The sequence below is a fragment of the Pinus tabuliformis genome, chromosome 2_1, assembly GCF_031772625.1.
Source record: "Pinus tabuliformis cultivar Carrire ecotype Pingquan chromosome 2_1, CPIR1, whole genome shotgun sequence".
Classification (NCBI taxonomy): domain Eukaryota; kingdom Viridiplantae; phylum Streptophyta; class Pinopsida; order Pinales; family Pinaceae; genus Pinus; species Pinus tabuliformis.
In genome coordinates, this window is record NC_142299.1 from 77,227,256 (window position 1) to 77,299,344 (window position 72,089).

The following is a 72,089-nucleotide window of genomic DNA, read 5'->3' on the forward strand; positions in this document are numbered from 1 at the left end:
CCTGAATAACCTCTTTACAGCACTATAAATAAAGACATTGAGCCAGAGGGAGAGGAGGCTGGAGCTATACATTTTCTTTGGGTAAATGCTGCAGGATTTAGGTCTTCCATTAGAACCTTTGTGAGGAGAGATTGTCTTCACTTGATTCTACTTGGGAGAGGGTGAGCTTTGTCAAAGTAGAGGAAAACCCTTGATGGACCCTGGGAGGAACTTGCACAACACCAAGGCCAGGTTGTAAGAGTTTCTTTGTTTCGTTATTAATACAAACTGGTTTATTTTTCTCAATAGCTTGTGTTAATGAGTTATTTCATGTGTTCCTTGGTCTGCATGTTGAATATATGTTTTATTATATGAAATGCAAGTGCTTGGTAATTGTTTGATTGTTTGTGGTTGCAGGAATTGACTTGAAGGAGGAGCTCATCCGGATCGTCAAGAACGGACTTCAACAACAGCGTTTTGGAATAAGGTAAGCCTAAACACTTGTAGTTTTCATGTTGTAAAAGGTGTATTTAGAGAAAGATCACTCCATTTTGTCTTGTTTGTCATTAGAATGTCTTAGACTTCTAGGAAGGTCAGTCGTGTCCGCACCCTTGACAGATTCCGTGTGACAAGGAGGAGGTGTACATTGAGCAGCCCGAAGGCTTTGAGGTCTTCAGCAGCGAGTCGCATGTGTGCAGGCTCAAGAGAGTGATGTATGGGTTGAAGCAAGCACCACGTGCTTGGTACACACGGATAGACAACTATTTCACAGGACTTGGATTCTCCAAGAGCGAGGCAGATCCTAACCTATACCAGATTGTGGTGGAGGGTAAGTTGCTTATCATTGTACTGTATGTTGATGATTTGATTCTAACAGGTGATGAGCTGTTGATACTGTCATGCAAGAAGGATCTTGCTGCAGAGTTTAAGATGAAGGACTTGGGCCTCCTTCACTATTTCCTAGGATTGGAAATATGGCAGCGCAGTGGTGGACTGTTTGTTTCTCAGGGCAAGTATGCTCGGGAGATACTGGAGAAGTTCAACATGCATGGCTGCAAGCTTGTTGATACTCCTCTTCCTGGAGGTTGGAGGAAGGAGGATGCCACTTCGGGAGAAGAAGTGGATGCCACTATTTATCGATAGTTGGTGGGGTCGCTGATGTATTTGGTCAATACACAACCTGATATATGCTATGCAGTTAACCAGCTTTCACAAGCTATGGTTAAGCCTACCAAGCTCTTCTGGAAGGCGGGAAATCATGTATTGCGCTACTTGAGAGGCACATCGGGATATGGTTTGTGGTACAGACAGGAGGATGAGGTGAAGCTATGTGGCTTCACGGATGCAGATTGGGCAGGGAACCCAATGGACAAAAAGAGCACATCAGGAGGGGTCTTCAGTATTGGATCGACAGTAGTTTCTTGGTACAGCAGGAAGCAGAGATCCATGGCACTCAGTTCAGCGGAGGCCGAGTATATGGCAACAAGTTTGGCTGCATGCGAGGCTATATGGATGAGGAAGATCCTGGTTGGTTTTTTCGATTCTCATTTGGATCCTACTGTGATTTACTGTGATAACTAGAGTTGCATTAAACTCTCGGCTAATCCTGTATTTCATGATAGATCTAAACATATTGACATCAGGTACCATCATATCAAAGATTGTGTGCAGTGGAGGATCATGTTGCTTTCATACATTCCAATGGAGGATCGGGATGCTGATATTCTGATGAAGGGTCTCACCAGGAGCAAATTCGAGTACCACCGAGGCAGGATAGGGGTTGCTGATAATCCATATCTTGTTGAGAGGGAGTGTTGAGATTGCAACAAGATGGAGCTTAGTGAAAAGAGTCGCCTTCACTAAGTGGGCCCGCAGGCAAATTATGGCGCAAGTTCTATTTTTGATCACAGTGTGAGTGATCATAGTGTGAGTGATCAAAATGTGGGTGACCAAAATGTGGGTGACCAAAGTGTGGGTGGCCACAGTGTGGGTGATCAAAGTCTATTTTTAGACTGGCTGTCAAAAATAGAAAATTATAATATTTGGACTATAAACTTGATCTTATTCTCTTGGAGCACTTTAGTTTGAGCTATAGATGTGGCCCATGCAGCTGTCAGAAGGAAGTACGCTTTTATTATGAGTCAGTTGAGTTGTTTCATGCATGACTTCAGTTAAAACTCAATCAGTTGAGTTTGGTGGAGTTGATTGTGGAGTTGATGGAGTTGTGTTCAGTTTGACTTGGTTAAACTAGTTGTAGTTAGTCTAACTGCAGATAGACTAATGATGAGTTGTTAAAATAATTATTAGCTCATAATACAACTATAGAATAAATCAATTAACTCAGTTTCATGTCAGTGCATGTTCAGTTCAGCAGGGACAGGTGTTAGAGAATCAGATTGCTATCAGTTGTGACTATAGTTGTGCATCAGATCTTGCACAATCAAGGGATTGAGTATGCCAATGAGTTTGCTCATGTATTTTCCCAGTTTGTATCTTATGCTCACGTCTTACACATTGTGAGTGATTCTTTGGAGGTGAAATACGAGTTTGGTAGACCATTCTCATTCATTCTTGAGCAGGTATTGAGCAGTGGAGGCAGGCAAGTAGTGGAATAGATTTGGAGATCAGATCTTAGCTGTATTGTGTGTAATAGGTGGAGCTGGTACTAGATTGCTTGTGATAAGCATTGTACTTTGTAATGTTGCATGGTCTCAATCATTAATATACAGATAGTCTGGGGTTTTTAGCGAGATGCTTTCCCCGGGTTACATACTGTGTTAATGTGTGAATGCTCTTGATGTTTTATTGTTATTGATGCTGCTATAGTGATGATCAACGTAGAGGAGCTTATGTATTGTGTATGTATTCTGCAATAGTACATGATCAGGATAATATCTGTTGAATATGTGTTAAATTATTCAAAATTTCTACATGGTATCAGAGCGAGCTAGATAATTGTAGAAAAAGTTTCTACATGGTATCGGAGCTGTTGATCATCAGATCTACTATTCAGGAAGTGTTTACATTCTATTTCTTCAGGCAGAGTCTGTAATCAGGCCAGGTAGCCTCAGGATTCATCCTTCCTTTGGAAGGTGATATATCCGGTGAATGCCCATACAGTCAATCTCTGTACGAGAAATATTGTGTTCTCACGAATTTTAGATCGGAAGCGGTTGAGTTTGGAGCTGGTGGAAAATCGAATTTGCAGCAGTGTTGTTGAAATGTCTTTCAACGGATTGCAAATGTTATTCCAAAGCAAGAGCGACCTGGCGCTCAAGGATAAACTCAGTAACAATAAGCATGAGAATGGATCTTCATCAAAGGTATTTGATGAAGAGAATTGTGCTTTGGCTGCCAAAGCAAAGAAAGGGAAGAGCAAGAAAGCTTCTCAGTCTGGTGCGAAAGGCAAGAAGCAGGATATGTCCAAGGTGAAGTGTTTTCACTGTCACCAGCACGGACACTATGCCACTAATTGTCCGCAGAAGAAGAAGAACAAGTAGGGTGCTGGATCTTCAGCAGGAGAGGCTCTAGCCTCACAGTTTGAGCTTGATTTTTCATTGATCGCATGCTTGATTTCAAGTGTGATGGGATCAATGTGGTTCTTGGACAGTGGTGCATCTTTTCACATGACGGGAGATAGAGACTTGTTCTCTGATTTGGAGGACAAAGATCTTGGAGTGCACATCGAGATGGGCGATGATGGTAGATACAGTGCGACCAGTATCGATACCATTTCCTTTGAGAGGGAGTCTGGTAAACCCTTCGTATTGAAGGAAGTCATGCATGTTCCAGGATTGACGAAGAATCTCATCTTAGTGGCGATGTTAGAAGACAAGGGGTATGATGTTGTTTTCAGCGAGGGAAAGGCTTTCCTGCGCAGCAAGACAACTGGTGAGACCCGGAAGATAGGGGTTTGAGTGAGGAACCTTTATCAGTTGCATGTAGATGGATGCGCAACAATGGCGGGCAAGGCAGAAGGATTGGTGAGCTGGGATGATGGAGAGTTGTGGCACAGGAGATTGGGTCACCTTCACCATGGAGCCTTGAAGATACTGCAGCAGATCACTACTGGACTTCCTAAAGGCACACTTGCATAGTCAGATCAATGCAAGGGGTGTAATTTGGGGAAGTTTGTGAAAGCCACCTTTCACGAGAAGGATAGTCGCACCACGACGATCCTTGAGAGAATTCACATAGACGTGTGTGGACCTTTCTCAGTTGCTTCGACAGCAAAACATAGGTATTATGTGATTTTTGTTGATGATTTCTCTCGTAAGTGTTGGATCTCCTTCATGCAGAAGAAGAACGAGACATATTCAAAGTTCTGTGAATTCAAAGCATTGGTCGAGAAGGAGTCGGGAAGAAGGTGAAGGCTCTTAGGAGCGATAATGGTGGTGAATACATCTCGGATGAGTTCAAGGATTTCTGCAAGGCAGAAGGGATTCGTAGAGAGCTCATAGCTCCCCATAACCCACAGCAGAACGGGGTAGCTGAGCAGAAGAACAGAATGATTGTGGGTGCTGCACAGGCAATGTTGCATGATCAGGGCCTACCACTTCACTTGTGGGCGGAAGCATGCAATACAACAGTTTATGTGCAGAACCGTTGTCCTCATAGGATACTTGGCATGAGTACACCTGAGGAGACTTATTCTGGTAAGAAGCCTGATCTTTCTCATTTGAGGATTTTTGGTGCTAACGTTTACATGCACGTGACGAAGGATGCCAGGAAGAAGTTGGAGCCGACCGCAAAGGTTGGGATATTTGTGGGGTACACTGATACTCCCCACAACTATCGTGTGTATTTGCCAGATAGTGGTAAAACTGTTGTGCGGCAGGATATAAAATTTCAGGAGGAGAAAGCCATGAAGTGTTCGCTTGAGAGGGAACTACACTTGCATGCAGAGGAGGAGCTATTAGTTCCTAAGGATGAGCTTTAGGACGTAGATCAGCCACAGGACAAGGTTCATGGAGTGGAAGAGACCACTCATGCAGTGCCAACCATCAGAGGGAGAAAGCGCTTGACAGAAGCTGAGCGACTGGCTCAAGATGCAGAGAAAGTTGTAGGACCACCTACAACCCAACGTAGGCAGATACAGTCACCTGATCGGTACACTGGATACATGGCTCTGATGAGCAAGTGTGTTGTGACTGAGCCATCCTCTTTCGAGGAAGCTGTGGAGGATCTCGCATGGGTAGACGCCATGGTGGAAGAGTATGATTCTATTGTCAGAAACAGTGCATGGGAGATTGTTCCTAGACCGGAAGGGAAATCAGTGGTGGCTTCGAGATGGATCTACAAGGTCAAGCAGACAACTGACGGGAGTGTGGAGAAGTACAAGGAAAGATTTGTTGCCCGAGGCTTTTCACAGATAGAGGGGATCGATTATGAGGAGACCTTTGCACCTGTCGCAAGGTATTCTTCCATACAGATGATTCTTGCTCTCTTAGCGCAGATGGGATGGCACATTCATCAGATGGATGTGAAGAATGCGTTCCTCAATGGAGTCATTGAGGAGGAGTTGTACATTGAGCAGCCCGAAGGATTTGAGGTCTTCGGCAGCGAGTCGCATGTGTGGAGGCTCAAGAGAGCACTGTATGGGTTGAATCAAGCACCACGTGCTTGGTACACATGGATAGACAACTATTTCACAGGACTTGGATTCTCCAAGAGCGAGGTGGATCCTAACCTATACCAGATTGTGGTGGAGGGTAAGTTGCTTATCATTGTACTGTATGTTGATGATTTGATTCTAATGAGTGATGAGCTGTTGATACTGTCATGCAAGAAGGATCTTGCTACAGAGTTTGAGATGAAGGACTTGGGCCTCCTTCACTATTTCCTAGATTGGAAATATGGCAGCGCAGTGGTGGATTGTTTGTTTCTCAGGGCAAGTATGCTCGGGAGATACTGGAGAAGTTCAACATGCATGGATGCAAGCCTGTTGATACTCCTCTTCCTGGAGGTTGGAGGAAGGAGGATGCCACTTCGGGAGAAGAAGTGGATGCCACTGTTTATCGATAGTTGGTGGGGTCGCTGATGTATTTGGTCAATACACGACCTGATATATGCTATGCAGTTAACCAGCTTTCACAAGCTATGGTTAAGCCTACCAAGCTCTTCTGGAAGGCGGGAAAGCATGTATTGCGCTACTTGAGAGGCACATCGGGATATGGTTTGTTGTACAGACAGGAGGATGAGGTGAAGCTATGTGGCTTCACGGATGCAGATTGGGCAGGGAACCCAACGGACAGAAAGAGCACATCAGGAGGGGTCTTCGGTATTGGATCGACAATAGTTTCTTGGTACAGCAGGAAGCAGAGATCCGTGGCACTCAGTTCAGCGGAGGCCGAGTATATGGCAGCAAGTTTGGCTGCATGCGAGGCTATATGGATGAGGAAGATCCTGGTTGGTTTGTTCGGTTCTCATTTGGATCCTACTGTGATTTACTGTGATAACTAGAGTTGCATTAAACTCTCAGCTAATCCTATATTTCATGATAGATCTAAGCATATTGACATCAGGTACCATCATATCAGAGATTGTGTGTAGTGGAGGATCATGTTGCTTTCATACATTCCAACGGAGGATTAGGATGCTGATATTCTGACGAAGGCTCTCACCAGGATAAAATTCGAGTACCATCGAGGTAAGATAGGGGTTGTTGATAATCCATATCTTGTTGAGAGGGAGTGTTGAGATTGCAACAAGATGATGGAGCTTAGTGAAAAGAGTCGCCTTCACTAAGTGGGCCCGCAGGCAAATTATGGCGCAAGTTCTATTTTTGATCACAGTGTGAGTGATCACAGTGTGAGTGATCACAATGTGGGTGACCACAATGTGGGTGACCAAAGTGTGGGTGACCACAGTGTGGGTGATCAAAGTCTATTTTTAGACTGGCTGTCAAAAATAAAAAAGTCAAATATTATTGTCTCATAATAATATTTGGACTATAAACTTGATCTTATTCTCTTGGAGCACTTCAGTTTGAGCTACAGATGTGGCCCATGCAGCTGTTAGAAGGAAGTACGCTTTTCTTATGAGTCAGTTGAGTTGTTGCATGCATGACTTCAGTTAGAACTCAATCAGTTGAGTTTGGTGGAGTTGATTGTGGAGTTGATGGAGTTGTGTTCAGTTTGACTTAGTTAAACTAGTTGTAGTTAGTCTAACTGCAGATAGACTAATGATGAGTTGTTAAACTAATTATTAACTCATAATACAACTATAGAATACATCATTTAACTCAGTTGCATGTCAGTGCATGTTCAGTTCAGCAGGGACAGGTGTTAGAGAATCAAATTGCTATCAGTTGTGACTATAGTTGTGCATCAGATCTTGCACAATCAAGGGATTGAGTATGCCAATGAGTTTTCTCATGTATTTGCCCAGTTTGTAGCTTCTTCTCACATCTTACACATTCTGAGTGATTCTTTGGAGGTGAAATATGATTTTGGTAGACCATTCTCATTCATTCTTGAGCAGGTATTGAGCAGTGGAGGCAGGCATGCAGTGGAATAGATTTGGAGATCAGATCTTAGCTATATTGTGTGTAACAGGTGGAGCTGGTACTGGATTGCTTGTGATAAGCATTGTACTTTGCAATGTTACATGGTCTCAATCATTAATATACAGATAGTGTGGGGTTTTTAGCGAGATGCTTTCCCCGGGTTACATATTGTGTTAATGTGTGAATGCTCTTGATGTTTTATTGTTATTGATGCTGCTATATTGATGATCAATGTAGAGGAGCTTATGTATTGTGTATGTATTCCGCAATAGTACATGATCAGGATAATATCTGTTGAATATGTGTTAAATTATTAAAAATTTCTACAAACCTAGAAGTTGGGGGATCATCAAAACGCACTGCAAGCAAGAACAAGGAAAAGAGAAAACATAAATGGAAAGAGAGGAAGACAAATGTTGTACAAAAGACCAAGCCTTCATGCACTCACTGCAAGAAGGATGGGCATGATGATGAATATTGTTGGATTCTACATCTGGAGCTGAGGCCCAAGAAGTACGATGGAAAAAAGAAGAAGATTGCTGCAACTATTCAGAAAGATTTGGCGTCAGACTCAGGGGATGAGACAACGATCATAGCCATAGGTATAAAAGGTAAAAATTCTGAAGCATCTAATAGTAATTCTACACAATCTACCGATATTGAAGAAAATGAGAGGAAAAGGTATGAGCTTTTTCATATTAGAGTTATTTAAAAACATCAAAAGATTGATACTTTGTTTGATAGTGGCTCACAAGTAAATTTAATTTCTAAAGCAATTGTAAAGAAGTTGGGATTATTGACCACACCTCACAAGAAGCCATATCCATTAGGTTGGTTATGTGATAAAGCAAAGCTACAAGTGAGTAGACAATGTAAACTTAGTTTTTCTTTCAGGTCAGCATTTGTAGATGAGGTTGAGCTAGATATTGTTCCCTTAGATATATGTGGAATTGTTTTAGGAAGTCCTTACTTGTATGATAGAAAAACTATTTTCTATAGAGCTGAAAACAAGTATCAACTTGTTAAAGATGGAATTGAATATATTGTAAGAGCTCATAAACTCAAGAATAATTATGCTCTCATAAACTAAGAGCAGATGAAAAGAATTGTAAATTCATGCAAACAATTTTTACTGATGGTTGTAAAGGAAAAGAAACCTGATAAAACCAATGTATTTGAGGGCTGTAATTCTAAACAACAAGCTGATTTAGAAAAAGTTGTTTCAAAATATGATATACTATTTCAAGAACCTAAAGGTCTGCTGATCCAGGTGGATGTTGGTGGCCACCCACCTATCCCATTTGGACCCCCACAATTGTCTCTTTCAGTTTTTCAGGTCCTGAACTTCTGGAGTCGTTTTGAGGTCATAAACGACGTTTTTTGGGAATTCTGGGAGCAACATGGGCCCATGGACTGATTTTTCTCTTCCCAAAGTTGTAGCGCTTGGATAGATCTTTCTAACGAGCTATTGTACGCGTCAACGGAGATCGTATGCCAAAGTTACGACCCCAGGAAGTTGATGTACCAACTTACCCAAAACGGGGCCCACAATTTGGCGTTTCATCTTCTAGGGTTAGGTTTTGGGATGTGAAGGGTTTTCCATTGTTTCTCAACAATAAATAGGCCTTTGAGCCTCATTGTAACACAGTTCAGAGGCATGTAGCTGCCACAACTCTTCTAAGAGATAAGCTACCATCGCCCTAGCTGGTTTATTTCCATTTCTGTTTGTAAGAATATTTCAGTATTTTATAGTAATGAAATGAAGTATTATTTCCGCTGCATCTCTGCATTTATGGTTATCTCATCTCTGTATTTATGGTTATCTCTGTAATTTGTTGCATTCCTGTTTAAATCCGGATCAGTGGTATTAGAGCGGTCTACTTTTTTTCTCTGTTTTTCTTTGCATGTCCCCAACAAGGTTGGGATATAAGGAGTTAGGGCTTGAACTGGTCGAACCTTTGCAAGACCAACCTCGCAAATCCCGACGGCCTCCCATGGCGGATGAAAAGAAAGATGAGGGGGTATGAGATCCTACCAAAATCTTGCTCGAAGAAGACCTCGAGCGGCAAAGGAACACGATGATGGATAACTTTGGCAGATCCTTCAGTGGCTACCTAGAGGCGATGCATCAACTTCCAACAGCTACTCTGGAAATGCCACACCATTTAAGGTACAAGTTAATTTTAAAATCCCCATCTTCAAGGGTCAAATAGATGCAGATGCCATAGATAAATGGTTAAATCTGCTAGATGGGTATTTTTCTGTTCATGAATTTTCGAGTTGGGAAAAGATTGTTTTCGCTCTTCTCAAAGAGGTCCCCCACGTCAAGGACTGGTGGGAAACCTACTGCGAGCAGAAGAATGAAAGTACGGGCTCACTATTTTCAGCCCCACCCACTTGGGATTCATTCCGAGATGTCGTCAAGGAGCAATACTACCCTGTCAAAAGCTATGAGGATAAATACATCAAATGGACCACACTGCGACAGGGAAGGGACCAAGATGTGCCAGAGATCACAAACATTTTTCATACCCTTCGCACACAGTTGGGTATCAAGGACTCTGAGCTGCATTTGGTACTCAAATACCGTGGTTGCCTACATAGATACATCCAAGAAGAGATGGAGTTCCTGAACATCTCCTCGCTCGGCACGACGTACCGATACGCTATCAAAATTGAGCAAAAGTTCAAACAGAAGAAGCAAGACTTTGGCTCTGAAAATCTGAAGACTAAAGGACAAAGCCAAGGCAGGGTGACCCAAGACAACCCGTCGAAGCTGCAAGAAAGGAACAACACCACGAATTCAAAGAAGGACATAGGCAAGTGGTGTGACTTCCATAAGAGTCCCACTCATAACACAAGTGAGTGTTGGACCAAGCAGTCGCTAGTGGCCAAGTTGAAGGCTTCAGAATCAGCTGCATGTTCTGACCCTGAGTCAGAACCCAACAAGGGGAATGGCAAAGGGAAGCAAATCATTGATGCGGAGCCCAGCGTCACTGTTGTCACTGCCAAGATCCAGAAGAATGAGCTTGAAGACCCAGAGGAGGGGGAGCGTCTTTTCCACTCAAAGATGTGGGTGAAGGGTTCGCCGCTACAATTCATTGTCAACAGTGACAGCCAAAAGAACCTTATTTCAGCAGAGGTCATGAAGCAGTTGGGCCTGCCAACTACACCACACCCACACTCGTACAGTATCGGGTGGCTTCATGAAGGATGAGATCTCAAAGTTCGCCAGCATTGCCACCTTCCCTACAGCATCAAGCCCTTCACATACAATGTATTGTGTGATGTTACACCTCTGGATGTTTGTGATGTATTATTAGGCCAGCCATACTTGTGGAGGTGACATGCTGTGTATGAGTCAAGGCCTCATGCTGTTATTATTTCTTTGGGTAATTCATTATACAGGATACCAGAGGTAGCCCCACCTACTGCCACCTATTTGATCACTTCTAAGAAAGACAACAAGCTCATCTCACAGACTAGGAAATTTATTTTCTATCTGGTTTGCTCCCAAAGTAAGGGGAATATCGTTGCTACATCCATGACCCCTGCGAAGGGTTCCTCCATGCAGCAGCAACAACAAAGGGATACGGTCATGAAAAAACACAGGAACAACTTCTCCTCATGTTATAGACATTTTTGGGCACTACAACCCCAAGCATGAAATGTCCATAAACCAAGGGCTCCTAAGTCCCTAAAAGTGTTATTCTAACCCCTAAAGGAACAAGGTCAACTGATTACAACTTCTCCCAGAAGTTCTCCCTGAAAAACTGCTCAGAACTGGTCAAAATTGGATCATTTCACTTGCTCCATGGCCAGGGTGTGATGCATTGCACCTTGTACACATGGGAAGTGCATTGCATTTCAAAATCCCTTCTATGGGGTGCGATGGACGGGAAAAGACAAGTGGCGGAGACAGTTTGCGAGGTGGATGATCATGGAATCTTCCAGAAACTTCTCCTGGGACACTTGCCTCTCAGAATCACCCAAGGATGAGTAAGAGATCAATAAGATCTCCAAGTGACATCAAGAACTATCAGAGAGAAGACACTAATCAAAAACCCAGAGCTGACTCACACCTCTGCAAATATCTATATATAGATCTATCATCCCAGAGATCCAGAGGAGATAGGCTGGAATTTTGCATATTGTAAGGAATTGCTGTTGGTTTCTTGAGACAAACATCAGATTGTTGGGTGATCTAAGCTTTGTTTGAGGTGAAGAGGGGCTTCTTTGCTGGGAGGTTGATGCTGGGTCAGAACAAATGGTTGTAACTCCTCTTGGCTCTTTCTTGTTTTATCAATAAAAGCTATTCAAGTTTTCCTCCATGCTCGTGTCATTGATTCTTGCTACATTTGTATGGTCAATTTACATCTGATCCTAGATTGTTTATGATTATAGATCCATGTCTTTGTATAGTGCTATGCTTCTGTGATCTTACAGGTACTTTGTAAAGCTGGGCGTGCAAGGGAGTAGGTAGCTGAAGACTATCAAAGAAGAGAGGAATCAAATCAGGAGATTAGCGCAAGACAGAGGTTGGTATTTCTGTTCCTCTCTATCTATAATTCATAAAGGAAAAACGAAAGTAGATTTTCTCTGTTTGTTTCTAAGGCAACTGTCACACCTTAGTGGGATAGAGCAGTTCTATATAGACACTTTTCCCTGTAACAAAATGGCGACTCCGCTGGGGAGATAATTAGTTTGTTTGTTTATCGTTCTTTGTTGCCTATTTCATAAACTTACAGGTAGAATTCGAATTGCATTTGCCATAGCAAATGCAAAGTAGATAATTGCTACTTCAATCCATCTACTTGATCTGTTTATGATTTAAACAACTGATTCACAAACTATCTGATTTCCCTTGTGATAGCTCTTAGATCCGCCTTAGATCTACCCCTAATTGTTGCATTACTGATTGATTTTTTCTCGGCCAAAACCCAAGAACTGAACTGCAAACTCTGACCCGGAACCCAAACAGAGTCTTGTTTTTGGCCCAGCACAGGTATTGTTCAGAGAATCTGAACTTCAGCGCACTTCCCGAGTGGACAAGCTGCGTTGCATTTCAAATTCTCTGTGTTACAGGTGCGCTGATCAGACTAGGATCTGTGCAGTTTTGGTTTCTGTGATTCATTCTTTCCAGTTCTTTTCCTGAATTTTGCTGCCTCTGATCAGTATATGTCTGTTTGAAACCCCTTTTCCTTGCTGTTATTCCACCTCCTTTGTACAAAAGAACTGTAAATGTTTTTTTGTGTTTGTTGAGTCATTTTCAGTTCTCCTTTGCAAAAGTAGCATAATGGTACTGTCGTCCTTTGATTTGAAACTGTCACAAGTGTCGATTTCAATCGTAGGAAAGAGTTTGATTGCTGTTGATGGTCGATTATCCTGTTACTATTTCTTTAGGTTTGAATTTGTAATTTTCTAGTGTCAAGAACAAGTATTCATTTCAAAATAGTAAGGTGTTGTGATCGTCTCCATTTTTGATTTCGAAAAGAAACTTGTTGATATTTGTCTCTTGAAAAGAAATTCAGATTTGTGCATCAACTTTCCTTTTAGCATTCATATACTAAGAAAGTCGAAAAAAAATACATGCATGTGCATTTGCATATAGAAAGTCTAATTGGCTTGATTTAGGAAAGTGCATTTAGAGTGTGCTCTTTGCTCTTTGTGAAAAGATTCTGTCTTTCTTTTCCTTAGTAGCTAGGATTTTCATTGCATAAAGAAGATAAAAAGTTTATTTATCATCTTAGATTGCATTTTAGGAATTACATCTACATATCGCGGTGAACCTGAAAGGAAAACTTCATAAACAAGATCAACTTAAAATAAATTCAATGAATCTAACAACGCTTTGGAACTTAACGCACAACATTTAGAAGTCTAGGCTAGATACGTATTCCGGCGTCGTAAAGCCTGGTAACTGTTGTTCTCACTGATGGTTGGGTGATTCCTCCACTTTGAGACGATAAGTGCCAGTACGGACTTGTGCTCCTACGTACCGTCGAGTATATTTTGGGAGACCCCAATAGGCTTAATCCTTTATCCATAGGAAGCCGTGTCTGTCGCTCTATCGATCGCAATGCACTGAACACAGCATTCGGGAAGCTTGACTGCCGTACCGTAAAAAGTATTCTGCAGTTTTGCGATTGGTTTGGTAATCCCTCTACCTAGATTTCCAGAGTAGTCCCTTTCGTTCCTTTTCAGACTCCTTAACAGAAAAGGTCCATCTGAGCACTTGTCACTTCAGGCTCATTAAAAATCGAAGGCGACTAGAGTCAACCTTTGTTTTTTCTCGACTCTTAAAAATTGAAAAAACAAGTTGTGTCAAAGCGTCTAAAATTCATTTAATTCGGAAACATACTTCCCCTTTACTTTTAGTTGATCGAGTAATCCACAATCGTGGAAGAAATTCAATTGAAACCCCGTCATTCGCGGAGGCTTACGAGTCAGCCGTCTTTGTCTCTGGAATCGAAACTAGTACGGACAAAGCGAACTTGTTTAACCGGTTCCAAATCTCCTGTTAAAGTTAGAACAAGTGTTCCAACAACATCAGAGACTCCGGTCACTCCAAACATTTCTGGAATCCCTGCCTCTACAGAAGAAGTTCAGCAGCCACAGAAGGACAGTGATACTGATCCTATTATGAGAGTAAACACTTGTGTTACCGAACCAGTTCCATTTACAACCGGTTCGGAGAGTCTTTCTCTTCAAACATCTGTCGCTGCCGATTCCATACCTTCTTCGGCACCAGAAATATTCTACGGACCTGACGGTCTTCCCCTTCCACCTGGTCTGATTGCCATAGAAGAGATTATGGAAGATCCTCCAATGAGTACTCCATCGTAATTTGGAGTCGGGATCACTCTATATCATTCTTCATCAGAAGTTAGTCTACCGCCAGCGGAAGCTCCTGTAGAATCGCTAGGTAATCTTTTGGATAGACTACAAATGTCTGAACAACTGTCACATCTAGGACTGTGTCATCTGACACAGTGACGACAGAACTCCCTGCTATCACTCCAACAATGTTCGCCGGTATACCATCTGTCCCAACTAGCTCTAGACCGCTAGAAGGAACCCACTCAGGGGCCATTTCGACAGTATGGTCTGTTCCTGTTTGTTCATCCGGAATAACATCTGGAAACTCTTATGTTGAGTCTCAACAAATTGATCCATTTGGAGGTCAATTTGGGCAGTCCGGCCCCCAAGGGCAAACCATTCCCTTGAGTTCTAGATTACCACCGTATGGGGGGCAGTATACCCTTTCATTATCCCCTCCGGGGGGATATCCATACGGGAGTTCACAACAACATTCAGGTTATACTGGAATTACCTCAAGCGGTTGGGTACCAATACTACCTCAACAACCAAGAGTTGTATATTCGATGCAACAATGCTTACCTATGTCAAATATACCAACTACGCTAGCTATTGTGACGGTGTCGCAAGTTCAAGCGCTGCCTGTTGTATGCCAACCTCAGGTTACTCAGGTTGTAATGCAACAGCCCCTTGACCCTGCGACTCAACCACAATCGCCGACTGGTGGAATGACACAGGTTGAGATGGGTACAATTACCCCTCATCTTGGTCAAACTGTTAGTATCGGGCAACAACACATGGCTTCACAACCATGGCTAGTACAATACCAACAACCGCAATTCCAACAAGTATACCAGGGTTATGAGCAACAAATCTTTTGCAAATAGTGGACAACCGTATATTCAAAATGGTCAAAATCAACCATTTTACAATGGTCATGCCCACCAACCTTACCAAAGTTACCAGCATCAAATGCATTATGCCGGTATGCAAAGACCAGCTGCTCAGGCAATCCCATCTTATCCTAGGTATGCTTCACCTAACCTGAATCAGAAGTTACCCTTCGTGGAAACTTTAGAGTTACCTGATTTAAATCGGTTAACAAACGATCCAATCGCTTACGCCCCTTGGTGGCCAGCGATTCCGCATAAACTTCCATCAAATATTCCTAAATTTAATGGAAATCCGGGTGAAGATCCATCGAATCATGTGATGACCTTTCATCTATGGTGTTCATCAAACACCCTAAACGATGATTCGATTAGGCTTTTCCTTTTTCAAAGGACGTTAACTGGTCCAGCAGCAAAATGGTATATCGAGTTACCCAGAGCTTCGTTTGACAACTTCAGTACCCTAGCCACAACCTTTTTAACCCATTTTCAGTTACCGATAAGGTACGAAACGGGAACAGAACTTCTTACCAATTTCAAAAAAACAACGGCCACTCACATATCTGATCATATACATGAGTGGCAACGTCGTCGTAGAATGGTAAAAACGTATGTTCCTGATCAACTTTTAGCTGAATGGTTTATTAAGTCTTTGTTACCTTCCATCACGGAAGATGTGGCAAAGGGGGGAGTCGTAACAGAAGAGCAAGTTATCGCTCGTGCGCAATATTTGGACTTGATTTACACTCAGTCCGGCACGCTCTACGATAAAATACCTGACGCCCCTAGACCGGAATTCTCAATTCCTCTTCCTCCTAAATCAAACAATGACTCTCATGCCGGCGATGGCGTGATTGGTACAACAGACACGAAATCGACAAAGGCTACATCCAAAAAGGTCTGTAAGATTTCTAGTCAAAATGCAAATGAGGAACTTCTTGCCTCGGAAGTAAATGCCGTGTCGACCGACAAGGGAAAACAACTGAAGCAACCAGGGGGCAAGAAGAAAAAGAAAGGGAGAAGAAAGAAGCAGGATGAGTCATCTCCTGAAAAACCTTCTGCAAACCCTTCTAGGCAAAGGAAGCCCCCTACGGGGTGTCATATATGTGATGAGGATCATTGGACGAGAGATTGTCCACATAAAGCTGAAGTTAAGAAACTCTTTAAGAGTTCAAAAACCTCAGCAGTATTGACTGATCCGTTTCCAAACCCGGGAACCAAAATGGTTGCTAATCAAAATGCTTCCCGATCCCAAGTGCTTATGTTGTCTATCTCAAAGCAGCAAAATGATGCTTTGACAAGGAATATAGATTACGGGAATCCACAGCTGTCGAATAACAAGGCTAATGAACAACCTAGTAGTTTGACAAAAACTTTGACCGAAGTTGTGCCACCCATCATTCCTGAACTGATGATAAATTCGCCAAAGGGAGTAGTACACAAATCAACATTTAATCCTCGTGCAAAAGTAGCACAAAATTATAATATAGTAAAGGACCTGGCCCAATCGCCGTCCGCTATGTCGACACTTGAGGTACCACAAAATTGCCCCTCCCAAAAGCAAGCTTTATTATCAGCAATAGGTGGGATTGACCCAATGGATTCCAATCTTGTGGCCTTTGATCACAAAGGATATGAACCTCAATTACCAGCTCAACTAGCTTTCCTTATTCAAGTGAAAGCCCTCAACAAAACTGTTCATCGAACAATTATTGATGAGGGGGCATCTACATGTATTATGTCGATGAGTTGCTTGAAAAATTTAGGCTCACCACCCTTGTCGAAATCATCAACAATGTTAAAATCATTTAATGGACAATCATACACTCCATACGAGATTTTAAGTAACTTGCAAGTTGAACTGGGGGGCAAAACAATAGAAATTGATGTTGAAGTAATCGATGGAAACCTCGATTACAACATCCTACTGGGAAGGCCCTGGATATGTGCCATGGCCGCAGTTGTGTTGACCTACTTCAGGAAGATTGCATTTCCCTTTCAAGGAGGAATTACAATCGTCAACCAACAAACATTTCTCCCCACCAGTTCACAAGTCACAGGAAGCATTCCAATGATCCATGGAAGCAATCATTCGCTTCAAAATATCGGAGTAGGTCTCCTAAAAGACCCTGCCTTAATGGGTACTTTTGCCCTACCGCCTCCAAGTAATCTGGCGGAAGTGGCCACAGTGGAAACCTACAATATGAAATCTTCTATATCTAATGGATTCGGAAGATTCCTGAACATTTTGTCAACATGGATCATCGCCCTAATAGAAATATTGTAGCAATCAATTTTCTTGGCCTACGGGGCAAACCCGAATCAACGCTCATCAAGCGTTTGGATAGATAGGTCTAAGGAATATGGCACCACTTCAGATCCTTGGTCGCATGTACATTCTACAGACGAAGGAATCATTCAATCAATGATGATAGGAGAGGCACCATGGGACGATTACCACCATCGCTCCCATCTTCCAGATTACCACGAAGATTATTGCAACAATCTTAATCATCCATCAGTCTTTGATTTTCTATCAAATACTGTAAATACGGTGGATTTCGAGGATGGTTCTTATCTCGTGTCGACCTCGTTAAAAAATGAAAGGAGTCATGAGGATAGTTCTTTTACTGTGTCAACCTCATTAAAAAATGAAACAAATCCCCTTTCCAAATCTCAAAGGTAAACCTTCATTCCAACCACCGAGTTGAATGCAATGAAGCTTGGGGGGTATGCACCTCGATTTGCGTTATCATGCTGGGGGCATGCAAACTTAGCATGGGCAGTGTTACTGCAGGGTTCAAGCTCGTTAAAAAATAAACTTGCATCGAGAAGTTTTAGCGCATAGTTCAAGCTCGTTAAAAAATAAACATAAGCCATGAGCAAATGTTTCCCCCCAGTGTTTAAGCTCAATATAAAAAAAAATGAACCGATTTCCCGGTAAATAACCATCATGAATGTAGTATTTCAGCCTTTAAAAGCCTTGGTCGTGTTTGAACCGTCACCTCCACTTTTGCATTGGCCGATCATTCACCTCCATTTGATTGTTTACCCATTTTGAGGAACAGCTACGAAGAGTGATCTCACTAGCCATCCTTGTAACACTGCCGTGATTGGAAAATTCCAAACCTTACCTGGAATCAGTTGCTACCCATTTTATCACTTATTCCTCAAAAGACGAGTCTCCTTTAAGATCTTTTCAACTGACTCATAAAATATGAAAAGATTGTTGAGCCATTGGCCTCTCCAGCTCGTTAAAGGGACCGGAAGTGCTATCCCTCCTCTAAATTTTAATCTTTTTGGACCTGAGGGATTATTACACAAAAAGATCGAGCGCTTGTTTTGTTCGGCTCGTTAAAACTATTGAAAATTCATCCCTTCTGTATTGTTTTATACTTTTTTGGACTTAAGGGATTAGATGACGAAAAAGGAATTTTGGAGTTTCCTTTACGTTCCTTTTCAGACTCTCTAAAATTGAAAAGGACCGAGTTATCTTTGTCATTAAACTCGTTAAAATTTTAATAGCGACAAACTTGAACGAGTTTCACTATCGCTAGGCTCGTTAAAACATAGCGATGGGTTTGCCCGAAGGGCAAATTATAGAAAAAGCATATGTTATCCTCCTCAAGCTTGATAAAAATAAAGAGGTACTGGTCAGCAATGACTGGGGAAAAATTGGGAAGAAAACTTGAAGAAACTTTGTTGGTAGCAAGTCGCTCTTGAGCATGATACTTTCACTCCGCATCCAAGTCGGGTTGGGTTGTTTCATTCATCGGTCACATCACCATGGTCCCATCATACCATCCACATTTGGGGTTAATGCTACCAATCCATCACTTTAGTGTCGCCGATATGTTCAAGAGAAGTCATTCAGAGAATTCACCTGTGTCTCACCCACTACAATACATTTATACTCCATTCTTTCATGACCGCCACCTTGAACCTTATATCACCAGATCGTTTTCACCTCCATTAAAATCATTTGCTTTGTTCCGTGTCGTTGATGTGGGATTCATTAAGGCCCTCCTGTGACGGATCGCTTCTTGTCGACATCAGCTCATTATCCAAGAAGTCAATCTAGGAACACCCCATTTAGTACTGTGAAGCTTGCATGCCTCAATGGCAAGTTTCTCACTTCCGGTGACAGGTTTACATCAATGGCCTTCGACCGAAAGATTTTGCGTGGTGTTCGACGCCAAGTCCTTTATTCACACCACGTGAATTGTACTACAATACCTTGAGGGTCATTATCATTATCGGTGATTCCTCTCGCGCCTGTTAACAACTTACATCATTGGCTGGTAATCAGGCGATGTCTTTCCATGTTCGACTCCAGAACATCCTTCACATGGATCAACTTGTACTTTGAGTGAAGATTGAACGAGATTGAAGACCCCGGATCTAGTTTCATCCATCCGGGCTGCGATATATATTCAGGGAAATAAAGAAATCAAATGTACATCATTGCTGTACAGACAATCATCCAATCAAAGGGATGATGGCTCTACCAGAATCATCAGTCTACACTCAGACGATTGTCAGTCCTATGTACATGAAAATGAATTTATAATGCTGAGCATGGGAATGCCTGCCTCAGCTAGATCATGAAAATGTTATGAAGATAATGTATTGTATTGTATCTTATTACAGGTCTCCTCCCAGCTTGAAAGAACTTCGGATCCTCATAATAAAGCATTTCACCCGACATCAAAAGATTAACGACCTCATGCTTTAGGGGGCAACTGTTATAGACATTTTTGGGCACTACAACCCCAAGCATGAAATGTCCATAAACCAAGGGCTCCTAAGTCCCTAAAAGTGTTGTTCTAACCCCTAAAGGAACAAGGTCAACTGATTACAGCTTATCCCAGAAGTTCTCCCTGAAAAACTGCTCAAAACTGGTCAAAACTGGATCATTTCACTTGCTCCATTGCCAGGGTGCGATGCATTGCACCTTGTACACATGGGAAGTGCGTTGAATTTCAAAAATCCCTTCTATGGGGTGTGATGGATGGGAAAAGACAAGTGGCGGAGACAGTTTGCGAGGTGGATGATCATGGAATCTTCCAGAAACTTCTCCTGGGACACTTGCCTCTCAGAATCGCCCAAGGATGAGTAATAGATCAATGAGATCTCCAAGTGGCATCAAGAACTATCAGAGAGAAGACACTAATCAAAAACCCAGAGCTAACTCACACCTCTGCAAATATCTATATATAGATCTCTCATCCCAGAGATCTAGAGGAGAGAGGCTGGAATTTTGCATATTGTAAGGAATTGCTGTTGGTTTCTTGAGACAAACATCAGATTGTTGGGTGATCTAAGCTTGGTTTGAGGTGAAGAGGGGCTTCTTTGCTGGGAGGTTGATGCTGGGTCAGAACAACTAGTTGTAACTCCTCTTGGCTCTTTCTTGTTTTATCAATAAAAGCTATTCAAGTTTTCCTCCATGCTCTTGTGTCATTGATTCTTGCTACATTTGTATGGTCAATTTACATCTGATCCTAGATTGTTTATGATTATAGATCCATGTATTTGTATAGTGCTATGCTTCTGTGATCTTACAGGTACTTTGTAAAGCTGGGCGTGCAAGGGAGCAGGTAGCTGAAGACTATCAAAGAAGAGAGGAATCAAATCAGGAGATTAGCGCAAGACAGAGGTTGGTATTTCTGTTCCTCTCTATCTATAATTCATAAAGGAAAAACGAAAGTAGCTTTTCTCTGTTTGTTTCTAAGGCAGCTGTCACACCTTAGTGGGATAGAGCAGTTCTATCCCTCTAGAGAAAACTCTGAATCACAAGAAATTGGGCAAGACAGAAACAACTCTCAAGACAAGCATGGAGAAAGCCCTGCCCAACAACAAAAAAGTGCACTCGACAACCCCTCAAGTGTCAACAGTTATGAGGATTCGAATATCGTGCAAAATAAATCTTCATTTAACAACAAAGCAGATCTCCTAGACCAAACCTCTTCTCCGACTATCTTCAAAAGGACGAACACAATTGATCGCGAAGCTAAGACACCGTTGTCTCAAGAACCAGAAGAGATGAAGGAGATGCAAGATAAAGGAAGTTGGAAGACCGCAGAGAAAAAAAAGAGAGCTACAACACCAATCTCGCCAAGAAAGACGAGGAGCCAGAGAATTAAAAATTAAAAATATTATAGGTCCGATAGACAAATTTGGTCTCAGTGGACGGTAACCACTATCATCATCATCATATAGACACTTTTCCCTGTAACACCTCACCCACATGGGTACCACACAAGCTTCAGGTGGGCAACAAAGTCTGGTTACGTCGACAGAAAGAACGCCTTACCAGAACCCATCAGAAGCTCAAACCACTCCGACATGGTCCTTACAACATTACCAAGGCTATGAGAAACAATTATTTGGAGCACAACATTCCTCCATTCCTTCGCTTGCACCGAGTGTTCAATGTGGACCATCGTCGACCATGCTTCCCACCATTACTGGAAACATCCGAGATTGTAGAACAACGCACCAGGGACCAAGTTCAACAGATGGAGGAACTCAACGCAATGGGGACCATTGCTTCCTAGGGGGGGGGAAGATCCAGGTGGATGTTGATGGCCACCCACCTATCCCATTTGGACCCCCACAATTTTCTCTTTCAGTTTTTTAGTTTCCTATATTGTAGCACAGTTTGCTATTTTTTGCAGTTTTTCGGGTCCTGAACTTCCGAAGCCGTTTTGAGGCCCTAAACGACATTTTTTGGGAATTCTGTGAGAAACATGGGTCCATGGAATGTTTCTCTTCCCAAAGTTGTACTACTCGGACAGATCTTTCTAACGAGCTATTGTACACGTCAAACAGAGATTGTATCCCAAAGTTACGACCCCGGGAAGTTGATGTACCAACTTACCCAAAACGGGGCCCACAATTTGGTGTTTCATCTTCTAGGGTTAGGTTTTGGGATGTGAAGGGTTTTCCATTATTTCTCAGCAATAAATAGGCCTTCGAGCCTCATTGTAACATAGTTCAGAGGCATGTAGCTGCCACATCACTTCTCAGAGATAAGCTACCATCGCCCTAGCTGGTTTATTTCCATTTCTGTTTGTAAGCATATTTCAGTATTTTACAGTAATGAAATGAAGTATTATTTCCGCTGCATCTCTGCATTTATGGTTATCTCATCTCTGTATTTATGGTTATCTCTGTAATTTTTTGCGTTCTTGTTTAAATCTGGATCATCTGCCACCCAAAAAGGAAATAGTACATGATATTAATTTGCAGCAGGATGCTCCACTGCCTAACATCGGAACGTACAAGTTGTCCGCTATAGAGAATGCAGACATCAAGAAGCAGGTACAGGAGTTGCTCGAGAAAGGGTTCATAATACCTAGCACATCACCATGTGGGTCTCCAATTGTCTTGGTGAGAAAGAAAGATGGCTCATGGAGAATGTGCATTGATTACCGAGCACTAAATAAGATAACGATAAAAAATCGTTATCCCCTTCCGCGCATAGATGATTTATTAGATTAGTTGAAAGAAGCTGTTTACTTTTCCAAGTTAGACTTGCATAGTGGCTATCATCAGGTCCGAGTTACAGAGCAAGATGCATGGAAGACTGCTTTCAAAACAAAACAGGGATTGTATGAGTGGTTAGTTATACCTTTTGGCTTGACTAATGCTCTTGCTACTTTCATGAGAGTAATGAATGATTGACTCAGACCTTTTATTGATGATTTTTTCATTGTATATTTAGATGACATTCTTATATTTAGTAACACATGGGAAGAACATTTAAAGCATGTAAAGCAGGCTCTAGAGGTTTTGAAAAGAGAAAATATTTATGCTAAGTTATCAAAATGTGAATTTGGCAAAACATCTTTGAATTATTTGGGTCATATTGTAGGGGGTGGTGAATTAAAGATAGATCCATCTAAGGTTGCAGTTATTGTAAACTAGCCTAAACCCAAATCTGCTATAGAAGTTAGAAGCTTCCTAGGAGCAGCACAGTATTGAAGAAAGTTTATTTCTAACTTTTCCTTGATTGTAGCTCCCTTACATGCTTTAACAGGATTGAACAAGGTGTTTTAGTGGGGAGGCAAACAGTAGAAAGCCTTCGATACCTTAAAATAAAAGATTAGTACAGCGCCAGTACTAGCACTTCCCGATCTTCAAAGACCATTTGAGATTGAAACAGATGCCAGTGACTATGCCATGGGAGCAGTGTTGATGCAACACGGTAAACCCATATGTTATCATCCAGAGACATTTAATTCTGCAGTAGTCAATTATCCCACATATGATAAAGAATTGTATGCATTAGTATAGAGTGTGAAAAAGTGGAAACATTATTTAATGGGAAAAGAGACAATGATACATACTGATCATCAACCACTTCAATATTTACACTCACAAAATAAGTTGTAGCAATCAAGACACTATAGGTGGATGGGTTTTCTACAACAGTTTCATCTTGTCATCAGATATAAAAAGGGCATACAAAATAAAGTTGTAGATATGTTGTCCAAACCAATCATAAGTGCATCTACTATACTTAAGCATCAGTATTGCATGAAAGCTACATTGAACAATATGCTCAAGATATAGATTTTAAATATGTATATGTAACTTTAAGTCATGGAAAACAAGTAGAATAATTGGATTATCATGTTAAGGACCAACTCTTGTATCATTTTGGAAAGTTATGCATTCCACAAACTTAAAGAGTAAAGATAATTCGAGAAGCACACACTTCTCTAATATCAGGTCACTTTGGTGTAAGTAAAACAGTTGCACAGCTGCAAAGATTTTGTTATTGGCCAAAAATGAATGAAACCGTTTCTATATATGTAAGAGGGCGTACCATGTGTGCTAAAAGCAAGCCCAACAATAGAAAACTAGGCTTGTACACTCCACTACCAGTTCCTTCTCACCCTTGGGAAAGTGTTTCCATGGATTTTGTTGGGGGACTGCCTAAATCTAGGAAAGGTCATGACAATTTATATGTTGTTGTGGATAGGTTCAGCAAAATGTGTATTTTGATACCTTGTAACAAACATATTACTGCTGAGCAAACTGCAAAGTTGTTCTTTCAACATGTATGGGTTCATTTTGGATTACCCACTTCCATTGTGTCTGATCAAGATTCCCAATTTGCTGGGAAATTTTGGTCGAGTCTGTGGGAATTGATGGACACCAGACTGAAGAAGAGCACAACTTTCCATCCGCAAACAGATGGCTAAATAGAAGTGGTCAATAGGATAGTGATCCAGTTGCTCAGAGGCTATTGTAGCAAGCATCCCAAGCTTTGGGATGAACATTTATGTTATGTGCAACATGCTTACAACCGAGCTAAACATTCTTCTACACAGAGATCTCCTTTTGAGATCTGTTTTGGTTTCATACCCAGGTCTCCCTTGGATTTTGTCTTTGGTAAAGACATAATGGTTGATGGACACAATGATGTGGACAAGGCAACCAAGTTCATTGAAAAAATCCAAGAGATTCACCAGGTAGTACAGGAACAGCTGGAAAAGATCCAAGCCAAGTACAAGGCAAGGCATGATAAGCATCAGATTGAGCATATTTTCCAAGTTGGTGATCAAGTCTGGCTGTATATTAGCAAAGAAAAAATGCAAGGTGAAGGTAAGAAGCTGAAGCCAATAAGATATGGACCTTTCAAGATACTTGAGAAAATTGGTGAGAATGCTTTTCGCCTTGATTTACCAGCTTACATGCATATCTACTTAGTTGTTAATGCAGAAAGCTTGAGACTATTTGAACCTTCATTGGTTGAAGATCCCGAAGAGGAGAGTCAATTGCCTTCTATTGATGATTTGTTGCCTGAATATCTCAATGAGTTGCAGGAAGATACAGTTCTAGATAGGAAGGTGAGAACTACGCATAGAGGGGATGTTGAGTGCCTTAGGATTGGGCTCAAAGGTTCAAAACCAAATAGTGTAAAATGGATAGAAATTGGGAAAGCGAGGAACCTATACCCTCACTTGATTGATGCTTAAAAACCAACTTTTGGTGGTCAAAAAGCTTTTTCAGTGGGAAGGCCGTGATCTGAATTGGATCCTAGAACACTCTCTAAGTTTTCATGAACTCTTTAAAAATCATGCCAAAGTTTCAAAGTCTTATAAAGATCAAAGCTATCAGAGCTATCCTCATGACAGTTGCAATTTGTGATCACCACGGAGTAATGACGACCCTCGGTCAAGCGCATAGATCGTCGGCCCATGGTAATGCGCGCTGACGTAAATTGGCAAAACTAGAGGTCAATTCAAGAAACAGGGGTAGTTTCTGACATATCGTAGGGAAAACCCCTCAAAGAAGGGAAAGCCTCAAGTGCTCGAACTCGAAAAGTCATAAAATGCAATGGATATCGTGCCGATTCTGTCAGAAGCGGGGTCCCACAAAAACTGGAAAAATATTGAAAGGGCTTCAAGTGATAAGCGGTTTCAACCGAGTCTCGCCCGCTACCACACAATGGGTGCCACACGTTTGGCGGAAGAGAGAGAAAACCGCTGACATCGGACGGGTAAACATCATGTTACTTACCTACCCGATATGGACGATGACCGTAGGATCTGGAGGCTCCAGATTGACGGCGGAGACGCAATCTGATGGATGACCAGATTCAATAGGGTAAATAGGCAGAATTGTATAGGATTTGAAGTCCGACATGGACGATGCGTTGGCAGAAGAACATGCTTTGTGGGAATTCTTGGAGTTAATGGAAAAAATAGTCATTTCAACGACGTCCAAGAGAATTGAAACTCAGTGCGTTATGAAATAAGTGGCCACCTCCCTGTGAGGCGTTATACAGTGATGATTACACAGAACAGAGGAATTCAAACAGACAGAGGCAGGGGAACCAGAAATCCGGGAAGTGGAAACAAACTGTTAGAAAGCAGATTGGCTTTAAAGCCATGTACTAACAGAGAGAGCAGTAAGCAGAAAGGCAGTAAGTAAGTTAGAAATGAAAAGCTAAGAGCAGAGATAAGAAGTCGAGCTGACCTATAGAAGCAAAGGCAGCATCGAGCCAGATAGAGCTAGAGAGAGTCAGAGAGTCTATGTACTCCGGAGAAGGCTTGAGAGGTTCAAGTGAACTCCTCTGTATATGCCTGTCATATATGAGTCTCAGATTGGGTTCATACTATTGTGACCAATAGAGGTCGAGTTTTAGTAAGGAGAGTCTGTGTACTCCAGAGACTTGGGGGATCCAAGTACAGTCTTGCTGATTTATATCTGCTGTGTGAGACTCAAATTGAGCTCACTGTTGTAAAAAATCTGCTTTGAAAACATAATAGAGAGGCCATCACTGAAGGTTGTACCGGGAGACGTAGCCCAGGGGTATTGGGTGAACTCCTTATTAAACTTGTTGTGTTTATATGCTTGCTTGTTATGTTTTCCCTAACTGCTTCAGTGCCTGTGTATTTCGCAATCTTATTGATCCGTTGCACAAAATAACATAGGCACATCCATGCACATGAGTCTGTAATACCTTAATTATTTGTATTAGATCAATTTCATATCAAGGTATAAGATGAAAATTGAAGAAGGTTGAGGCTGAAGAATAAATAAGACAAAAGATTGTAGAAGATGGAAGAGGAAGACAAATAAAATCAAAGGAAAAGAGCATAGATGATGAAGATAAAGAAGAAACTAATTCAAAGGAAAGCTAAAGATTGCATATTAAGATCATATGTATTTGTTTGTTTGGGGGGGGGGGAGGTTATAAAAGAATAAATCCTACTTGTAATCACGAATAGTGTCTAAATTATATGATGGTTTGTAATGATGTAGAAAAATTATAGAAGTCTATGTAAGAACGAGAGACAAGGAGAAATGAATTCATATCTTGAACATAAGGTCATCTTATAATGTTAAAAGAGAAATAAATAATGGAATTCACTCTTTTTAGAGACAAGATAGATGACAAAATATGAAGAATTATTCATTTTCGACTAACCATCTCCATGTTCAATTCCATGAATTATTGGTCCTAAATCATTTTAAAATTCCATATTTTTGTCCATGGATTTTCCTACACATTCAATGGCATCACCTTATACCCCTTTACAGAAGTTATGGATTTACCTTTGCTATAATTTTGTATAATGACAGGGTATCGATAGGTTTTTACAAGTTGACTTCCTAACTAGTATTAATGGTAATAAAGATGATATTATCCAAAAAACATAGCCACACATATAGAATTTCACTTGGAAGTCATCCCTTGCATTATTTAGTTTTTGGTGGAGCTCATCCTCAATTATTTTATCCCATTCTAATTTTGGCCCAACAAAACAATTTTTGGATAACAAGTATGTTCATCCCTTAGGCAAGACTTGCCCTTGTTTTTCTCCAAATATCATATAAAAGGACTGTTGACACAAGAAAATTCAACTATAATGTACCATCTACTATTGTGGACAATTACGTGGCATTAGAGACCACAATATGATAGTAAGAGACACCATTTATTTGTCATATCTAAAACATAAAGATGTAAGATCATCTCATTTAGTGAAAAGCTCATTAAGTGATGAAAAGAAAATAAATGATGGAAAACCAACCCTTTGATGGAAAAGCTACAAAATGGTAGAAACCCTACATTTCTTCCATAATTTAGATTTTCACACTTGAATAAAATATGGAAACATAACCAGAAAGGCCTCTTAAACTATGTAAAAGAAGATTTTGTAGTACCCATTACCTAGTTTTTTTTGGAGAAGAAGATTAGAGAGGGTTTTGTTATGTTGGAGGAACAATGATAACTCACTTTTTCTCATACATAGACAAGGATATCATCCCTTTGAAGCCAAAGGGAGGAGCTACTCTTGAGCATGACCGATCATCTAAACCAATATTAAGGTATTATTATGTATTTTACTACATATAATTAGTAAAGTTGTTGTCTCCATTAAACCATATTATTTTTGCATGCATTTTGATTTGAGAGTTTTATTGATATAATTATTATCATTTGGATTAAGTTATATGCTAGGAAAGTAGATACTTCTAGTTAAATTTATAGTTTAAGGGAAACTATTGGAAGCTTATAGTTCCTTCTCCTCTTCTACATTTTATGGAGATTCGACTTTCACAATTTTCACAAAACTACCATTTGTCTTTCTCCTTTCTCTTGGAATTTTAATTATAGGTATTAGAATGGTAAACTAGGGGTAAAGTATTAATAGATTTAAATAAACAAACACTTAATCAAGTTGAGTTTTTAAACACATAGAAGCAAATTAACTTTAACAAGGATCATGGCCAATTCCATTAGAATCCCATGGTTTAGCTCCTTTGTGTCAAAAGCTTCCTTGATCACCCTCATTGTAGTATAAGCATCAAACTAATGGTTAAGGTCACTAAGGTGGGCATAATTATCCCCTTAAAATGCATAGAAGAATACTAAGTCCCTCACATTAATCAATGAAACTTTGGTGATATGCAAGACTACTACCCGTTGCCATTGCAACAAGCACTACTCTAGATCTTGTTGGTTATTTTCTAGCTAAAGGGGGTATTTCCTAGTATGGCTTCAATTAGGTTGAAATCCTCTCATTCATTAGCTCAACAAGAATACAAAAACATGATAATGAAATTTATTGGTTGAATCTATCATGAATTGTGCTAAATGGTTGTAAATAAAAGTATATGTGGAATTAAATGGTTGTAAATGAACGTATATGTGCATTCAAATGGTTGTGCCTACAACATATACTTTTGGTATATATGCTAGTGTATATAAACTATGTTGACATATTACGTAACATAGTACTATTTGGTATATATAGTAAGGTTACATATTAGCATATGTTAGTATATGCATTATAATATATTTTGATACATACTTTGGTATATATTATAATGTATATACCCTATACTAACATCTATGTTATACTATGGTATACACTAATATATATACTACACCAACATATTATGTAAACATGGTACTATTTGGTATAGATACTAATGTATATGTTGCTATATATACTATAGTATATACACTAGTGTGCATATATTTCGGTACATATATAGTGGTATTATGTTATGATGATGCTATGTTTTATATATATATATATATATATAATATTGACATATTATGTAATGAGAGTTGATAACTAACTTTGATAATTTTTAAGTATTACAGGTGGGTTTGAACTTTGAATTTTTGTAAAAGTGGAAAAAACTTCAATCACATCATGAAAGCAAAGTTTCAAAGGGAAACCCCAGTGGTTAACATTTGTAAAAGTGAAAAGTGTTCTCCAATGATTAGAGAAAAACTTTACTTTTCACTATGATGAAAGCCAAGATTTACCTCGATAAGGGTGCACATTTTCTCTAACCACGCTTGACATGAAAATAAACTTCACAATTTGATGAAAGTTGAAACAAAGTTCTAATGGAAAGTTCATATTTTGCTTAATGAAGTAAAGTTTAAATCTTCTCCAATGGTCAACACAAAATAATTTTCTTTTGATTAACACAAGGTAAAACATGAATTTTGAGAAATGTGTCAAAACTCAATCCAATCACAATCGTGTTTGGTTTTTTTAAGAATAATTTTTCAATACCTTCTCCACTTAAATATTTTATCATGGTTGGGATTTATACCTATTTCACTTGACTATTAATCTTTTCTAGGAATAAAAATTTGATTCAAGCCTTGATCAAAGTAAAATTTATTTTCAGTGGCCATTGAAATCTATCGTCGTGAATTAACTATTTAAAGGATGAGTAACTGGAGATATTATATGAAATATGAGTGACCATTAAGACTTTTATTAGAGTCTTACCCTAACTCCCTAATTTGATATGTAGGTTACTATGTACGAAAGCCATCTATAGTAAATAAAGTCTGCAAAGTAGTTTGAGAGTAATAATTGTAAGAAAAATAACTAGGAGGTTTTACCTAATAGAAAGTTCCTGGTCTATAATGTTCCTAGGGTAAACACAATTCTATAAAGAAGTAATGGCAATGTAATGAATTCTCTTGCAAAGTATATTGATAACAGTGCATTGATTTGCTAAAAGTTCATACACATGTGGGGGAGTGAAATTGTTTGTGATCAAAGAATAGTTATTAAACCATGTACAAGAAAAGGTTTCCTAAAGAATTGATGGATACAATGGTTGATGACCCATGTATTTCAATTAATAGTAACTCTTTTATACGGGCTTCAATAATTTTTATGTTTTGCAGGTATAAGATGAAAAATGAAGAAGTTTGAGGCTAAAGAATAAAGAAGACCAAATATTGTAGAAGATGGAAGAGGAAGACAAATAACATCAAAGGAAAAGAGCATAGATGATGAAAATAAAGAAGAAACCAATTCAAAGGAAAGTTTAAGATTACATTTTAAGATCATATGTATTTGTTTGTGGCGGGGGGGGGGGGGGGGGGCGGTTTATGAAAGATTAAATCCTACTTATGATCATGAATAATGTATAAACTATATGATTGTTGGTAATGTCTAAATTGAATTCCAATATGATTGAATTATATATTATCATGACTAATCTCTTGTAGATAATCTCAAAAGAAATAATATTGAACAAAACTTATTTATTGTTTACAAGACATCTTTTTAAATTGAATAAAACTTATTTCGATCCTATTTGTGTTTTTTAATTGAACCTCGAGATAAGAAACTGATTGAAATAATTAAAAGAGTTTACCATGCAATGGTATATGGGCGGTCACAAGAATTTCCATATATAGATTTTTATTATAATATGGATGAATTTAGAATTCAAATAATATATATATATATATATATATATATTTTTTTTTAAATCATTGTAATAACATACATGTTGATTGCACTAAAAGGCACTTTCTACAACCGAATATGAAACATATTTGACATTCTTTCCATGCTCAATATTAAATTGATACATGATATATTTTCGTTCATTTTAAGTATCAAATTGACTTACATCATAGTAAGATTGTACTTATATCATGTTATGATTAAGCTCTTGTAAATGAACTCAAAATAAATAAATTTGAATAAAACTTATTTGTTGTTTACAAGACATATTTTAAAATTGAATAAAATTTATTTCCATTCTATTTGTGTTTTTTAATTGAACCTTGAGATAAGGAATTGATTGAAATACTTAAAAGAGTGGGCCATGCAACAGTATATGGGTGGGTCACAAAAATTCCATATATAGATTTTTTAAATTATAATATGGATGAATTTAGATTCAAATAATTTATTTTTAAAATCATTGTAATAACATACATGTTGATTGCACTAAAGGGCACTTTCTACAAGTGAATATGAAACATATTTTTAATTTTTTCCATGCTCAATATGAAATTTATACATGATATATTTTAGTTCATTTTAAGTATCAAAGTGACTTGCACCATAATAAGATTGTACTTATATCATGTTATGACTAAGCTCTTGTAGATGGCCTCAAAAGAAATAAAACTGAATAAAACTTATTTGTTGTTTACAAGACATATTTTAAAATTTCATAAAACTTATTTCAATTTTATTTGTGTTTTTTAATTGAATCATGAGATAGCCGAGTAAATTGTGTTATAATCTTTCCACAACTAGCCCACGTAGTTAATCGGGGGGTTAGAGGGGGGGCGGAGCCCCCCCTTCATTGCGTCGATTGTGTAGCGAGGGGGGGCGGAGCCCCCCCTTCATTGCGTCGATTATGTAGCGAGGGGGGGGGTACCCGTAACCCCACTTTATGGGGTCCAAGGCAGCGCCACGGAAAATTTTGGTTTTGGACCCTATGTTAGGTTGGGCAGACCCACTTATGGTTTTGTGCATGATTTTCGCACATGTTTTTTGGATGTGATGGTGTTCGGTCCATGGTATTGGACGCGATGGTTTTTCGGTCCATTGTATTGGATGCTTCGGCATGTATAAATATATATTATAACATTGAAAGGAACATAATGAAAAATCAAGCTGGTAGTCTCGGTCTCGGGTCTCGGTTTTATGTGTTATGCTCTCGCATTGTTTATTTTTCTGTGTTTTAGAATTCGTATGTAGGTAATTTCTATACGGGGTTAAAACCTACATTTGGTATCAGAGCAATTTTGGCTTCAAGGGGACGCCTTTGTTGCCAAGGGGTTTCGCTTGGGTTTTTGGTAGACCTTGTTCAATGGGAGATTTGCGAGATCGATTTTGGTGGTGAAGGAAGATGGTGAACAGTGGAAAGATAGAGATCAAGAAATTTAATGGTCAGAGTTTTGAGTTGTGGAAACTCAAGATGGAGGATCTGTTGGTAGATAAAGATCAGTGGATCGCGGTAGATCCAGGTACTAAACCAACGGGAGTGTCCGATGAAGAATGGAAGAAGTTGGATCGGAAGGCAAAGAGCACAATACAATTGTGTGTCTCAGATTCAATATTGCTGAATGTATTAGGGGGAGCTACAACGAAGGCTTTGTGGGACAATTTAGGGACTTTGTACCAATCTAAGTCTGGTGAATAAACTGTTCCTGTAGAAAAATAACCTGAGGATGAAAGATGGAGACTCGGTGACAGAGCATCTAAATGCATTTAATACTATGGTAAGTCAGTTAACATCTATTGATATTAAAATTTCAGATGAAGATAAGTGCATCAATTTGTTGTGTTCTCTACCAGATTCGTGGGATAGTCTGGTTATTGCAATAGGTAGCAATGCAACTACCTTGCATTTTGATGAAATACTCTCATCCTTGCTGACGGAGGAGATGAGATGGAAAAATACGGAGAGCCAGAATGGTGATGCCTTGTTTGTACGAGGACGATCCCATAACAGAAACAAAAATAAGTCATCGAGTGGGCGATCTAAATCTAGAGGGAGATCTAAATCTCCAAGAAAACCTGTAAAGGTGGTGTGCTAGAAATGTGAAAAGGAAGGGCACTACAAAAGGGACTGTCAATCTAAAGCTCTTGATAAAGGAAAGGGATCTGATGATGATCCTTCTGCAGAGGCGAAAACCACCTCAGATGAAGGTGGGGATGTGTACTTGGCTTCTTTAAGTACACATGTAGATCATGAGGCATGGTTGATTGACTCAGGTGCATCCTTTCACTTCAATCCCCATAGAGAGTGGTTTTGCGAATATGAGAAATATGATGGTGGTGATGTCTTCTTGGGGGATGATAGGAAGGCTAGAATCATTGTTCGCGGAAATGTAAAGTTGAAATTGCAAGGTGGAAGGGTTAGAACACTTCTGGGTGTTTTGCATATTCCTACATTGGACAAAAATCTGATTTCTGTAAGCAAGCTAGATGATGTAGGTGTAAAAATAGTGTTCGAGAAGGATACCTGCAAGATGGTTTGGGGAGCACTGGTATTGATGTGGGGAGTTTGGATTGGAACTCTGTACAAGCTGCAAGGTAGCATTGTTATTGATGGGTGCAACAGTTCTGTGGTTCCTGAAAGTGGAGTAGAAAATATAGTGGTCTCTGGAGAGAAGACCATGTTGTGGCATCAAATGCTTGGACATATTGGGAGAAGGGCCTTCGAATACTTCACGGTAAAGGTATGGTATAAGGTATGAGTAATAGATCTCTGGATTTTGATTTCCATGAAAATTGTGTATATGGGAAGCAGAATCGGGTGAGTTTCCCCTCTGGTGGTAAGAGGGCGAAACATATATTAGAACTTGTGCACAGTGATGTGTTTGGACCTGTGAAGGTTCCATCACTGGGTAAGTCTATGTACTATGTATCATTTATAGATGACTTCTCAAGGAATACATGGATATATTTCCTTAAGAAGAAATCTGAAGTCTTTGACAGGTTTAAAGAATTTAAGGCTCTGGTGGAAAACCAAACAAAGAAGAAGATAAAGGTGCTGAGAACAGATAATGGTGGAGAGTTTTGCAGTAAGGAATTTGAAGAATTTTGTAATAAGTGTGGTATAGCATGATAGAAGACTACTCCATATACACCTCAGTAAAATGGAGTTGCAGAAAGAATGAACAAGGCGTTGATGGAAAAGGCAAGAAGCATGCTCAGTGGTGCCGGGTTAGGACAAGAATTCTGGGCAGAGGCGGTGGAGACAACATGTTACCTGGTCAACAGATCACCTTCATCAGCGTTGGAGGATAAAACTCCACAAGAGGTATGGACTGGTAAGAAAACCTCTCTTTCACATCTGAGGGTATTTGTATGTGATGCATATGTACATGTTCCAAAGGAGAAACGAACCAAGTTGGATAGTAAATCTGAAAAGTGCATCTTTATTGGGTATAAGGATGTTTAAAGGGTTATAAGCTTTGGAACCCAGTAACAAGGAAGGTTGTGTACAACTGAGATGTGGTGTTTAGAGAGGTAAAAGATGTTATTAAACATGAAGTCCAACCAAAGGAACCTGAGAATATAGAGTTTGAGCTAAAGGAGGAAGAATCAGACTCTACATTAGAGGAGGAATCAGAAGATGAAGAGCCACAAACTCCGGGTGTGAGAAGATTAGTTCGAGAAAGAAGGTAGCCAGAAAGGTATAGTCCATCTATTTTTTGTTCAAATTTTGCTTTATCTATTATTGATGATGATCCTAGAATTTTGAAAGAAGCAGTAGATTCAGAGGATGAAAAACTTTGGAAAGAGGCCATGGTTGATGAAATGGCATATTTGCACAAAAATGAGGCTTGGGATTTGGTGGAGTTGCCAACTGGAAGGAAACCCATTGGCAGCAAATGGGTATTCAAGAAGAAGACAAATACAGAAGGAAAGGTGGAGAAATACAAAGCCCACTTGGTAGCAAAAGGTTATTCCCAAGTGCCGGGAATTGATTTTGGTGATATTTTTTCTCGCGTTGCCAAGTTAACTTCTATTAGATTACTTTTATCTATTGCTGTTGCTTTTGATTTTGAGGTAGAATAGATGGATGTGAAGACAAAATTTCTTCACGGGGATCTGGAAGAGGAAATCTACATGAAGCAACCTGAAGGCTTTGTGGTGATGGGTAAGAAAGAACTGGTATGCAAATTAAAGAAGTCTCTGTATGGGTTAAACAATCACCAAGGATGTGATATCAGAAATTTGATACATTTATATGGGGACTTGGCTTCACCAGAAGCAAAGCAGATCACTGTGTGTATTTTAAATTAATTGGTGACCGTGTTATTTATTTGGTCTTGTATGTGGATGATATGTCGCTGGTTGGAAATGACAAAGAAATTATCTAGGATTTGAAGACCCAATTGTCCTCCAAATTCGACATGAAATATCTTGGTGCTGAAAACTATATTTTGGGCATGGAAATTAAAAGAGATCGGGCAAAGAGGAAGCTCTGGTTAAACCAGAGGAAGTATGTTGAGACAATAGTGCAGAGGTTTAATATGCACGATAGTAAACCGGTGAAGGTTCCTATTCCTGTAGGTGTAAAGTTATCTTCTGAATAGTGTCCCAAGACAAAAGAAGAGGAAGAGGATATGTCCTATGTTCCATATGAAAGTGCGGTCGGTAGCCTGATGTATGCAATGGTCTGTACTAGACCAGACATTGCACATGCAGTGGGAGTATTAAGCAAGTTTATGTCAAAACCAAGGAAGGAGCACTGGACAACAATGAAGCGGGTTTTCAGGTATTTTCGTGGCACTAGTGATTATGGTTTGTGCTACCAAGGAAGACCAGGATTGGATAGACGTTGGATATTCGTGGCTTTGTTGATGCAGACTGGGCTGGAGATTTGGATCAGAGAAGATCTACAAGTGGGTATGTGTTTAACCTATTTGGAGGTGTAGTCAGTTGGATGAGTAAGAAACAATCTGTAGTGGCACTATCAACTACAGAGGCAGAATACATGGTATCCACTCATGCAAGCAAGGAAGCAGTTTGGTTGCAGAGATTGTGTTCAAGTATGGGGTTAGTACAGGGAGCTATAAGGATAGAATGTGACAGCCAAAGTGCAATTTTCTTGGCAAATAACCCTACTTACTATTCAAAGAAAAATCACATTGATGTTCAGTATCAATTTATGAGGGATATGATAGAAGACAAAAAGGTGTTGCTAGTAAAGGTGGACACTTTGAAGAATACTGCAGATGCATTGAAAAAATTTGTGAGCTCTGAGAAGTTCTCTTGGTGTAGAGAGACAATGGGCATTTCAGGGTTGCAAAAATGACTAAGCTCTCTTGTGTTCCCCTATGGAAAGAAAACAACAAGTGGGAGAATGTTGGGTTGTGTTATATTCTTTCCACAACTAGCCCACGCAGTTAACCGGGGGGTTACGTTGTGTCGATTGTGTAGCGGGGGGGGGGGGGTCAAAGGGGGTTTGAGGCATATCCGTAAACCAACTTTATGGTGTCCGAGGCAGTGCCACGAAAAATTTTGGTTTTGGACCCTATGTTAGGTTGGGCGGACCCACCTATGGTTTTGTGCATGATTTTCGCACATGTTTTTTAGACGTGATGGTTTTTGATCCATGGTATTGGACGCAATGGTTTTTCGGTCCATGGTATTGGATGCTTCGACATGTATAAATATGTATTATAACATTGAAAGGAACATAATGAAAAATCAAGCTGGTAGTCCCAATTTTGGGATCCAGTGGGAAAATCTCTGTGCATATGTGTTTTATGTGTTATGCTCTCGCATTGCTTATTTTTCTGTGTTTTAGAATTCATATGCAGGTAATTAAATACCATGTTATGACTAAGCTATTGCAGATGACCTCAAAAGAAATAAAATTGAATAAAACTTATTTGTTGTTTGCCAAACTTCTTTTAAAATTGAATTTAAAACTTATTTCAATCCTATAATTTGTGTTTTTTTAATTTGACCATGATATATTTTAGTTCGTTTCCATGTATGAAAATATACAGTCTGCATCACATGTGAATGTTCCCTATGAAATGGGTCTAAAAATATAGAAACTATCCACTCTAAGTACCACCATAACTCCTATGTGAGTTCTGATGCATAAAGTAGTAGTCCATAATTTGGTACTACAGTATAACACATTCGAATTCAAATTAATTAGATCATTATTTGTACAAAATAAACAATATATAAATAAATGATTTTGAACTACATTTAATTACATATATGAATCTACTAACCTCACTCTAGCCCAAATTCAAGTCAGGTAGGATGGGGGTTTGATCAATCTGGGTTTGGTGCTCCCCTTCCCGTGGCTCAAATATTGGGGCCTGCGTTGATGGACCTACATCGTCAATGTCTCTATACCCAACATTCCACTCATGCATCCACATAACAATGACATCAACAACACTTTATATGGGCTTGTGTACAAAATTGGAAAGACACATTATAATTTATATATAAACCTGGTATGTGTCAAGTGGGTCGTGCACCCTCTAAGTGTCACATATGGCATCACGACATATACATGCATATGAAAAACGACGGTCAACATGTAGACTTGTGAGATATGAATCATCATATAATGTAATTGGCGGGTCACAAGGAAATGGTGGTGGTCTGCTCATCTCTTTATGTAATGTGACATGCACATTGGCCAATGTCATCTACATGCTATCTACAATGGTATGCTTGGTCTCAGCACAGAGCTGTGATAACTCCTCTAGCTCTGTTGGCAATACCACACTCCGAGGTAGTAGTGGAAACTATCCCGAAGGTGGTGGTACATGCCCGGGGTCATTACAAGCCTCATCATGATCATAGCTACGTCCCAATCTGGGTCGATAAAACTCAGATTCGGTGCTGGTGTAATCCGACCTCATATGTAGCATGAACTCCATATATATATGCTTTTCATAGTAAATGAGGACTTGGTCATGGGGGGGAATTGAACCCATGCTCCAATGAATCGATCATAAACAAAAGAGGCTACATCAACATTCTTAAAATATCTGAGTGGAACCAAACCTCGATGTCTAGCACGATGTTCTAGAGGGATGTCAAACAACTTCCCATGAACATCAATGTCCTTAGTGGCTTCTTTCACCACCTCCGAAGTATATGGGTGTCTAACCTCCAACCTCTTAATCATATGTATGGAATGTAGGAAGCGACTTTGTGGGCCCACCTTTTGATATGTCTCGATTAACCTATCGATGCTCTCCAACCTCAAAGACAAACTATGCCTACTAGGCGAACTAATAGAAATTTTACCCAGATCTCATGTGATTAATGTATGCTATTCCCTGACATCCTCCAATGTGATATTAGCTGTAGCATTGTCCCACAAAGAGATCGATGCTGCATTGTGATCCCCATCTTTGCCCCGATGAGGGTCTAAAAATCATAAACACAATTTAGCATATATATATATATATCAAACTAGAAGCATAATAACATATACATTAAATTAAAACACATCAATTAAAAATGATTTAAAAACTAAAGACAATTTCAAGACATAAGCACATAAAGTTTAAAGAGGATTTACAAATGCATGATGCATACATAAAACTAGTGAATAAGGTCCACTATCTATAACAGGATCATCCACAAAGACAAAAACACTACCTCTAGTGTCAGAGCTAGGATCTATGAGGGGAGCAGGCACTCTGGTTGGGCTATGTGATATATCACGAGCTCAACCATGTATAGCAGAATCCCCCACACTTTGACAACCTGTGGTTGGGGGGCGTATAGGAGATGCCTCTACATATTACACATAACATATAAACTAATCCAAGAAAAAATTGTTGAATAAAATACTACATATAATACAAAACCATTACATATATACTGCATATAAACTAATCTAAAAAAAAAATGTTGAATTAGAAAGAATGTTGACAAGAAAACCATTTCTAAACTCAAGTAGAATAATCTAGCATGAAGTCCTAAACTTTAGAGTCCATTTTTTATAATTTATCAACCAAAGTATTGAGTTCCATGTAAACACAATTGAAAGAGATGATCAATTCTAACTTCACACTTTTTCCTATTTCTAAATAATGCATTTTATTCATAAAACATAAATATGTAAATACATGTAAAAAATTTAAAATAAACCTATTTACAAAACTAGTAAAATTTCATGTCAATCAAATACTCCATAAGACAAGTTCTTATAATGTTTGACTTTGACACATGACATGTACTCGCTGCAAGCACATGAAGACAAAGTTTTTGGTACAACATACTGTTATAGACATTTTTGTGCCTCGCAGCATGGAGCATGAAATGTCAATAATTACAGGGATCCTCAGTCCCTAAACATGTTTTTCTTACCCCTAGAGGAACAAGGTCAGCAAACCACAACACTTCCTATCAGTTCTCCACCTGAAAACACTCAAAAACAGGCTATTTTTGGATCATGTCAGCTGCTCCACTGAGCATCTGCACTGAATGTCAACTGCTCCTCCTTGTACCTGCGCTGAAAGTCAAAACCAATGAGGCTACCTGCGCTGGGCGAGATTGGCCAAGTGGCACAGTCATTCTGCAAGGTGTCAACTGCCCAGGAAGCTTCCAAACTGACACTTGGTTCAAGGAATTCGCCCTATGATGAGTAAGAGGTACTTGATCTCCATGTGGAAGCAAGGATCTCCAAGTGGACTCAAGAACTGAAGTTTAACTGAAGAGGGAGAGGACACAAGGCAGCTTTAGGTCAGTCTCAAGCTGACTCATCCTTTCTCCAAATCTCCTATATATAGAGCTCTTCTATGAGGTCTAGGGAGGCTGGAATTTTGTGCAAAGCAAGGAAGTGCTGTTGGTTTACAGTTAGAGCTATTGGGTGATTGCTTTTATAGAGGGGAGGAGGAGATTTCTTGCTGCTGGGGAGGTGCTGCTGGATTGGGGCCATTTATGGTTGTAACCTTCTCAGAACCTTTTTCTTCTATCAATAAAGCTTTGATGTTCTCCTATATACTTGTATTGCAATGATGTATTGTTTTTATCTGTATATTTGATTCATTCTAATCCATGCATCAGTTATGAGTACATGTTTCTTGTAGTTTCCCTCTCTTGTTTTTGCAGGATCTTTGTGTAGCTGGGCCGGCAAAGGGAGCAAGGAGCTGGGAACAAGAGGCAAAGAGAGAAGACAGGATCGACAAAAGCGAAAGACATCAGTTGGTCAATCTTTTCTTCCTTCTTTGTACTTTCATAAAGGAAAAATATCAAAGCTTTACTTTCAGTTGTTGCTAAGGAACTATCACCCTTAGAGTAGGGATAGGGTCATTCCGAGTCGGATACTTTTCCCCACAACAAACTGGCGACTCCGCTGGGGAAGACCTAGTATCTTGTTGGTTTATTGTGTTTCTTGCTATTCATCTCATAAACAAGGAGAGCACCAAATCGAACTGCAATTGAGTCCTTCAATTGCAAAGTAGAGGGCAGCTGCTCTGGCTCAGTTTCTGAGCAAGTTTATGATTTGAAGAGCTGATCCACAAGGACTCTTGTGCTCTTTGTGATAGCTTTTCATCCTCTTGATCATCCCTTAGCTTGTACTTGACCTATAGCTTTTTATTTCAGCAAAAACAGTGAATTTTTGAGCTTTTTATGACCCGAAAATCCTTGTAAACGCAACTCTCGTGTCTCAGTGCAGGCTGTCCAAAGGAAGTCTGCATTTCAGCGCAGGTACTCCCTTCGGGAACTGCGCTGAAAGTCAGTTTGACAGACCAGAGCCTGCGCTGAACCAGTTAGGCTATGTCTTCTTGAGGTTTCCCACTGAGTCTTGGCCCTGTTTTCACTGTTATTTTGCTGCTGATTGCTTATCATTGTACTTGCTGTAAACCAACTTTCCTTGACATTATTCCGCCTCAGTTGTGTGATGAAACTGTGATTGTTCTTTCAGTATTTCTTGTTTCAGTTACAGTTTCCCATTGTGAAAAGCAAACCAGTATAGCTGTGGCCTCTTAGATCCTGAACTGTAAAAGTGTCTTTGTGATCTTAAGAGCTAGTTTTATTACTGTTCATGGCTGTTTGAGTTTGTTTGTTTTTCATCTTATGGTTTGAATTCATACATTTTTAGTGTCGAAACAAGTACCTGTAAGGCGTCTTTTGATTTTAGACAAAACTTGTTTGTTTACGCTTCAAATTGAATTCGAAAATTATACGACAGTTTCCTTTTTGTCTTACATCAACATTAAGGGAAAAGAAAAGAAATACATGCATCTTGCATTTGCATTTTTGATAAGTTTGCATGATTGATCTAGGAGAAAGTGCATTAGTTTGTGCTTTGTGCTCTGTGTGGAAAGATAATGTTTTTCTCTCCCCTCAGTAGTTAGGATTTTCAAAGCTAAAAAGATTGTAAAGCTTGCTTATCATTTTAGCTGCATTTAGGAATTTGTACCAATACATCTCGTGGTGATCCTGAAAGACAAACTGCTAAACAAGATCAACTTAAAATATATTGAATGAATCTAAAAACGCTTTGTAACATAACGCTCACAATAGAGGTCTAGGTAGAGACGTGTTCCGGCGTCGTTAAACGTAGTGACTGTCGATCTCTACGAAGGTGGGTGATTCCTCCTGAGGACGATAACACTAATACGGACTTGTGCTCCCGCGTACCGTCGCGTATATTGGGAGACCCCTATAGGCATTTATCCTTTATCCTTAGGAAGCCGTGTCAGCCGCCCTACTGATCGCGATGCAATGAACACAGCATTCACGAAGATCGACCACCCGTACCGTAAAACGTATTCTGTGGTTTCGCGAAAGGTTTGGCACACCCTCTGCCTAGATCTCCAGAGCAGTTTCTTTTGGCCTTTTTCAAACTCTATAACTGAAAAAGTCCAACCGAGCATTTGTCACTTCGGGCTCGTTAATACATCGAAGGCGACTAGAGTCATCTTTAGCTTTTTCTCGACTCTTAAAACATGAAAAAGCAAAGTTGTGTCTAAAAGCGTCTAATAAAATTCATTCAATACGGAAACCTAATTCCCCTTTTTGTATTTTAGTTGATCGAGTAATCCGCAACCGTGGAGGAAAGTCAATTAGAACTCCGTCGTTCGAGGAGACTCGCGAGTCAACCGTCTTTGTCTCCGGAATCGAGAGTAGTACGGACGAAGCAAACTCGCTTGACCGGGTCAAAATCTCCCATTAAAGTTAGAACAACAGTTCCAACTACATCTGAGATTCTGGTCACTCCTAATATTTCTGGAATCCCTGCCTCTATTGAAGAAGTTCAACAGCGACAGAGGGACAGTTGTACTGATCCTAGTCTGAGAACAAGTACTTGCATAACTGAACCAGTTCCATCTGAAACCGGTCCACAGAGTCTTGTTGCTCAAACAACTGTCGCTGTCGAAGCAACCCCTTCTTCGGCACCAGAAATCTTTTACGGACCTGACGGTCTTCCTCTTCCTCCTGGTCTGATTGCAATAGAGGAAATCATAGAGGACCAGCAAGCAAATACTCCAACTCATTTTGGAGTAGGCATCACTCTTTTTCCTTCTGCATCAGAAGTTTGTCCATCGCCAGTGGAAGTTCCTGTAGAATCGTTAGGCAGTTTATTGGATAGACTTAAAATGTCTGAGCAACCGTCGACATCTAGGACTGTGCCAAATGACACAACGACAGCAGAAGCTCCTGCTGTCACTCCGACGATGTTTGCCGGCATACCAGCTGTCCCGACTAGCTCTCAACAGCTAGAAGGAGTCCACCCAGGGACTATTAGGACAACTTGGTCTGTTCCAGTTTGTTCTTCCGGTATAATACCCGGTAATTCTTATGTTGAAACTAGACAAATTGATCCCTTTGGAAATCAGTTTGGACCATCCAGTCCTCAAAGGCAATCTATACCCTTGAGCTCCGGATTGTTACCGTATGGGGGGCAATATGCCCTTTCACTTCCCCCTCCGGGAGGATACCCATACGGCAGTTTTCAACCGCATTCAGGTTTGACTGAAGTTACAACGAGTGGTTGGGTGCCTATGTTGCCCCAACAACCGAGAGTTGTATATTCCATGCAACAATGTGTACCTATGTCTAGCATCCCGACGACGCCAGCAATTGTAACCGTCTCGCAAGTTCAATCGATGCCTGTTGTATGTCAACCCCAAGTTGTAATGCAACATCCCCTTGACCCTGCAACACAACCACAATCGCCAACTGCCGGGACGACACAGATACAAACGGGAACCATAACCCCGCATCTTGGTCCGTCGGTTAGTATCGCACAGCAAAACATGGCTTCGCAGCCATGGATGGTGCAATACCAACAACCTCAGTTTCAACAGGTGTACTAGGGATCTGAGCAACAGATCTTTGCAAATAGTGGGCAACCCTATATTCAGAATGGGTTAAATCAACCACTTTACAGTGGCCAAGCCCACCAGCCATATCAGTCCTATCAACATCAGTTGCATTATGCTGGTATGCAAAGGCCTACTGCTCAGGCGATTCCATCGTATCTTGGGTACGCCTCGCCAAACCTGAATCGGCAGTTGCCATTCGTGGCGACTCTAGAATTACCAGATTTACATCGATTGACGAATGATCCAATCGCCTATGCCCATTGGTGGCCAGCGATTCCTCACAAACTTCCTTCGGACATTCCTAAATTCAATGGAAATCCTGGCGCAGACCCGTCGAATCATGTGATGACTTTCCATCTATGGTGTTCGTCGAATACCTTGAATGATGATTCGATAAGGCTTCGCCTTTTCCAGAGGACATTGACTGGTCCGGCGGCTAAATGGTATATTGAATTACCTAGAGCCTCTTTCGACAATTTTAGTTCCCTAGCCACGACTTTCTTAACACACTTTCAGTTACCTATAAGGTACGAAACTGGAACCGAGATCTTAACCAATTTCAAGCAGACAACGGCCACACATATATCAGATCATATACATGAGTGGTGTCGTCGTCACAGAATGGTAAAGACTTATGTTCCAGATCAGCTTTTAGCTGAGTGGTTTATAAAATCGCTTCTTCCTGCTATAACAGAAGATGTGGCCAAGGGAGGCGTCGTAACAGAGGAGCAAGTTATTGCTCGTGCCCAGTATTTAGACTTAGTATATACTCAGTCTGGCACGCTCTATGACAAGATACCTGACGCCCCTAGACCGGAATTTTCAATTCCTCCCCCTCCTGGATCAAATAGTGACTCTCATGCCGGCGATGGTGTGATTGGCACTGCAAACGCAAAGTCAACACGGGATTTGTCTAAGAAAACCCGTAAGACTTCGAATCAAAATGCAAATGAAGAACTTCTTGCCTCGGAAGTAAGTGCCGTGTCAGACGACAAGGGCAAACAACTGAAGCAACCAGGAGACAAGAAGAAAAAGAAAGGGAGAAAAGGGAAACCCCCTTCGGGGTGTCATATATGCGATGAGGATCATTGGACAGCAGATTGTCCATGCAAAGCTGAGCTTAAAAGATTCTTTAAGAGTCCGAAAACCTCAGCTGTGTTGACTGATCCGTTTCCTAATCCTGGTCAAAATCTGGTTGCTAATCAAAATGCTTCCCGATCCCAAGTGCTTATGTTGTCTACCTCAAAGCAGCAGAATAATGCTTTGACAAGGAATAAAGATTACGGGAATCCACGGCTGTCGAATAACAAGGCTAATGAACAACCTAGTAGTTCGACGACAGCTTTGACCAAAGTTGTGCCACCCATCATTCCTGAACCAATGATAAAGTTGCCAAAGGGAGTAGTACACAAATCGACATTTAATCCTCGTGCCAAAATAGCACAAAATTATAATATAATAGAGGACCTGACCCAATCGCCGTCCGCTATGTCGACACTTGAGGTACCGCAAAATTGCCCCTCCCAAGAGCAAACTTTATTATCAGCAATAGGTGGGATTGGCCCAATGGATTCCAATCTTGTGGCCTTTGATCATAAAGGATATGACCCTAAGTTACCAGCTCAACTAGCTTTCCTTATTCAAGTGAAAGCCCTCAACAAAACTATTCATCGAACAATTATTGATGAGGGGGCATCTACATGTCTTATGTCGATGAGTTGCTGGAAAAATTTAGGCTCACCACCCTTGTCGAAATCGTCAACGACCTTAAAAGCATTTGATGGACGATCATACACTCCCTACGGGATTTTAAGTAACTTGCAAGTTGAACTGGGGGGCAAAACAGTAGAAGTCGATGTTGAAGTAATTGATGGAAACCTCGATTACAACATCCTACTGGGAAGGCCCTGGATATATGCCATGGCCGCAGTTGTGTCGACCTACTTCAGGAAGATTGCATTTCCCTTTCAAGGAGGGATTACAGTCATCGACCAACAAACTTTCCTCCCCGACAGTTCACAAGTTACGGGAAGCATTCCAATGATCCATGGAAGCGATCATTCGCTTCAAAATATTGGAGTAGGTCTCCTAAAAGACCCTGCCTTAATGGGTACTTTTGCCCTACCGCCCGCAAGTGATCTGGCGGAAGTGGCCACAATGGAAACCTACAATATGAAATCTTCTATATCTAATGGATTCGGAAGATTCCTAAATATTTTGTCAGCATGGATCATCGCCCTAATGGAAATACTGTAAATACAGTGGGCTCCGAGGACGGTTCTTATCTCGTGTCAACCTCGTTACAAAATGAAACAGGGAGTCCGAGGACGGTTCTTATCTTGTGTCAACCTCATTAAAAAATGAAACAATTCCCCTTTCTCAAAGGTAAACCTTCATTCCAACCACCGAGTTGAATGCAATGAAGCTTGGGGGGCATGCACCTCGATTTGCGTTATTATGCTGGGGGCATGCGAACTTATCACCGAGCAGTTTTAGCGCATAGTTCATGCTCGTTAAAAAATAAACATAAGATTGAGCAGTGTTTTGGCGCATTCAAGCTCGTTAAAAAATGAACCCATCTCGGTAAATAACCATTAAGTATGTAACCTGATCAACCATAAAAGCCTTGGTCGTGTTTTGCACCTGCCACCTCCACTTTCATTTGGCCGATCGTTCAGCTCCATATGATTGTTTACCCATTTTGAGGAACAGCTGCGAAGAGTGATTTCACCTAGCCATCCTTGTGACACTGCCATGATTGGAAAATTCCAACCTGTACCTGGAATCAGCTGCTATCCCTGTTCATCACTCGTTCCTCAAAAGATGAGTCTTCTTTAAGCTCTTTTCAACTGACTCGTAAAATATGAAAAGATTGCCAAGTTTTGGCCTTCCAGCTCGTTAAACGACCGGAAGAGCTATCCCTCTTTTAGACTTTAATCCTTTTGGACCTGAGGGATTATTACACAAAAAGATCGAGCGCTTGTCTTGTTCGGCTCGTTAAAAGTACCGAACACCCATCCCTTCTGTATTGTTTTATACTTTTTCGGACTTAAGGGATTAGATGACGAAAAAGGAATTATGGAGTTAACTTTCTGTACCTTTTCAGACTCTCTAAAAATGAAAAGGACCGAGTTTTCCTTGTCGTTAGACTCGTTAAAATGATTAAATAGCGACAAACTTGTCTTTAGACGAGAACGAGTTTCCCTATCGCTAAGCTCGTTAAATCATAGCGATGGGCTTGCCCGAAGGGCAGGTTATAGAACAAGCATATGTTATCCTCCTCAAGCTTGACAAAAATAAAGAGGTACTGGTCAGAAATGACTGGGGAAAAATTGGGAGAACATCAAAGCTTAATGGTAGCAAGTCGCTCTTGAACATGACACTTTTCTTCCGTACCACATCGGGTTGGGTTGTTTCATTCACCGGTCTCATCACCATGGTCTTCACCAAACCATCCACATTGTGGGGTAATGCTACCGATCCATCGCATCAGTGTCGTTATATGTTCAAGAGAGGTCATTCTGAAAGTGTCAACCGTGTCCCATCCACTGCCATACATTATCCTTCATCCATTCATGATCGCCACCCTGAATCATATGTCACAGTTTGTTTTCACCTCCACTAAAATCATTAGCTCCGTTCCGTGTCATTGATGTGGGATTCATTAAGGCCCTCCTTTGACGGATCGCTTCTTGTCGACTTCAGCTCATTATCCAAGAAGTTGATCTAGGAACAACCCCATCAGTACTTTGAAGCTTGCATGCCTCAATGGCAAGTTTCTCACTTCCGGCGACAGGTATACATCAATGACCTTCGACCAGAAGATTTTGCGTGGCGTTCGACGCCAAGTCCTTTATTCACGCCACGTGAATTGTACTGCAGTACCTTGAGGGTCATTATCATTATCGGTGATTCCTCTCGCGCTTGTTAACGGTTTTTCATCATTGACCGGTAATCAAGCGATGTCTTTCCGTGTTCGACTTCAGCGAAATTCTCACATGGATCGACTTGTACTTAGAGTGAAGATCGAATGAGTTTGAAGACCCCGGATATAGTTTCATCCATCCGGGCTGCGATACATATTCAGGAAATATAAAAGCATTTGTCATGTACATCATTGCAGCAGATGATCATCTTATTCAAAGGATGATAATTTCAGCAGAAAATTATCAGTCTACCATCAGACGATCGTCTGTTCTATGTACCAAAATGTATTTATAAAGCTGAGCATGGGAATGCCCGCCTCAGCTAGATCATGAAAACAGAATGAAAAATAATATATTGTATTGTATTGTATTACAGGGCACCTCTCAGCACTTGAATGAACTTCGGACCCTCTGGATAAAGCATTTCACCCGATAAACGACCTCATACTTTAGGGGGCAACTGTTATAGACATTTTTGTGCCTCGCAGCATGGAGCATGAAATGTCAATAATTACAGGGATCCTCAGTCTCTAAACATGTTGTTCTTACCCCTAGAGGAACAAGGTCAGCAAACCACAGCACTTCCTATCAGTTCTCCACCTGAAAACACTCAAAAATAGGCTATTTTTGGATCATGTCAGCTGCTCCACTGAGCATCTGCGCTGAATGTCAACTGCTCCTCCTTGTACCTGCGCTGAAAGTCAAAACCAATGAAGGCTACCTGCGCTGGGCGAGATTGGCCAAGTGGCACAGTCATTCTGCAAGGTGTCAACTGCCCAGGAAGCTTCCAAACTGACACTTGGTTCAAGGAATTCGCCCTATGATGAGTAAGAGGTACTTGATCTCCATGAGGAAGCAAGGATCTCCAAGTGGACTCAAGAACTGAAGTTTAACTGAAGAGGGAGAGGACACAAGGCAGCTTTAGGTCAGTCTCAAGCTGACTCATCCTTTCTCCAAATCTCCTATATATAGAGCTCTTCTATGAGGTCTAGGGAGGCTGGAATTTTGTGCAAAGCAAGGAAGTGCTGTTGGTTTACAGTTAGAGCTATTGGGTGATTGCTTTTATAGAGGGGAGGAGGAGATTTCTTGCTGCTGGGGAGGTGCTGCTGGATTGGGGCCATTTATGGTTGTAACCTTCTCAGAACCTTTTTCTTCTATCAATAAAGCTTTGATGTTCTCCTATATACTTGTATTGCAATGATGTATTGTTTTTATCTGTATATTTGATTCATTCTAATCCATGCATCAGTTATGAGTACATGTTTCTTGTAGTTTCCCTCTCTTGTTTTTGCAGGATCTTTGTGTAGCTGGGCCGGCAAAGGGAGCAAGGAGCTGGGAACAAGAGGCAAAGAGAGAAGACAGGATCGACAAAAGCGAAAGACATCGGTTGGTCAATCTTTTCTTCCTTCTTTGTACTTTCATAAAGGAAAAATATCAAAGCTTTACTTTCAGTTGTTGCTAAGGAACTATCACCCTTAGAGTAGGGATAGGGTCATTCCGAGTCGGATACTTTTCCCCACAACACATACTACATAATGAAACAATATGATACAAATTAGAAAAGAGTTAAAATGCTTTTATTCACTTTAAATACACTTTTCATCATGAATTTAATGTATGTATCAATGATGCATTGTTGAAACTTGAACACACACACACACACACACACACACACACACACACACACACACACACACATAGTTATGTTATGTTATAGTTTCTATATACTATGTGATATAGTTATAATTATATTATATTAGTTATTTTATGTTATGATATATATATATATATATATATATATATATATATATATATATATATATATATATATATAGTTAACATAATATAACTATGTATAACATAACATCACTAGTATATAATGTTGGAAATACTGAGAGGGGGGTGAATCATTATTCCTCAGCAATTAGCACTTTTAAATCTTTTCAGAGCATTAATTAATCTTCAATTATTATTAATGTCTATGCAATAATAATAGTAGATAAAAGAACACAATAGGCACAATAATTTTAGGTGGAAAACCCCCTCTAGGTCAAAAACCACCGAACGCTTTTCTAATAAATTCTTTAATCTTCAACTCCAAATGAAATGAAAGAAACAACTTCCCAAAATTCTAGAAAAGAATTCTTCTCCAACTCCCACTGGAAGGATGCCCCAACGCCCTAGTTTCTTCAGTAATCAACTTAATGGATGCCCCAATGCCCTAGCGAGCCACAACTTTCCCTAGTACAACCGTACCACCTTGAAGTGTTCACAGGCCCCAATCTGTAGGTGACTTCATACACTTTCCCATCACCTCCTTGCCACCCTATAATGACTGAAATAAGACAAGATTGTGGATTCCCAAACCAGGGAAAACAATCCACGATATAATAAGATGGATAATGATTTTCATGTACTTGAACAAATACCCAATCACTCTATGACCTGCAACCCAACCATGACATCATCCCAACAATGACTCCTATACCTTCCAACATTGCCTCTTCGATTCTAGGAAAAATGACTCTTTTAAAATCTTTACAATGATGACTCTTTTACAACTTTACAATGATGACTCTTTTACAACTTTACAATGATGACTCTTTTACAACTTTACAATGATGACTCTTGGCCTTAACAATACTTCACACTATCTGGATGGCTGTCATGTCTTCAAGGATGTCTCGCTGCAATTCTTCCTTTGATTTGATACTTCTACTCTTGAATTTTTTCTTGACGTTGTACTTGAATCTTCTTCTACTTGCATGAAAAATTTAGGCGATGAAACCAATCCCAAAAAAAAACAAAAGACCCTTAAACTTACCTCTACCTGTAAAACACATGTAAGTGCATAATAATGAATAAATATAAATTAAAATTACAATGCCTACCTGAAGTGTGCTTGTCACTTTTGTTGTTGACTTGTTGCAGTAGTAGAAAAAGACTCCCACTCACTATATAGGCCTAGACTCTATGCAAGACTATATCCAAAACTAACCTAAAGATATATACAATAAAAAATGATGACAAACCCTAGACTTGTGATGGACCAATTTCTAAGTACAAAAATAGATACCATTCTATCAATTATGACAAGAAAAGTAACATGAAATTACAACATCATATAGATTTAGCAGACTTGATGTAGCATTAAGAATATGTAGCATCAAATGTGTAGTATCAAGAATAGGACATCCAAAAAACTAACTGTGACATATAGAGACATAGAGATATAACTGAGACCCTGTATATACTTACATTGTCCTGCAAAAACATATGTCAAAGATGATACTCAAAATTCAAATGTAAACACTAATCATACATACCTTGCTATAGGAGACTTACCCTTGACTGTTGATGTGTGGTCCTTATTGCAGTGATCCTTGAATGCATGCTTTTTCTTGCCTTCTAAGAGCTCGATATTGAATTTGTTATATCTATATAATTTTAGACTTTCAAGATCTAAAATTTCGTTTTGTGGTAGCCATCTGAGTCCTGTTTCCAACCCCATAAGTCTGATCATGATTGGATTCTTCAAGAAAGAGTTATGCCCAAGTTCCCATGATGACCTGATTATAGATTGGTTCAGTAGAGCGAACTTGTATGAAGTGCCACGTGTCACTGTTGCGACCTTCAGCCCTGAAAATGATACCCAACAAACTACAGTCTGTCCTATTTCTGTCACTATTTACAAAATTTGAATCCAATTCTCAGAGAGAAAGTTATGACAAGTTTCCCAATGTCCCCTGTTTGACATGGAATTCGGGAGCCTGCAAAAACCCTAACTTAGATCATATGTTTGAAAATATAGTGAACCAACATCTGAAATTTGGTCACGAGGTTCATCAATATTTTGGCTCAAATGGGTTTTAATTTCACCTTCTTAAGCTTCACAAATTTTTTTTATAGAGAAAATTCCACGATGACCTGTTTGAAGCCACAAAATCCCTACTAGAGGAGGATATGAGGGTCACTATTTATATGAATGTCTTGAGTTGAGAGGGTCCTCAAAAAGTCAATGTTGGAGGGATTTTAGGAGGAAAAAAACATTATTAATTATTGACTATTAAATGACCACAACCAATTATGAGTGCCATGCCACAACCCCATATAGTTTTAGCCCACTAACTAGGGTTACTAACTTCAAACATGAATATCTCTCAAACCGTGAAGAATTACGTGGAATTCCATATATCAACGAAAAAATATTAACAAGTAGAATCCATCTAGAAGATACTTGAATCAGAATAGAGTAAGTTTTCAAGTAAAAATGCCCATGCAAGATCAGGGTAGCCCCTGGTGCCGCTTGGGTTGACATCAATGACAACCATTGATCAACAATCTCACCCTTTGGCATTGATGGCAACACAAGTACTCCCCCTATGATCATGACACCTCTTCCTACTGCCTTCTCCCCCCCTTTATCATCAATGGAAAAGGGTAAATCCCCCTGAAAATCTGTCATCTTGTGGACCTGTAGACACCTCCACTCCCCCTTTCTACTTAGTTAGATAAGAGAAATATTCTAATGAGAACTTGGGATAATTCCAGGCTTTTGGCGAAGATACTCAAATGCTTCACGAGGTAATGGTTTGGTAAATATGTGGGAAATTTTTTCAAGCTTGATATTCTTTTCACAGTCCCGCTTTCTAACAAAATGATATTTGATCAGAATATGCTTTGTTTTGGAATGCATCACAGGATTTTTAGAGATACTGATGGCACTGGTGTTAACACAGAAGATGGGAATAGGATCATCAAAATTAACTTAAAGATATTGCAAGGTTTGCTTCATCCAGAGAACTTGAGTACAACAAGCTGCTGCCATGATGTATTCTGCTTCTGCTGTGGATAATGAGATTGAAGACTGCTCTTTACTTAACCATGAGACAAGACAACCACCTAGATAGAACGCTACTCCATTGGTACTCTTACGATCATCAACACTTCTTGCCCAATATGCATATGTATAAGATTGGATAACCAAATCATTTCCTATGTATAAGATTGGATAACCAAATCATTTCCTTTGGGATACCAGAGACCATACTCCACTTTGCCCTTAATATATTGAAGAATTCCTTTGACGATAATGATATGAGATTCTTTTGGTGCTGCTTGGAATCGTACTACTTTTCCAACTACTTGCATCACATCTGGCCAAGAGGCTATCACATATGGGAGACTACCAATCATGGATCTATACAACCATTGGTCCACATCCTTTGATGAGTCTTCTAAGCTTAAATTGCAACTTGTACCATGGGGGTAAGGACTGGCTTGCAATCTTCCAACTGGAATTTCTTGAGCATTTCTTTGATGTACTTGGTTTGATATATGAATATTCCTTTATCCTGCTGAGATATATCGATAATCATTAGATTGTCTTGATCCACTTTCACATAGAGATTGCTTGTCAGCGCTTCCTTTCTTGAATCTGTAATACTTCAACTATTCTTCTCCCCCTGAACATGTAATGAAACTGCTATCTTGTTGAAACTACATGTCTGTCAATCATAGACTTGTGTCATATACTATTGCATAGACTCCTCCTATTCAAATTTATATGAGTCGATAAGCTGAATTGGTCATAATAGTGTGCCATTTAATGAATGTCTTGACTCGAGTCATTAACTGAAGTAGTTGTTGATTCCTCACAATCCGTTATGAACCGTGAAAGCATAACTGTTGGGACCTTATTGCCTTCTTGCTATTCTTGCTCATCTTTTACTTGTTCATCCTATACCTGTTTTCCTTTCCAAACCTTCTTATTCTTGTCGTCAAGATTTTCATTCATGGTTGATTCCATCTTGTACATGCCCTTACGAGCTATATGTCCATAGTTATGACATTTGTAACATTCGATGTTATTCATAGAAGATTTCATTTGGTGTCTATCTCGTGATCCTGCAAATTTGCTTTTAGGGTTTTGCCAATATTAGTTGTACATGTCTGGAACTTCACAATCCCTAGTGATATGTCCAAAATTGTTACGTTTTAACATTCAACATCATCTCTCAAATGATCAAATTTGTTGATATTATGTTGAGTTTTGGAATATCCATTTCTGAAGGATCTCTTGGAATTATATTCATTCCAAACATACATGGGAGATTCTGCAACTCTATGTCCAAACCTTCCACATGAATAACAATGACTATAAAATATAGGTTGGTACCTGGGAGGAAATATTCTTCAAGGAGTTGTCTTCCAAGGTTCTTCCTGTGAGTCTTGATCTCTTGATCTAGCTAAGAGATCTATATGCTTGGTAGATTTTGCATATCCATATTCTTTAATTGTCATAGAAGGACTTGACTTCTTTTCAAATTTTTCTTTGTAACCAAGCCCAGTCTTGTTGCCATATGATCGTTGGTCGCTGATGAGTTCATCCAAAGGCTTTGAACTATTGGCGTAGTCTTGAAAAGTTTTTCCACTATTTTACTTCCTTTCGTAGGGAAACTATTTCAACTTCCAATGCTTCTCTCTCCTTGTTTCTTTCCTTTATTTCTTTAACAAGTGATTCTTTAATTCATTTTTATTCTTCAACCTTGATTTTAAGATTGAGGACTTGTTCCCTTTATGTCTTCAATTCATCTTCAAGAGTGTTAACATACTTGTTTTTGGCCTTGATCTCTTTAATAACCCTGATTACTTCGTTTTGAAATTCGACTTCAATCATTTCTTCTTCTTCGTATCCTTCTTTGTCAGGTGCCTCTTGTTTATTGTGCTTGGCCATAAATAATACTCTTCCATTGAATTCTTCTTAACTATCACTGTCTTCTTCGGATGAGGAACTATCTTCTTTAAAGAAGGAACTTTTCTGAAACCGTTTCTTCTTGCCTTGCTTGTTGGACTTATTAGGACTTTTCTCCCCTTTCGTAACACCCTCATTTTTGTGAGGACATTTGGCTAAAAAATGCCCAACCTCACCACAGCCAAAACATATTAATGGAAGTTTACCTTTGAATATTCTCATAGTTGTTCTCATTTTCTGCATGAAGTAGGAAAATTCTTAATCTAAGAGTTCTTCTTCCTCTTCTTCCTTTTCTTCATCCTTACAGCTGCAAGTTTTTGATTTCTGAGCCTACTTGTCCTTATCATTCTTCTTGGATGCGGAAAATATTGTTTCTAAGTGAGATGTGCCATCCTCTTATTCAATCCTCATTTCATATGCTGTAAGAATTCCATGTAATTCATCTATGCTGAGATTTGTCAGATTTGATCTATCTTCCAAGACATATACCTTAGGGTTAAATCTTGCTGGAAAGGTTCTGAGGATATTTCAGACAACAATTTTCATCTCAACAGGTTCTCCCAAACCTTCTAATGTATTTTTTGTTTCATCAAAACATTTAAAGTACGCAACAATATCTTCATCTTCCCTCATTTTGAGTTGCTCATATTTTTCCCTAAAAATTTTAAGCTTTACTTCTTTCACCTTTGAGTCACCTGCATATATATTTTGAAGCTTGCCCCATACCTCATTAGCAGTTTTGCAACTCAATACCTTAATATAAACATATTCGATAAGCCCACTGATAATAAGATCTTTAGCTTTTACATCATATACCATATTTTTCTTACCTTGTTCATCCTGGGTTGATGTGAAGCCCTTGTCAACGATTTCCGATACTTCGTATCCTTGCACCAACAAATGAACTTGCATTCTTCCACTCCAAAGTGCATAGTTATTTCCATTGAACAAAGGAAATCTATTCTTAGTATACTCCATGATCTCCTTCCAGTTGTTAGACTGCTATTGAAGGAACCAAGCTCTGATACCAATTGTTGTAAATACTGGTTGGGGGGGGGAGGTGAATCGGTATTCCTTAGAAATTAGCACTTTTAAATCTTTTCAGAGCATTAGTTAATATTAAATTATTATTAACGTTTATGTAGTAATAATAGTAAATAAAATAACACAATAGGCACAAGAATTTTAGGTTGAAAAACTCCTCTGGGTCAAAAACCATTGAATGCTTTTCTAATAAATTCTTTAATATTCAACCCCAAATGAAATGAAAGCAACAACTTCCTAGAATTCTAGAAAATCATTCTTCTTCAGCTCCCAATGGAAGGACACTCCAATGCCCAGGTTTCTTTAGTGATCAACTGAATGGATGCCCCAACACCCTAGCGAGCCACAACTTGCCCTAGCACCACCCTACCACCCTGAAGTGTTCAGAGGCCCCAACCTATAGGCAACTTCATACACTTGCCTAGCACCTCCCTGCCACCATATAATGACTGAAATAAGATAAGATTGTGGATTCCCAAACCAGGTACAACAATCCATAATACAATAATATGTACAATGACTTTTGTTTACTTGACCAAATACCTAATCACTCTATGACTTGCAACCCAACCATGTCATCGTCCCAACAGTGACTCCTATACCTTCCAACACTGTCTCTTCGACTCTAGGTAGAATGACTCCTTTACAATCTTTACAATGATGACTCTTTTACAACTTTACAATGATGACTCTTTTACAAATGTCTCTTCTACAAATTTACAGTGATGACTCTTGGCCTTAATAATACTTCACGATATCTGGATGGCTGTCATGTCTTCAAGGATGTCCCACTGCAATGATTCCTTTGATTTGATACTTCTGATCTTGAATTTTTGTTGGATGTTGGACTTGAATCTTCTTCTACCCGCATGCAAAATAATCTTGACGAAACCAATCCAAAAACAAAACAAAATACCCTTCAACTTACGTTTGCCGAAAAACACATGTAAGTGCATAATAATGAATAAATACAAATGAAAATTACAATGCGTACCTGAAGTGTGCTTGTCATTTTTGTTTTTGACTTGTTGCAGCAGTAGACAAAGACTCCCACTCTTGATATCCTTCCAAACAATTGTTCACTATCTCAATTTTCCCATCAGAATGAGGATGATAAGATGAGCTATGAGATAATTGAGTACCCAGACAAGAAAATAAGTCCATCCAAAAATTTCCAATGAAAATTGGATCCCTGTTGCTTACAATAATCTTTGGGTTTCCCGGTAGTTTTTGAATTGTTTCCATAAATGCAGTAGCAATTGTATTGAATTTAAATGGATAAGATAAAGCACAAAAATGTGCATACTTGGTAAGTCTATCAACTACCACCATGATGACACTCTTTAATTAGTTATTTTTTATTTTGATGATCCTAGTTTATAATGCTACCTAGGAGGAGCGCATGTCACACTTGATGCACATGATTGAGACCTTAAAGAAGCACCAACTATTAGAAAAACTCAAGAAATGTAAGTTTTCTCAATAATATTTGGTGTATTTTATTGTGTGTGATTGGTGGAGTGGAGGTTAAGATAGATCCCATGAAGATGGAGGCCATCATGAAGTGGAAGATACCTACAAATGTTTATAAAGTTGGGAGTTTTATTGGGGCAATGAAAAACTTGCAAAAGTTCACAACTTCATTTTCAGTAATAGTTACAACACTTCATGCCCTAACAATAAATGGCAAGATTTTCCTCTACCTTCTAGATTCCATAACAACAATTCAGTTAAACATCAATTATCGCATTAAGAAACTTGTAGAAGCCCTTCAAAGTGGAGACAGATGCAAGTGGGTATTCCATGGGAGAAATATTGATGCAAAGAAGAAGACCTATATGCTATTATTCAAAGTTATTTCATGGGGTAGCTCTCGACTATATTTCCTATGACAAGGAGACCTATGCCTCGATATAGACTGTCCAAAAGTGGAAACATTATCTGATGGGAAAGGAGAAGATCATCAACATATCACTAGTTTTTACCATATATGCTAACCTAGAGTAAGCTAGACTATACACTACAAGTGGATGGGGTTCTTACAATGGTTTCATTTATTCATTAAGTATAAGAAGGAAACATAAACAAGTTGGTAGAAATGCTTTCAAGGCCACCTATATCAAAAATTACATCTTTGGGAACTTTGATGCACATGGAGCCTTTCAACCATAATGATTACAAAGAGGCATATGCATAGAATGAGGGCTTCAAGGAGGTGTTTCAATAACTGCAGAGACAAAATGTAGAAGATGATGATAGTAGAGTTGAATATCATCTCCATAATAGGTAACTATACAAGATGGACAAGATTTGTATTCCTAAAGGTGAGTGACTACAACTAATTAGAGAAGCTCACAACTGCAAGGTTGTAAGGAATTTTGGTGTTGGAAAAATGATTTCCAACTTATAGAGGTATATGTACTAGAGCCCCAAGGGTTAGCCCAATCGGTCAAGACGGGGCCTCGCCAGATGGGAGGTCACAGGATCAATTCTTGAAAGCTCTTAGGGTCAGGTCTTGCAGTAGGCCGTGGGGCGTCAAGCCCAGATTTTTCCAGTGGACGTAGCACCACCCGTTGACCGAAGGTGTCCGTGAACCATGCGCGCAAAAAAAAAAATGTATTAGTACAAAATGAAAGGAGATGTAGCAAGGTAGAGGATGTATACTTTATTGTACCAACTAATCTAGTAATAAGAAATAAGGTCTATGCAATCCCTTATCTATACCCACTCGTCTTTGGGAAAACATTTCCATGGATTTTGTGTAATGTTTACTAACAAATAAGAAGGGACATGACTACATATTTGTGGTAGTTGATAGGGTTATGAAAGATGTAAATTCTCATGCCTTGTAAAAATACTAAAGGGTAAGAAGCAACAAACTTGTTCATTGAATAGGTCTGGGTGCAGTTTGGGATAACAAAATGCATAATGATATGGACGCTTGTTGGCACCAGTGCATGTACCAGTGGAAAATAAGTCTATCTAAATGCTAAGCTTCTATAGTTCTCTACTTTATCTTTGCAACTGAATAAATGATTGACAAAGATAATGAATATTTTCATCATTAACAAGTTGTGAAAAAATTTATTCACAATAATATATATAAATCTAAATTTCAAATATTTACATCTTTCTAAGTTTTTCTTTAGTAGTTAAAATTTCATTTACTTTTATAGAGATAATTGTTTCACCCAGTATGTCACCAATTGTTGTAGTACTCAACAACCCCCCATTTAGTTTTATTTTAGCTATATAATAAATCATGGGGACCCTTCTTTAATCTTAATTAAACTCTTTAGTTTTTAATAAAGATAAGGCAATTTTTGAATTTGTAATAGAAAAAACCCTCTCACTTAAAAGTTTCTATTATCGGAACCCAAATATCAGAGGTCCAACCTTACAAATGTTACAATTAATGAAAAACATGATAGGCTTTTGTTATTAAAATTAATGCATTATTGGAAAGTTCACATCAAATCATTATAATATCGTAACTTTCCTCATAGTTATGATAAAAGAATTCATCGATCAAACATGCCTGATATGTAAATATTATTATTAAAGGTGTTCCTGCTAAATGGCGAAGTTTAGTTGGGTGCTTCCTTTTAAATTAAATACTTTAACGAACTACTTCTCCCACAACTACCACTTGGAATTTTAGAATCACCAAATATCGTAACTTTTAAAACATGCCATGCTCAAAACTCTCGATATCTCAAACCAACGATACTCAACGCTTCCTCTATTCACTTCTTCTGATATCTGATAATCCTGATACCTTCTACTTCCGATATCTGATATATCCGACACTGCTTCCCTCCAATATCATCAAACTTCCGATATTCTCGTCTTTAGCCATATCGAGAATATCATATCGGGTGCTCACTCTTTAAATCCACGATATTCCATCTACCGATGTAAAACTCTCGATATCTCTTCCTGCCTCAAGTTATAACCGTCATGTCTTTAAACATGATTTATCAGGAGTCTTTACTATCTTAAATTTTTAGTGTGCATCCAAGTGATTTTTATGATATATTTCTTCCAATATGCTGATGTGTGCAAGACCCACGTGAATTCACATTTTTACATTTAATTTCCAACAGTGGTGAATTTATGGTTTTCGAGATTCTAAACAACCTTATTCATTGCAGTTTGATTTTATCATAATTCACCCTTTAAAACAAACATTGTTATGTAAAATCATTATTTGTGCTAAGTCTTTCAGGTGAAGAAGTTATCATTCAATCTTGTGTTTTTACATTGCAGGCCAGTCCTGATAAACACAACTCAGAAAAATGTCTAAGGCAGCTAAAGCAAAGAAGAAACCAGTTACTAAGTAGTATTCAGTTGCTCCTCCAACTGAAAACCATGATACCCCAGGATTGTTTTCCAACACGATCTGTTCTTTAGATGCTGGAAGTGCCTCTTGGGAATATATCTATTGAGTATTTGAAGATGAAGGACCAAGGGTCACCCAAAGAACAACTACAGTTGAGGATTCTACTCCAGTTTCTAATGCCACCTATAGTGATGTCGCAAATTCATTTTTACACATAATTGCTACTCGAACCAAGATCCTTCCCTATAAAAATATGATTCAGTGGGTTGTGGAAAACTTGAGCATTGTAGAAAGGAAATTCATGACATAGAATGAAACAGTCGTCGACTCTTTCAATGACAATGATTTCAGTGCAATGTACCATTTCCACCGCCTTAGGGAAAATGTAACAAACAATTTGTGGAGAAATTCATGAGCAACTTTGATCATGGATCGAAACCCATTAAGGAATGGAGAAGATACCCCAACAAGCATAAGCATGAGGAAAAAGGTATGTATGCAGGTGACTCTGTTGTGGGTCCTTATTGCCAAATTACTGCCATGGTATGCAGACTCTTTGCTTATCCTAATACTAAGAAATTATCCGATAAATGGACTCCACTAATTGTGTTGCCTTAGAAGGATATATATTATATTGGAGAAATATATTATCTGATACATTATCCACTCAGATCCTTAATCTTATGAGGAAGCATACAATTTCAAAAAATGTAATTCTCCCTTTATATATGAGTGCCTATGTAATTGATGCCCTATGCTTCACTATGGATTTCACCTCCATGGGATGGAAATGGACCTTAGAGGACATGAATCCTATTCATATATATATCACAATATACTTTGGGATTCCAAATACCATTCTCACTTTCATAAAATATGTTAGGGTGTTATGCTGCCTATTTATAAAATTATCTTTAATAAGAGAACTCCTAGGGTTTCCTCGGAATCCAAGATAGACTTGCTCCGATTTGGGCACTGGTTTGGTGAGGAGTTATGTTATGTAACCAAATAAAAAAACAGATAGATCAACGAATTCAAAATTATTCTCTTCGATGGGGAAACCTCCTTTACCTCACATAAATGAACAATTCTTGAATGATACAAATGAAAATATGTCCTTTCTATATATAGGAGTCCAAGGGGTCATAATATAATCAGAATCTACATAACAATAATAATGTAATGGCACAACAATAACAATAATGGGATTCTATGGGGCACAATAATAACAATATGGGGACTACATGGGCACAACAATAACAATATGGGGATACACTAGTAGTAGAGGGACCCAACATGCCCCTCTCCTTCAAAAACATGCTGTCCTCAACGCCTGAGTAGCTCTAGATGCTTCTGTATAAAATTCTCATCCTCCCATGTGGAATATTCAACGGGTAAGTTCTTCCACTTGATGAGATACTCTGAAATTGATCGATTTCGTAGTTGTCGAGTTCTTATTTCTGTGATTACTTCAGGCTCCAATATGATTTTTTTCTTCGTTGTCAAGTTCTGGCAATATTGTTTGAACTTGGAGCTTGTCATATATAACCTTCTTTAAGCATGAAACATGGAAAACTGGGTGCACTCGGGAAGATGTAGGAAGCTCCAATTTGTATTCCATAGTACCAATCTTTTGAAAACCCTTGTAAGGACCATAGTACTTTGGTGATAATTTATTATCCTTCTTAGCTTGCTTGAGGGGCATTTGTTTGTATGGTTGTAGCTGTAAAGATACCTAGTCGTCTACATCAAAACTTCTTTTGCTGCGATGTTGATTTGCTTGTTGTTTCATTCGATTTTTCGCCAAAGTGAGGTTATCCTTTAAGAGTTGGAGAACTTGTTGTTGATGCTCGATGTGATCTTCCACTACTTGAACGTTAGAATTTTCTCTTAAAGATGCTGTGATGGATGGTGGACGATATCCATAAAGTTCTATAAGTGGGGTCATTTTTGCTACAGTATGGAAGGAAGTGTTATACCACGATTCAACTAGAGGTAGCCACTTGACCCATTGTGTTTGTTTATCAGATACAATGAAATGAAGATATCCTTCCAAACAATTGTTCAGTATCTTAATTTTCCCATCAGAATGAGGATGATAAGATGAGCTATGAGATAATTTAGTACCGAGACAAGAACATCATTTCGTCCAAAAATTTCCAGTGAAAATTGGATCTCTGTCGCTTACAAAAATCTTTGGGTTTCCCTGTAGTTTTTGAATTGTTTCCATAAATGCAGTAGCAATTGTATTGAATTTAAATGGATGAGATAAAGCACACAAATGTGCATACTTGGTAAGTCTATCAATTACCATCATGATGACACTCTTTCCTTCAGAATTGGGTAAATGTTTTATAAAATCCATCGAAAACTCCTCCTAACGTTGACATGGAATGGCTAAAGGTTGTAACAGACCCAAGGTCTTAATTATCTGAACTTTATTTTGTTGGAAAACCAAACATTATGCCACAAACTTTTGAATATTAGATTTAATGCCCTCCCAAAAGAATTCCTTCTTGACCCTGTGGTTTTAAAAATCCCGAGCGCCCTCCCAAGGGAGAGGTGTGCAATTCCAAAGGAATATTTTGTTTGAGTTGGAAATTTTTACAAAGATATAAGCAATATTTGTACCATAATGAATAATTTTTCCAACTAAATGTATCACGTATACTGGGATATTGTTGCAACTTTTGAATGAGCATCCACACTTCTTCATCATTCTTCCATTCATCGCTTGCTTTGGTTATCCAATCTGGTTGGATAATATAAATGGCACAAAGAAATCCTTCCACATCCTCATCCTTTCTTGAGATTGCATATGCAACAAAATTTTTCTTCCCTTTTTGTAGATGATTTCAAAGTCACAACCCAACATCTTTGTGACCCATTTTTACTGCTCTTCTGAAGATAATATTTGTTCCAAAAATTATTTAAGACTATCATGATCTATTTTTACCTTGAAGTGTCTTCCCAATTGGTTAGGTCGCAATTGTTTTAGTGCATGTAGTATTGCCAAAATTTCCTTCTCATAAATAGGGTTGTGTAAATACTTTCCTTTGATTGGATGACTTTCAAAACAAAATGGGCTTCCTTATTGCATTAAAACAACACCAATTCCATTTCCTGAGGCATCACATTCCACAATAAAGGTTTTTGTGAAGTCTGGCGTAGCTAAGACCAGTGCTTGGCACATTGCCTCTTTAAGATGTTCAAAGGCCTTAGTTGCTTCCATAGTCCAAGAAAATGCATCTTTCTTCAATAATGTTGTTAGTGGCGCTGTTATTCTCCCATAATTCTTAACAAAATTGTGATAATACCCTGTTAACCTGAGAAATACTTGAAGATGCTTTATGGTTGTGGGGATTTTCCACTCCTTAATGGCTTAAATTTTGTTAGGGTCTACCTTAACACCCTCATGAGATACAATATGATCTAGATATTCCACTTCCTGTAATCTAAAGAAACATTTGGAGGTTTTTGCATATAATTGTTTCTCCTCCTATAGTTTGAGCACCCTGTCAACATGTTGAACATGATCCTTCCAAGACTTGCTGTAGAATAGTATATCATCAAAAAATACTAACACAAATTTTCGAAGGAAGGGTTTGAAAATGGAATTCATTAAACCTTGAAATGTAGAAGGTGCATTGGTAAGGCCAAAAGGCATGACCAAAAAATCATAATGACCCTCATGAGTTTTAAATGTTGCTTTTAGAATGTCTTCATTCTTAATTCTAATTTGATGATATCCTGAATAAAGATCCAACTTTGTGAAGTGAATTTCTCCATGTAATTCATTCAAAAAATCATCAATGACAAGAATGGGAAATTTGTCTTTAATAGTGATCTTGTTGAGCTCCCTAGAGTTCGGACACATGTGTTGTGGGGAAAAGTATCCAACACGGAATGACCATATCCCACTCTAAGGGTGATAGTTCCTTAGCAACAATCAAAGCAAAGCTATCTAAGATTACTTCTTTATGACATGCAAAAGAGGAAAGGAAGAGATCCACTTACCGATGTCTTGCGCAAATGGTCGATCCAATCTTCTCTCTTTGCCGCTTGCTCCCAACTCCAAGTCTTCTCACGGGCCCAACTACACGAGATCCTGCAAACAAGACAAGAAAAGGAAACTACAAGAAGCATGCATTCATAATTGATTCAAGGATTAGCATAAATCAAATACGCAAGTAAGACAATACATCATTGAAACACATGCGAATAGAAGAACCTCAAATGCTTTATTAATGGAAGAAAGTAAGGTTCAGGCGGTGATACAACCATAAGAGGTCCAATCCAGCATCACCTTCCCGACGGAAAGAAATATCCTCTTCACCTCCCTCAAGCAATCACCCAATACTCTCAACTGTAAACCAACAACAATTCTTTGCACAAAATTCCGGCCTCTAGATCCCATGGGATGAGATCCTTATATAGAGTTTTGGAGTGAAGATAAGTCAGCTTGATGTGTGACTGTTGTCCTCTTCAACCCCAGTTGTTCTTCAGTTCTTGAGTCCACTCGGAGATTCTACCTTCCACTCAGAGTTTTAGAACCTCTTACTCTTCACTTAGGCGAATCTTTTGATCCAAGTGTCAATTTGGAAGCTTCCTGGGCACTGGCACATTGAGGAAAGATTCCTCCACTTGTCCAAACTCGCTCAGCGCAGGTAGCCTTTGATGAAGTTGACATTCAGCGCAGGTACACCATGGGGCAGTTGACATTCAGCGCAGATGCTCAGTGGAGCAGCTGCTTTGATCCAAAATTGACCTGTTTTTGAGTGTTTTTCAGTGGAGAACGGATCTGAAGTGTTGTGGTTTGCTGACCTTGTTCCTCTAGGGGTAGGAACAACATGTTTTAGGGACTTTGGATCCCTCAGATTATTGACATTTCATGCTCTATGCTGTAAGGCACAAAAATGTCTATAACAGTTGCCCCCTAAAGTATGAGGTTGTTTATCGGGTGAAATGCTTTATTAGGAGGATCCGAAGTTCATTCAATCGTCGGGAGGTGACCTGTAACAAAATACAATACAATACATTATTTTTCATACTGCTTTCATGATCTAGCTGATGCGGGCATTTCCCATGCTCAGCTTTATAAATACATTTTCTGTACATAAACAGACGATCGTCTGATAGTAGATTGATAATTCTCTGCTTAAATTATCATCCTTTTAGTAGGATGATCATCTGCTGCACATGTCAATGTCTTTTATCTCCTGAATATATATATCGCAGCCTGGATGGATGAAACTAGATCCGGGGTCTTCAAACTTGTCCGATCTTCACTCTACGTACAGGTCGATCCATGTGAGAATTTCTTGGAGTCGAACATGGAAAGACATCGCTTGATTACCAGTCAATAATGTAAACTGTTAACAAGCGCGAGAGGAATCACCGATAATGATGATGACCCTCAAGGTACTGCAGCACAATTCACGTGGCATGAATATAGGATTTGGCGTCGAACACCACGCAAAGTCTCCCGGTCAAAGGTCATTAATGTATACCTGTCGCCGGAAGTGAGAAACTTGCCATTGAGGCATGCAAGCTTCAAAGTACTGAGGGGGTGTTCCTAGATCAACTTCTTGGATAATGAGCTGATGTCGAAAAGAAGCGATCTATCAAAGGAGGGCCTTAATGAATCCCACATCAGTGACACGGAACGGAGCTAGTAATTGTGATGATGGTGAAAACGATCTGTGAAATATGATTCAGGGTGGCGGTCATGAAAGGATGAAAGATGATGTATGGCAGTGGATGGGACCCGGTTGACACTCTCTGAATGACATCTCTTGAACATATAATGACACTGATGTGATGGATCGGTAGCATTACCCCAAATGTGGATGGTATGGCGAGACCATGGTGAAGGGACCGGTGAATGAAAACAACCCAACCCGATGTTTTTACGGAGGCAAAAGTGTCATGTTCAAGAGCGACTTGCTACCATTAAGCTTTGAGGTTCTCCCAATTTTTCCCCAGTCATTTCTGACCAGTACCTCTTTATTTTTGTCAAGCTTGAGGAGGATAACATATGCTTGTTCTATAACCTACCCTTCGGGCAAGCCCATCGCTATGTTTTAACGAGCCTAGCAATAGGGAAACTCGTTCTCGTCTAAAGACAAGTTTGTCGCTATTCAATATTTTTAACGAGCCTAGCGACAAAGACAACTCGGTCCTTTTCATTTTTAGAGAGTCTAAAAAGGGTACATAAAGTTAACTCCAAAGGTCCTTTTTCGTCATCTAATCCCTTGAGTCTAAAAAAGTATAAAACAATACAAAAGGGATGAATGTTCGATAGCTTTATCGAGCCGAACTAGACAAGCGCTCGATCTTTTTGTGCAATAATCCCTCAGGTCCAAAAAGATTAAAATCTAGAGGAGGGATAGCTCTTCCAGTCCTTGTAACGAGCTGGAAGGCCAAAACTCGGCAAAATTTTCATATTTTACGAGTCAGATGAAAAGAGCTCAAAGAAGACTCGTATTTTGAGGAACGAGTGATAAACAGGGATAGCAGCAGATTCCAGGTACAGGTTGGAATTTTCCAATCACGGCAGTGTTATAAGGATGGCTAGGTGAAATCACTCTTCGCAGCTGTTCCTCAAAATAGGTAAAAAATCAAGTGGATGTGAATGATCGGCCAAATGAAAAGTGGAGGTGACGGTGCACAAACACGACCAAGGCTTTTATGGCTGATGAATTTTCGGTCTCAAATGGCTATTTACCGATTCATTTTTTCTTGATGAGCTTGAACTCTGGGGGAAGCTTGCTCACAGGTGCATTTATTTTTTAACGAGCATGAACTCTTGCTAAAACTGCTCGGTTTTGCGTTTATTTTTTAACGAGCATGAACTTTGCCAAAACTGCTCGTTTTTGCGTTTATTTTTTAATGAGCATGAACTTTGCCAAAACTGCTCGTTTTTATGCATGCCCCCAGCATCATAATAACGCATGTCAAAGGAGGGTGCCCCCCAAGCTTCATTGCATTCAACGTGGTGGTTGGAATGAAGGTTTACCTTTGAATTTTGAAAAGGGGATTTGTTTCATTTTTTTAATGAGGTTGACACCGTAAAAGAACTATCCTCATGATTCCTTGTTTCATTTTTTAACGAGGTTGACACGAGGTAAGAACCGTCCTCGGAGCCCACTGTATTTACAGTATTTCCATTAGGGCGATGATCCATGTTGACAAAATATTTAGGAATCTTCCGAATCCGTTGGATATAGAAGATTTCATATTCTAGGTTTCCACTATGGCTACTTCCGCCAGATTACCTGCGGGCGGTAGGGCAAAAGTACCCATTAAGGCAGGGTCTTTTAGGAGACCTACTCCAATATTTTGGAGCGACTGATTACTTTCATGGATCATTGTGCTGCTTCTCGTAACTTGGGAACTGTTGGGGAGAAATGTTTGTTGGTCGACGATTGTAATTTTTCCTTGAAAAGGAAATACAATCCTCCTGAAGTAGGTCGACACAACTGCAGCCATGGCATATATCCAAGGCCTTCCCAGTAGGATGTTGTAATCGAGGTTTCCGTCGATTACTTCAACATCAACTTCTACTGTTTTTCCCCCCAGTTCAACTTGCAAGTTACTTAAAATCCCGTATGGAGTGTATGATCGTCCATCAAATGCTTTTAATGTCGTTGACGATTTCGACAAGGGTGGTGAGCCTAAATTTTTCCAGCAACTCATCAACATAAGACATGTAGATGCCCCCTCATCAATAATTGTTCGATGAACAGTTTTGTTGAGGGCTTTCACTTGAATAAGGAAAGCTAGTTGAGCTGGTATTTGAGGGTCATATCATTTATGATCAAAGGCCACAAGATTGGAATCCATTGGGCCAATCCCACCTATGGCTGATAATAAAGCTTGCTCTTGGGAGGTGCAATTTTGCGCTACCTCAAGTGTCGACATAGGGGACGACGATTGGGCCAGGTCCTCTATTATATTATAATCCTGTGTTATTTTTTTACGAGGATTAAATGTCGATTTGTGTACTACTCCCTTTGGCGACTTTATCATTGGTTTAGGAACGATGGGTGGCACAACTTTGGTCAAAGTTGTTGTTGAACTACTAGGTTGTTTATTTGCCTTGTTGTTCAACTGCTTTGGATTCCTGTAATCTTTATTCCTTGTCAAAGCATTATTCTGCTGCTTTGAGGTGGACAACATAAGCACTTGGGATCGGGAAGCATTTCGATTAGCAACCAGATTTTGGCCTGGGTTAGGAAACGGATCAGTCAATATTCCTGGGGTTTTCGAACTCTTAAAGAGCTTCTTAACTTCAGCTATATGTGGACAATCTTTTGTCCAATGATCCTCATCGCATATATGACACCCTGTCGGGGGTTTCCCTTTCCTTTTCTTTTTCTTCTTGCCCCCTGGTTGCTTCAGTTGTTTGCCCTTGTCGGTCGACATGGCATTTACTTCTGAGGCAAGAAGTTCCTCATTTGCATTTTGACTAGAAATTTTGCATTTGCCAGTCACGCCATTACTGGCGTGAGAGTTAGTATTCGATTTAGGAGGGGGAGGAATTGAAAATTCAGGTCTAGGGGCGTTAGCTATTTTGTCATAGAGCGTGCCAGACTGAGTATATAATAAGTCTAAATATTGAGCGTGAGCAATGACTTGCTCCTCTGTTACGACTCCTCCCTTGGCCACATCTTCCGTTATAGCCGGAAGTAACGACTTTATAAACCATTCAGCTAACAGCTGATCGGGAACGTAAGTTTTCACCATCCTACGACGACGACGCCACTCATGTATATGATCAGATATGTGAGTAGCTGTCGTTTGTTTGAAGTTGGTCAGTATTTCGGTTCCTGTTTCATACCTGATTGGTAATTGAAAATGGGTTAAGAAAGTCGTGGCTAAGGAGCTGAAATTGTCGAAAGAGGCTCTTGGCAATTCAATATACCATTTAGCCGCTGGACCTGTCAATGTCCTCTGGAAGAGGCGAAGTCTTATCGAATCATCATTTAGAGTGTTCGATGAACACCACAGATGAAATGTCATCACATGATTCGACGGGTCTTCACCTGGATTTCCATTGAATTTAGGAATGTCCGATGGAAGTTTATGCGGGATCGCTGGCCACCAAGGGGCATAAGCAATTGGATCATTAGTCAGCCGGTTTAGATCTGGTAATTCTAGAGCTGCTACAAAGGGCAACTGTTGGTTCAGGTTAGGCGAAGCATATCCAGGATAAGATGGTATCGCTTGAGCAATGGGTCTTTGCAGACCAGCATAATGCTGACAACTTTGACAAGGTTGATGGGCATAACCATTATAGCATGGTTGCCCATTACTTACAAAGACTTGTTGCTCAGGTCCTTGATATGATTGCTGGAATGGCGGTTGTTGAGATTGAACCAGCTCTGGTTGTTGGACCATTTGCCGTTGACCAATACTGGATGATTGACCAAGATGAGGAGCCACAGTACTTGTTTGAGCCTGAGTCGCTCCAGATAAGGAGGCACTACCCTGAGATTGCGATTGAGTCGTTGAGACAAGAGACTGTTGTATTGCAACCTGAGAAACTTGGGGTTGACATACAACAGGTAGCGCTTGTACTTGCGACACATTCACCATAGCAGGTGTGGTGGGAATATTCGACACAGGGTGTACTGGTTGCATTGAATATACAACCCCTGGTTGTTGAGGCAGTATTGGTACCCAACCGCTGGATACAATTCCAGTTTGACCTGAATCCTGTTGTAAACTCCCATATGGTTATTCTCTAGGAGGGAACAATGAAAGAGCATACTGCCCTCCATATGGTGGAAATCCAGTACTTAAAGGGTGAATTGGCCTTTGAAGACACATTGGATCAATTTGTTGAGTTTCAACATAAGAAATACCAGATGATAATCCAGATGAAGAAATAGGAACTAACCACGTCGTTGTCCTTGATGGGACTCCGGCTTGTTGTTGACAACTTTCCGGGACAAATGGTATACCAGCAAACATCGTTGGAGTAGCAGCAGGAGTAGCAGCAGGAGGTTCTGCTGCTGCTGTGTCAGACGACACAGTCCTAGATGTCGACGGTTGTTTAGACATATCTAGTCTATCCAAAAGATTTCTTAGCGATTCTACAAGAACTTACGATGCCAAAAGACTAACTTCGAAGATCAACGCAGGAATAGGAGGTGATTATGTTCCATTTAAAATGAATTTTATATGACGACGCTTTAGACACAACTTGCTTTTTCACTTTTTAAGAGTCGAGAAAAAGCTAAAGATGACTCTAGTCTCCTTTGATGTATTAACGAGCCCGAAGTGACAAATGCTCGGATGGACTTTTTCAGTTATAGAGTTTGAAAAAGGCCAAAAGAAACTACTCTGGAGTTCTAGGCAGAGGGTGTGCCAAACCTTTCGCGAAACCCCAGAATACGTTTTACGGTACGAGTGGTCGATCTTCGTGAATGCTGTGTTCACTGCATCGTGATCAGTAGGGTGGCTGACACGGCTTCCTATGGATAAAGGCTTTGTTCCTATAGGGGTCTCCCAATATACGCGACGGTACGCGGGAGCACAAGTCCGTATTAGTGCTATCGTCCCTCAGGAGGAATCACCCACCTTCGTAGAGATCGACAGTCACTATGTTTAACGACGCCGGAACACATCTCTACCTAGACCTCTACTGTGTTTCGTTATGTTTCAAAGCGTTGTTATGTAAATTCAGTTCGTTTTAGGTTGATCTTGCTTAGCAGTTTGCCTTTATGGATCACCACGTGATGTATGATACAACTCCTAAATGCAGTCTAAGAATGATAAGCAAGCTTTTTCAATTCTTTCAACTTATGAAAATCTTAACTACTGAGGGAAAAGAAAGACATCATCTTTTCAAACAGATCATAGAGCACACACTGATGCAATTTTCCTAAATCGACATGCAAACTGTCAAAATGCACATGCACAATGCAAGTATTTCTTTTCTTCTTCCTTAATGTTGATGTATTACAAAAAGAAAGTTGTTGTACGATTTCGAATTCAATTTCAAGCGAAAGCAAACAAGTTTTTGTCCAATAATCAAAAGATCACCTTAATATTCACTCGTTTCAACACAAGAAATATTGAAATTCGAACCATATTACGAAAGAAAATGCTCAAGTAGCTATGAACAACAATAAACTAGCTCTTAGAATCACAACGACACTTTATCATAGGTCTAGATCCAAGAGGCCACAGCAAGACTAGTTCACTTTCGCTATGGGAAACTGTGAATTAAAGTAAGAAATACAATAAGAACAATCACGGTTTCTTCACACAACTGAGGTGGAATGATGGCAAAGAAAGATAGTTTCAGATGGGTATACAGGTTGACAACAGGCTGCAAAAACAATACTGAAAACTGGGCAACAGAAAGCAGGGAACCCCAGTTGCACAATGCAAAACTGGTTCAGCGCAGGTAGGACACTGTCAGTTTGACATTCAGCGCAGGTAGCCCCTTCAGGAGCTGCGTTGCAGCGCAGGTAGCCTTCACTGCAGCTGCACTGAAGAGAAAACTCTCGTCTCTCTTTGGTTCCGGGTCACAGATTGCTCAAAAATCAACTGTTTTTGGCCAAATCAGAGGCTATCAATCAAGTATACTCTAGAGGATGATTAAAGGAATATGAACACTATCACAAAGAGCTAATAAGAGTCCTTGTGGATCAGATCTTCAAATCATAAACATGCCCAGAACTGAGCTAGAGTAGCTACCCTCTACTTTGCCTTCGAAGGATTCGAATGTAGTTCGATTCGGTACTCCCTTTGTTTAGGAAATGAATAGCAAGAAACACAAGATACCAACAAGACACGATCCCCAGCGGAGTCGCCAGTCTGTTGTGGGGAAAAGTATCCAACACGGAATGACCCTATCCCACTCTAAGGGTGATAGTTCCTTAGCAACAGTCAAAGCAAAGCTATCTAAGATTACTTCTTTATGACATGCAAAAGAGGAAAGGAAGAGATCCACTTACCGATGTCTTGCGCAAATGGTCGATCCAATCTTCTCTCTTTGCCGCTTGCTCCCAACTCCAAATCTTCTCACGGCCCAGCTACACGAGATCCTGCAAACAAGACAAGAAAAGGAAACTACAAGAACCATGCATTCATAATTGATTCAAGGATTAGCATAAATCAAATACGCAAGTAAGACAATACATCATTGAAACACATGCGAATAGAAGAACCTCAAATGCTTTATTAATGGAAGAAAGTAAGGTTCAGGCGGTGATACAACCATAAGAGGTCCAATCCAGCATCACCTTCCCGACGGAAAGAAATCTCCTCTTCACCTCCCTCAAGCAATCACCCAATACTCTCAACTGTAAACCAACAACAATTCTTTGCACAAAATTCCGGCCTCTAGATCCCATGGGATGAGATCCTTATATAGAGTTTTGGAGTGAAGATAAGTCAGCTTGATGTGTGATTGTTGTCCTCTTCAACCCCAGTTGTTCTTTAGTTCTTGAGTCCACTCGGAGATTCTACCTTCCACTCAGATTTTTAGAACCTCTTACTCTTCACTTAGGCGAATCTTTTGATCCAAGTGTCAATTTGGAAGCTTCCTGGGCACTGGCACATTGAGGAAAGATTCCTCCACTTGTCCAAACTCGTTCAGCGCAGGTAGCCTTTGATGAAGTTGACATTCAGCGCAGGTACACCATGGAGCAGTTGACATTCAGCGCAGATGCTCAGTGGAGCAGCTGCTTTGATCCAAAATTGACCTGTTTT